The sequence below is a fragment of the Leopardus geoffroyi genome, chromosome E1 (assembly GCF_018350155.1).
Source record: "Leopardus geoffroyi isolate Oge1 chromosome E1, O.geoffroyi_Oge1_pat1.0, whole genome shotgun sequence".
In the NCBI taxonomy this organism is placed as follows: Eukaryota; Metazoa; Chordata; class Mammalia; order Carnivora; family Felidae; genus Leopardus; species Leopardus geoffroyi.
In genome coordinates, this window is record NC_059330.1 from 57,352,359 (window position 1) to 57,421,864 (window position 69,506).

The 69,506-nt window shown below is 58.6% G+C and overlaps 4 long non-coding RNA genes and 1 other non-coding gene across 5 annotated transcripts; 2 read left to right on the plus strand and 3 right to left on the minus strand.

Moving 5' to 3' along the window:
• Positions 1-10,066: 10,066 nt before the first annotated feature.
• TRNAE-CUC lies at positions 10,067-10,158 on the plus strand. The gene is given in 2 exon segments: positions 10,067-10,103; positions 10,111-10,158. It is a non-coding gene; the product is annotated as a tRNA-Glu (tRNA).
• Positions 10,159-18,912: 8,754 nt separating this feature from the next.
• Positions 18,913-20,466, minus strand: LOC123604619. Its single transcript, XR_006715385.1, has 4 exons — positions 20,345-20,466; positions 19,969-20,174; positions 19,706-19,839; positions 18,913-19,170 (listed from the first exon to the last, which is right to left on the minus strand). It is a non-coding gene; the product is annotated as an uncharacterized LOC123604619 (long non-coding RNA).
• A 64-nt stretch (positions 20,467-20,530) lies between these two features.
• LOC123604628 lies at positions 20,531-21,596 on the plus strand. The gene is made up of 2 exons (XR_006715397.1): positions 20,531-21,015; positions 21,358-21,596. It is a non-coding gene; the product is annotated as an uncharacterized LOC123604628 (long non-coding RNA).
• Positions 21,597-32,689: 11,093 nt separating this feature from the next.
• LOC123604631 lies at positions 32,690-34,542 on the minus strand. Its single transcript, XR_006715400.1, has 3 exons — positions 34,445-34,542; positions 34,051-34,246; positions 32,690-33,559 (listed from the first exon to the last, which is right to left on the minus strand). It is a non-coding gene; the product is annotated as an uncharacterized LOC123604631 (long non-coding RNA).
• A 392-nt stretch (positions 34,543-34,934) lies between these two features.
• LOC123604635 lies at positions 34,935-37,878 on the minus strand. The gene is made up of 2 exons (XR_006715404.1): positions 37,735-37,878; positions 34,935-35,114 (listed from the first exon to the last, which is right to left on the minus strand). It is a non-coding gene; the product is annotated as an uncharacterized LOC123604635 (long non-coding RNA).
• Between the last annotated feature and the right edge of the window lie 31,628 nt (positions 37,879-69,506).

Below are 69,506 nucleotides of genomic sequence, written 5' to 3' on the forward strand. Positions count from 1 at the left end.
CCCCACCCTGTGCCCTGGGGCACAGAGTCCCGCCTAGTGCTTGTAAGACCTCTCGGGGGCCACAGACTGGTCGTTCAAGGGCAGCCCTCTGCTGGGCTCCTGCCACCTGACTGCACCTGTCTCTGGCTCCTACTAGAGCCCTCCAGAGGCTGCCTGTGCCCATCCTTACCTCCCCCACAGCTTCCTACCAGGACGTCCTGACCCCACCCCCACCCCAGCGGGGAGCCTGGCCCCAGCCTGGCGTCAACCTTCCTCGCCCCCCTCTCCCTCTGCTGGTCTCGTAATCCTCCTGGCCTTGCCCTCAGGCCTCCGGTGACCTGTGGGCCCCGCACCCTTCCCCAGACTGGCCCTTCTCTGGCATCCGGGCTTGTACGGAAGGGTCTGGAGTCAGATGCACAGACCTCAGAGCCTGCCCACGTCACCCGTGAGCTCTTGGAGCTCGGTTTCCAAGCTTGGAAAACAGGAGTGGGGACGGATGCCCCAGGAGCCATCACAAAGAGCACCCTGCTGAGGTTATTTTGACGCCCGGGGTGGCAGGCGCGCCCCGGGCCCCCACACCAGAACGCGCGTGTCCCCAGGGCGCTGCCGCTGGCCTCACCTCTTCCCGTAGAAAGTCACGGTCTGGCTCATCCAGTGCCACCGGGGCCGCCCGGGTATCTGCGGGGCCAGGGGTCACCTGGGTGGTGGGGGAGGAAGCAAGCCTCTGTGAGAGGTTTGGGGGCCGCACAAGGCTGGGGTGGGGGCTGCGTAAGCACACTCTGCTGTCTGTGAAGCACACACTGTCTGTAGCTCCGCCCCCCCCTTTGCCGCCCGGAACAGCACGTCGGCGATGGGTGAGGCTTTAATGAAAGCAGTCAGCCATCTGTAACAGTGGTTATCTCCCAAATTAGGAGATATTTAGCAATTATTCCCAGGGAATGTACCCCGGGTAGGTGAATCCCTTTTTGTAACAACTGTGGGGCGGGGGAGGGGGTCTTTGCACCTGAGAGGGAGTTTCCCAGCATCCTCTAGGCTATGATGGTCAATGACAGGGCATTCGTTCCCTGGAGACCGGGAGGCGGCTTCTGCCTGGGCTTTCTTCCCAGACGGGCAAAGGTTTGGTGACCCTTGGGCCCTGGCCAGGTTGTAGAGCGCCAGAAGATATCAGAGAGGGTACCTTTGGGCTCAGAACCCAGAGATCCGGGTGTGAGTCCTGCCTTTACAACACGTGCTGGCTCTGGGACTTTTTAGCAAGTCCCTGTCTCTCTGCCCCATCGGGGTCCGTGAAATGGAATGAAGACATCACAGGTTCCTGGGAAGAAGAGAAGGCAAGAGATGAGATAAAATGAGCAAATACTTTGTAATCTCTCAGGCTCCAGACCCGTGAAACACGGCCATAACGTGATCGTACCGGCACATTCCAGAACATTCCTATTTACAGTCCAGCCCCTTCCCTGGTGCAGGGCTTTTGCACATTAGCATCGATCGTCTGGGCTGCCAACACTGAGGATGGCCGGGTGTTCAAAAACGAACGAATAGGCCTCCCAGGAACTCCAAGCAAAGGTCGGCACCGTGGTTCTGGCCGTCCGTGGCCAAGAGGGTGCAATGCTGGCCAAGTCATTAAGCACGTGGGCCTCCGGCTTCCTCACTGGAAACGCGGCGATCGTAATCACCGGCCAGTTTACAGTCCAGAGAAGGCGGGAGGATGGAATGTGGTAGGACCAGGGCACCATGAGCCTAAAACTTACCAGCATTTCACACCGAAAGGTCCCAGGACAGAGCCAGGCCCCCGGCAGCCACCAGCCCCAGGCCCCTCCGTCCCTAAGCGGCCAGGAGATCATCTGGACAGACAACTGCACTTTCCCGAGATCCCGCGACCCTGTGTGTTCATGGGCTTAAGACCCAGGCCTCTTATCTTCCAGGGCTCGTATCAACGTCCACACTTTGGCTGTTATTATCGCTGGCAATTTTTTCTCTAAAATGTATTAAAGATACACCATAGGCCAGGCACTATTCTAGGCACCCCTCAGCCATCGTCATATCGATTCCTCGCAGTAGCCCTACAAAATCCATTGTTTATTGTAACCGATGTTGTTGTTTTTCCCATTTAACAGATGAGGAAAGAGGCACAGAGAGGTTGAGAGATCTCTCCAAGGCCACACAGCTCTATGGCCCCAGGTCTGTGTCCCCACAGAGCATGTGGCTCTGACCATTGCACCACACTGCCTCCTACCCCGCAAACCCTTGTGGCCACTCTGACGGCTCGGCACATCCGGCCACCCTGGCTGGAGGGGGGGGACACCGGATATGTGGGGGGGGGGGGTCACTGCTGATCTAGCCTCTCCAGAGTTCAGGATCTGCCCTTCCTCCCTTGCCTCTTTGCCATCCGCCCTGCCACCCCGGCTCCGTTTTCCTGCCACCACACAGCCACGTCGCCCTGGTATCTGCCCCTCCTCTCTCGAGGTCCTGTTTCCACGAGAAGGGTGCAAAGGGGCCAACTCTGGCTGGTGACGGGAATGCGTTATCGCCACCTCTCGGATCACTTCTCTGTCCACCAGTGGGTCCTAAGCCCCTATGCTGCACCAGGCGCCGTTCTGGGAGCCCGAGGTGTAGCCGGAAAGAAGCTGGTGGGGCCCGCCTTCAGGGAGCTGGTGTTCCGGAAGGGTGCTGGGTCCCCCACGGCCCGAGGCAGACCCTGGCTGTCCATGGCTGCCAGACACGCGGTCCAAGAGACGGGACGGAGGGAGAGCCGGGACCCGGCGGTGCCCACCTGCCCCTCCAGCAGGACCAGGGCGCAGGAGAGGGTGAGCCCCGGGTGGGGGAGGAGGAGGTGAGCCGAGCAAGCAGCAGCGGGAGGACGAGTGAGGCCCGTAGCTTGGCGACGTGGCTGCTGGGCCGTGAGGGGCTGGCCGGGATGGCCCTGGGCCGCGGGGATCCCCCTAGGCCGGTGGCCATGGCCTCCACCGGGCAGCCTGGGTGATGGGACGGACCAGCCCCCCACCCCACACATGTGGGCCGCGCTCCCCGCTCTGCCGGCAGGAGGCAGAGGACCAGCGGCGGAGGCGGAGGTGGGTTCCTGCCTGGCGACAGCCGCCAAGACTCGGTGCCAGAAGCGGCCCCTCCCACGCGGTCTCAGTGCCGGGCTTTGCAAACGCAGGAAACTGCCAGCTTGGGCTCCACGCTCCCGCCAAGAAGAGTTGGCTCGTCGCGTGGGACGGTGCGAGCGAGCCGCGGTGCGCGTGGCTGACCCGCCGGGGAGCGGCACCCTGAGTCCGGCCGGGAGACGCCCACTCACCAGTGCCCACGGTGGGGGGTGGGGAGGAACCAACCCCCGAGGGCCCATGGCTTGCTGGTCCCGTGGATCCGCGGCCTGGAAGGCTGGCGGGAGCGTCACCGTTTCCGTCCGGACCCAGCCTGCCGATTCGCCTGCAGGAGCCCATCCAGGGGGCTCTGCTCAAGACCCTCCCCAGGAAAGACCCCTCCCCTCCGTGCAGGGCCCCCAGGAAGGGGCCCACCCTTGGCCGTCCAGGGCCGGAGCCTCAGGGTCCAGGAGCTCCCCCTCCCCACCACCAGCAGAGGAAGCCTTCATTCCCCCCGCGGACGGCCTGCGGACACGGATAAAACTCTCCTCTGTCCCCAGTTTTTCTCCCAAGTAGTTTTTGGTCCATGGACACTAGACGGCCTCAAAGCAAGAACCCAGCACTGGGTGACGGAGGGGTCTGGGGACAGAGGAGCATCAAAAATCACGTTCTGGGGGCTCCTGGGTGGCTCAGTCGGGTAAGCGTCCGACTTCGGCTCGGGTCACAATCTCGCGGTTCGTGGGTTCCAGCCCCACGTCGGACTTTGTGCTGACAGCTCGGAGCCTGGAATCTGCTTCCCATTCTGGGTCTCCCTCTCTCTCTGCCCCTCCCCCACTCATGCTCTGTCTCTGTCTGTCTCAGAAATAAATAAACATTAAAAAAAAATGGTTAAGACCGTGGGGCGCGTGGGTGGCTCAGTCGGTTAAGCGGCCGACTTCACCTCAGGTCATGATCTCACAGTTTGTGGGTTCGAGCCCCACGTCGGGCTCTGTGCTGACAGCTCGGAGCCTGGAGCCCGCTTGGGATTCTGTGCCTCTCTCTCTCTGCCCCTCCTCTGCTCATGCTCTCTCTCTCTCTCTCAAAGATAAATAAACATTAAAAAAAAAAAAATCACATTCCCCTTCAGAAGGTGCAGGCAGGCATGGTGGGCTTGCTCTGGGCGGTGGGGTGGGTCAGATGCGTCCCTTCCAGAACCTGATTTATCACCGAAGCAGGACTGCTCGCATTCCAGCCAGCAATGGGTTTAGAAACCAAAAAAGCCCGATCGTGCCTCCACCCTTGGCCCACAGCACATCCCCATCCTGGAGATGCATCCAGCCCAGAGGACCACGGGGAACCCCCCCCAACCCAGGATGGGGACATCTGGCGCATGGGGGATGTTGTCACCTGGAGGGGCCTGCACCCCGCTGTCAATGTGATTTCCAAGCTAGAAATTGGGATACATCAGGCGTCGATGGGTTTGATCTGATGTGAAAAGCAGTGTAAAGACGTTGCAGCCAAGCCGTGGGTTCGGGAAACCGCGCATGGAAATGAGCACAGCTGCGTGAAATCCGCTCTGGAGCCCGCTTCTCGGGGGTCCCCGGGGGCCCACGGAGGGGCCTGGGTGGCACAGGATGCCAGGGACAGAGCCCGCACCGAGGCTCCTCACCCTGGACTCCGTGTAGCCCCCTGCCTGTGTCTGCCTTTGCGGCCAGACAGCCCCGGGAGCCTCGTCCGTGGGTCAGCACTCCCCTTGTCCCCCCGATGGGACATGGCAGGCGTCCCTGCTGTGCGGGAGGTCCCCGAGAGCAGGCCCTGCCTCAGGCTTCTCTGTGTCTTTCTCTGCACTTGGAAGGGGAGGGGGGCCACCCAGTTGGTGGTCCAGTGAGGGTTGGACACTTTGAAAATGGAAAAGGGCTCACTCTCCGTGGTTACCACGGACAAAGACAAAGACAGGGAGAGAGTAAGAAGGCAGCGTCTCCACCCTGCCCTTTCTAACAGCCTCCCCGCCCTGCCCTCCTTCCCCTTCCTTCCCCTGCCCTCCTCTCCCCTCCTCAGAGTTACAAAGACAGAGCCCGGTGATGCATCCTGGTAGGAGGGGAGGACCCTCAGCCCCGTCCTCCTGGAGAGAGAGATATTTGGCTCAGCAGGGGTCTCAGGGAACACCCCTCCCACTCGCGCCCACCCTTGGTCACAGACCAGCCCTCTCTGTGCCCAGGGCTCCTTCAGACCTCTCAGATCCAGCCAGGGAGGCTTGGGGCTGATTATCACTGAACCAGGGATGCTCCGATTGGATGGGTGCAGCCACATGGGCCCCAGGCTCCAAGGTTAATGTGCTGGGGGCCCAGGGGGCCTCACCCACACTGCCCCTCTCCTATGGGTCCCAGGTTAGCTCTGACCCTGACTTGGAAAGCATTTCAAAATGTGACCCTCTGTCAGCTCCCCCAAACGCAGGTGGAGAGGAGGAGGGAGCAGAGGGTCCCCCAGGAACCTCACACACCTGCAGCCAGCACCCCAGCCCCCTTGTCCCCTCCGCTGCCCCCCCCTCTGCGCTCCAGGATCCGCGGGGGCACAAGCTGTGCGGACCCCTGTCCCCAAGCCCTGGCTCCCGGCCCCTCCCCCGCTCTCCCCGGAGCTCTCTGCCTCGCTGACTTCAAATGATAGCAGCACAAGCTAGCACAAGCTGGGGGGGGGGGGGGGGTTCTCTCTCTTTTAGTCAAAATCAATGACAATGACAGAGTTATAAGGCGAGCCGTGGGGAGGAAGAAGAAACGCCTGGTGTCAAAATTGATGCCAGAGGCACTTAGAGGAGCCTATTAGGATTTCAGTCGCCTTAGGGTGTGCTGCTCGGCACAGAGGGGCGTGATGTCAGCGAAACCACAGGCAGGCAGGCAGCCTTCTTCCACGGCGCACCTGTCATTAATGTGGAAGGCGGAACATCGCAGCTATTAGTCTGGGGCGGGGGGGACACGGTGGCGATGTCTCAGTCACACGAGGGGGACGGGAAAGCTCCACCAGGAGACGTAAAAACGCCGTCTTGGGGAGGGGAGAAGGGGAAGCCCCGAGTGGGCAGCGGGGGCATTGCTGGGTGTCTCGGGGCCACCGAGAACCAAATCTGTGCCACACTCAGGGGCTGATCCTCGCTGGTACGGGGGGGTCCGGACAGACCCAGGCTGAAGCCGGGATGGCCAGCTGCCGCCAGAGGGGGTCTCGCTGTCGTCCTCCTGTTGTCCTCCCTGGCAGGAGGCCAGCACGCCAGGCGAGGCAGCGCCCGGGGCTCACCACGCTCCTCCCCCTGGGCTGCACTGGCTCCCGTGCTCCCCAAAGAGAGGAAGGCAGCGGAGGATGAGGGTGTTGCTGGGGCCCCCACTGTCTGTTGGGGAGAAGATCGGGGCAGCTCAGGTCGTAGAGCCTTGACGGTGATGACCCCAAGGGACGCAGAGGATGCCTGCCTCACGGAGCTGGCTGCCACGGTGAGTAGAATCAGGGACAGAAGCACGGGCACCGGGCACCGGTGTGGTGGAGTGGGGCGGGCGGAGGGGGGGGGGTGCGGATGCGTTTGTTGGCCTCAAAGCAAACACCCGATCACAACGCCTTCCTCCCCAGCACCCACCACACCCACCTTCATCGGGCGCCCTGTGGGACCCCCTCTCCTGATGCTGGTCACCATGACCCTAATGGTTCAGTGATGGTACAAGGCAGTGCCTCCGGGATCAGGGTGTTTGGGGTGGGCCCCACCCTTGAGGGGCACGTGTCTGCCGTGTGCCCAGCACCCTCCAGGCTTTGCTGGGCGGCCTCGCCGAACCCACATCGCCAGCTGGGGGGGGGGGGGGGAGGAGCTTTCTGGTCCCCAAGTCACCGATACCGGCGAAGCCCGGTGCAGACAAGGTCAAGAAACCTCCCAGGGGTCACAGAGCTCGAAGCAAGTGGCAAGGTTGGAGTTTGAACCCGGTGCCTTAAGGTTTCCCTCCCTTCCACCCCCGCCCCCCAACAAAATCTAACTCTGCGTGACTCACCCCACAAGTTTGTGTCGTGAGTCTCCCTCCGGAAGCGAAGGGCAAAGGAGAACCGGGAAGGCTGGGACGGCCTCGGTGTGGGATCGCGTGTGGCTAATATTCCCGTTAAATAAATACATTTTGCTAATTGGATTACTCAGACAGTATAATATACTACTGGATTTCCAACACGATGCTAATAAATTGTGTGAAGAACTTAATCATGTTAGCATCCCGAAAGCTTGTAAGAGATGAAATTAGAGAATCAGGCAAAGTTGACATCCAGGGCTTTGGTGAGGCTTTCACGCCCGCAGAGTTTCCAGGAGCTTTCCTGCGCAGGTGCCCTGGGTGCGGAGAGGGGGGAGGGGAGAAGGGGCACTCGGCCAGAACGTGAGAGCTGCTGTACCCCCTGGTCCTGGGATGGATCCGGGGGCTGGAGGTGGTGGAGGGAGGGGAGGAAGGTTCCTTGGTGGATAAAGGCCGCCCCCACCCACCTTGCATCAGCCCTCACACTCCGCCTTCATCCACCAGAAGTCCATGGTGAGGGCAGGACAGGGCCAGGGGGCTGTGGTTCCCCTTAAGGGTCCACACAAATGGACGACAGCACCCAGAGCCCGGCAGCCACCTCCCTGCCCTCTGCCTGTCCTTTCCGCGGAGACTTGTCTCCTCCAGATGCCTTTCAAGATGTTTCCACCCACAGAGACCCCGGGCCGCGGCAGCCACAGAGAGGTTGTGACAAGGGGCCTTCGGTTTCGAGCCAGGTGGCTGAGACTAGACCCTCTCCTCTGCGTTGACCCCCCTCCCGGGGGCTCCAGAGAGAGATGCGCCCTCTTTCCCTCTCCTATCCGGAAACAGGGTAGTCGGTGTTGAATTAACATTGGTAACAGACTTGCCCGGTGGAGACCAGAATCTGAGCGCTCTTGACCTCTGCATCGCTAACCTGACCCCGCCCCCTCCTCCGTCCACCAGGAGGGGCTGAGGCAGGGGACTTCTGCTGGAGACACAACAAAATCTGCCATCCCACCAAGCGCACAAAGGTCAAAGGACGAGGCAGACCCTCCAGGGACACGTGGGTGGCTCAGTGGGCGAAGCGTCTGACTCTTGATCTCAGGGTGGTGAGTTCAAGTCCGGTGTCCAGCTCCCCACTGGGCATGAAGCCTCCCCGAAAAAAAAAAAAAGGCAGATCTATCGCACACACACAGGCGCGCGTGTTCACGCGATTGTGGGCACACACGGGCCTGAAAGCAGCCCACAAAGAGGGCCATCTCTTTGATGACCAGAACCTCATCAGAATAATAGCCGGTTTCCGTGGCAGCCCTCGCGGGTATTACGGCAAATGTCTCCCTAACTCTTCGGGTCCAAGAGCAACAGTTTCCACGATCCTAATTAGCGTAGCAAAATCCAGTTAAGCAGGGAGAACGAAAGGACCCTCCTCTTGCTTGATTAGCCAAAAAACAGTTTCTGCAGCAGGCAGTTCCAGAAGTCCAAAGAAGGCCACGATGAGGGATGCCCGCCCCGCGCGGCGAGGAGCGCCCGCCTGCCTCCACACCCTCCCCACGGCGCCCCTCGCCCAAGCAACCCACTTCCCACTCCCACGCATGCCCGCAGCCACACGCATCTCACCCACGAGCTCACAGACCCACCCACCCACCCATTCGTGCAGCAAGACTCAGCCCACGCAGCGGGCTCTCTGCTCTGCGCCCCACCCCGCGTAAGTCTTGCTCGGTTTATTCAACACACGCGTGACGCTGGCCTTCCGTGTGCCTCTGCTAACCGGTAAGCGTGTAAGACCGGAACGAGGCAGCCCCGTCTTCAAGAATGTTACGTCCAGGATGCAGCGGCCACGTCCTAGGAGGCAGAGCCCGCGAATGGTTCGGAGGGTGCCCGTCTCTTCTGTGGGGCAGGTGGGCACCACGCGTACGTAGGCGCCGGGAGATAAAGTCCCCGCGAGAGAGACATGAGGGGGACACTCGGCAGGACGGGGGCATCAAGTCAGGGACGACGCGGCAGGAGGTGGGGCTGAGCCTTTGCGGCCGGCCGGAAGGAACCGGGGAGGACACCGCGGTCCTCTCCAGGTGAGGGTGGCGGGCAAAGACCGGGACCCAGGTCCAGACGGGAAGTGAGGGGCAGAGAACCTGACTACTTGGACACGAGGAGGGAAGGGTGGCTCGGGAGGGGAGGACCACAGTGACGGGATGGCTTGAGGCCATCTGACGGGGCAGCCCTGGGAAGAAACAGCCTCTCACATAACTCGCGCGTGTGGGTCACGGCCTCCTGCACCGCGTGTCTATTCAGAGCTATGCCCCCGTCTGTGCCAGCTACGGGGGGTGGGGGGTGGCTGGGAAAGAGGCACACACAACCCCCACCGCTGGCAGACAGACGCAAAGGCACACGCGCCGGGATTCACGGGAACCGGGATGAGAAACCCATCGCCACGAGCTGAGTGACCTCCCCCATCTCCGCCTGGGGAACAGGTGTCCGGGCTGAAAGGCAGCCTTAGCCACCGGTTCTGAGGTTCCACCGCCAAACCCCCTCCGCGTCTGGCCCACGTCTGTGCGCGTCCTCGCAAGTGGATCTTACGGGGTGTCCAGGGGAAGCGGGGACAACCAGGCATCGTCTCCCCCCTCCCAAGAGCCCGTGAACCCCGCACGCGGAACCCCTGCGCTCCTCTGCCCCTTTGCCGCGCAGCTCGGCGCTGTTCCTGGTCACGCGGTCCTGGCGGGGTGCGGACAGGCTTTGTCTCTGGACCTTCAGAGGGCGTGGTCTCACTCGGTGCTCCTGCCTGAAGAACAGAGCTCACCGGGAGCAAGTCACACAATTCGCTTCCAACGCGAAAGTTGGGACTTGACGTGTTCCTGGGCCCTTCACGTCCTACGCCTTTCTCGGCACCTCACACGAGGCTCTCGGGTGCACGCTGAATGCATCAGTGAGTGAATGAACGAATGAATGAACCAAGCAGTCCCCTGCCTCCGCCTCTCCTCCTGGGTGGAAGGCGTACTCAGCACTTTCTCATTAATAAGCATTTCCAGGGGCGCCTGGGTGGCTCAGTTGGTTGAGCGTCTGACTCTCGGTTGCGGCTCAGGTCGTGGTCTCACGGTTCGTGGGTTCGAGCCCCACATCGGGCTCTGTGCTGACAGTGTGGAGCCTGCTTGGGATTCTCTCTCTCCCTCTCTCTCTCTGCCCCTCCTCTCCCACTCTCTCTCTTTCAATAATAATAATAATAATAAGCATTTCCAGGTCCATCATCACATTTGCACCTTGCGAGCACGGTCATGTGTTTCCAGTCTAGAACAAGGACGTGTAAAAGCCTAGTTTCCTTGGACTCCTTCATGCTTCCTTCTTCCTGGTCACTTCTGTGTCTCTCCTTTGAAATTTCCATTCTTGACGTGACCTTCTGATGATGTCTTTGTGGAGTGGGCAAGGCCGAGGGAACCACAAAGCCATTGAAATGCCACGTCTTTCTCCACCTGCACTCCAGCTCTTGGATGGCAGGGTAGGACCGGGGAGGGACAGGAGGAGGGAGCCTGCCAGCTCAGCGGGGTCTCTTGGTCTCCACTCCGCCCAAGCCTGGGCGGCTCAGCCAGGGCAGAAGGAACCCAGGGGTAAGTGGAGAGGGGTCTCGGTGACAGAGATACCAGGCAGTGATGTTATTCGCTGCGACGGGAGGTAAGACAATAATGGAGAGATTTCCGCCCCGGGCTGCAGGTTGGAATCTACAATCACTAAGAAGGGAGAGGAAAGGAAGGGAGGCAGACGTGTCTGGGAGGAGAGGAGCGTTCCCGGGACCGGTAGCAGTGTGTGTAAAGCTCAGAGAGCAGAGAAAGCTCGGAGAAATCCAGGGTGGGCCAGAGTAGAGGACAAGCAGCCCGAGGCAGTGGAGAGCTGGCAGGGGCCGAGACAACAGCCGGCTTCTACGCGCACACCAGCTCCGACGCTTGAACCGCCGGGAATTTTGTGCACTGGTGGTTAAACCCAGCCATTTTTAAAAATTTTAAGTATATAGGGGCGCCTGGGTGTCCCAGTTGGTGAAGCGTCCGGCTCTTGACTTCAGCTCAGGTCATGATCTCACAGTTCGTGCATTCGAGCCCTACCTCGGGCTCTGTGCCGACAGCTGTGAGCCTGCTTGAGATTCTCTCTGTCTCTCACTCTCCCTCTCTCTGTCTCTCTGTCTCTGCCCCTCCTCCGCTCATGCTCCCTCTCAAAATAAATAAACACACATTAACAAATGTAATCACATAAACTTACAATTAAATAAAATGTGTTGAAATCAATGGTCATAAAAACTCCGAACTCCCCCACTTACTAATTATTTGGCTACATTTTTATTATTAGCTACGCCCTAATATTTCTTTTTTCTTATTCGTATTTCTTGCATCTGTACGGTGGAAATATTAAATAATGGTGAGCACCACACCTTTCTTTCCACTCCACGCTCAGTGACGTCATGCCCTCAGTTCGAAATTGGTTGCGAGGAGAGGATGTTCACCGCGGAAATTGGCAAACTCCTCAAGTCAGGGCTTGATGTACGCGGTGTTCCTGATTGCCTAGACTCGAGAAAGCCGTCGAGAGAACGTTGATCAGACGATTCAACTTTAAACGGGTTTCCTGCCATTACGTTGTGAACGTCACCAAAAAAAGATTGTCCGGGGGGTGGGGTGCGGTTGGACCACAAGTACAGATATAAGGAGCTCAGCAAAAATCAGCACAAAGCATTCCGAGCATCACTGGGCTGGATGAAATTTGCAACAAGGAATATCGCAGAGCTTATTATCGTCTGTAAATTTGTGCCTCGCACAAACTTAGAATTCTTCTCAGTAAAACTTATAATAAACATGTACACACACGCACACACATTGGTTTTTCGGAGAACAGGTTGTCAGGCATTCGTCAGCACACCGCAGTCCGGGAACCGCGTTAGGAGTAGAGGGTTTGCGCTGGATTAAGAGGCTATCGCTGAAGGGGCGCCTGGGTGGCTCAGTCGGTGAGCCTGCTTTAAAAAAAGAAAAAATTATCCATTTTTTGAGACAGTGAGCGTGAACAGGGGAGGGGCAGAGAGAGAGGGAGGCACAGAATCCCAAGCAACTCCAGGCAGGCTCCAAGCTGTCAGCACTGAGCCCGACGCGGGGCTCGAACCCATGAACCGCGAGATCGTGACCTGAGCCGAAGTCAGACGCTCAACCGACGGAGCCCCCCAGGAGCCCCCAGAATGTGATTTTTAATGCTCTTCTGTCCCCAGACCCCGCCGTCTTCCGCAGCGGCCGATGTTCAGAAGAAGCTTCTTTGCCCGGTGGCGACTCACAGGCCGCGGGGCCTCGCGCCCTGTGCCCGCCGCCACAGCGAGAGGCCGGCAGCCAATTTAGCGCATTGTCCGAAGCCCCTGCGTGGTGCCACTGCCATGCTCCTTCGAGCCTTTCAGCAGAGAATCCGCGCCCTCGGCCCCTCTGAAGTGGGTGGATCAGATGGCTGATCCGCCGAGGAATCGCGCTCTACAAGGTTAAGCGTGTTTGCCCAAGAAATACGGATAATGCTCTCATCGTGTGTGACCTTTACTGTATGTGGAACACTGTCCGTGACAAAAATGCCGTCTTTTAAATGGTTTTCACACCAGGGTATCCGGCCGTTAATCATGGTGCGTGCGAGTGCCCGTGGCTGCCTAGGAAATCCTGGAGCCTGCCTCCGATGCCGGGCCTTCGCTCCATTATCGCGGCCACGGCCCCGTGGCGTCCTGGGCCGCGAGGACTCCCCGAGGGCGCGTTCTCCACGTCCCCGGTGGCAGCGACTTCGGGCCCCCAGAGCTGGCGAAGACCTCGTTCTTGGTGCCTCTGCTGAGGCTGTGTCGAGCGTCAACAGCATCTGTGATGCTGCCTGTTCCTCCCTCTCCTGCTGGAAGCCTGGGTATTGTTCAGGGCTTGGGGTGGGAGGGAGGCTGGCCGGCTCCTGCCTCCCCCCTGCACGCCTAATTGGAGGAAGGGCCAGCTACAGAATTCAGGATATTCGCTTCCACAAAGACATCCTCTGATGTCAGCCGGGAACATCTGCGTGGTCCAATTAGGTCGCCACCAGCCACACGTGGCTCGCAGGCCCTCGGAACAAAGCTTCTCCTAATGACGGGGGCTGTGATGGGACACACGGGCCGATTTCAAAGCCTGGTACCAATAACACATGCAAAATATGTTCTTAGGGCCTTTGCAAGCTGATGCCACGTCGACGTGCCGATGTTTCGGATACGTTGGGTGAAATAAAGCATAGTATCAGATTTAATTGCACCTCTTTCTTTTTGCGTGTTGAACGTGGCTACTCGAACGTTTAAAACCCCAGACGTGGCTCGCGTTCTACTGCTGTCGGGCGCACAGCTATGGGCCAAACCCAGGCTCCAGGCAGAGACCTGGCCTGGGTGTGGGGAAGACAGATGGGGAACAGAAGAGAGGGCCAGCCCCCCGCCGCCCCGCTGAGTTCTCCTTTGGAAGGGACCGGAGATGACCTCGGCAGGGAGCAGACAGTGGGTGTCCACCCCGAGCAGCCAGCAGCGCCCCCCTGGGAGATGTTCAGCTCTCCCCTGCCTGGCATTTTGATGCCTGTCCTGGGCCAGTTCTTAACATGACCAGGAGACGAACACTCAGCTGCTGGACGACCGAGACGAGGAGCTTCCTGACGCGTCCTGGATGTTTCCCAGGCCACATCCAACTATATCCCAGTTTCCATCAGCGTCCAAAAAAGGACTTGGGGTCCCCGCCCTGTGACCATGACAGCGTTTCTCCACCGGGGTCACGCTGGGGCCGACTCATGCCCAAACGGAGGGGAAGCGCCTTCCAGGGCCAAGGGCTGCTGGGCTTGCCCGTGGTGGGGGGGCCTGCTGTCCGCTCTCTCCGAGGGATTTGCCTGGCAGGCTTTTTGGAGCGTCCCCGATTGCCAGACTTTCTGCGCGCTGAGGGTTCAGACACGGAGATGCCCACCCCGCCCCAGCAGGGCATGTTAACTGGTCATTGCAAACACGGGGGTGCGTGACAGGAGGCCCATGAGCTACCTGGGGGTATTTAGCCCCACCTGAGGATCTTTGAAAAGACCAATTACAAGCGCACAGGAAGGTAGGGGCGGGAAGGACATTCTGGGCCAGGGCGTTCTGGGAGCCCATCTCGGAGGAATGTGGCAAAGTTAACTGTGGGGAGTACGAGCGGGGCGGCCGGGGGACCCCGGGAAGTTTGGCTTCAGTGGACTAGAACGGTCAAGGCAGGGAGTGACAGGAGACAAAGCTGGAAGAGATGGGGGTTGGGACGCAGGGGCAGGGGGACCTTGAACGCCACACCCAGGGATCCACCTTTCCCCTGGAGGCAATGAGGCAGCACTGAGGGTCTCCGAGCTGGGGCAGAGGAGGCCAGATTTAGAATTTTCCATGAACCGTTCTGGTGGCAGGCGCTTGGAGTTGAATTAACACCAAAGGGACAACATAGGTGCCTGAACTCGGACACTGGAGTTAGGAATTAGGAATAGAGAAGAGGCAAAGGTCCAAGAAATATTTAAAAGATGTAATCGATGTAAAAAAATAAAATAAAATAAAAAGGGTTGGGGGGGGCGCCTGAGTGGCTCAGTCGGTTAAGCGTCTGACTTCGGCTCAGGTCATGATCTCACTGTTTGTGGGTTTGAGCCCCGCGTCGGGCTCTGTGCTGACAGCTCGGAGCCTGAAGCCTGCTTCGGATTCTGTGTCTCCTTCTCTCTCTGCCCTTCCCCCATTTGTACTCTGTCTCTCAAAAATAAATAAATGTAAAAAAAAAATTTTTTTTTCAAGATGTAATTGGTCAGACTTGATGTCAGATTCAACGTGGGGGTCAAAGGAGATCACCTTGGGGGCGCTGTGCGTCTCCTAGAGGTTGGCTCTGGTTTCCAAACATGAGAAAAGCAGAGTCAAGCCTCCAATAAAACCCGGAGGCAGAAACCACGTCCGCCAATGATGCGTCCCGGGCTCGAACCGCCTCGCAGCCACCCACCGGCCACCTGCTGACCTCTGGCTGGCGGTCAGGCGGCCCAGGGCACAGGGGTGACTCTGGGGCTGCCCACAGCAGCAGGTCAAACCCAGCTAAGTACCTAAATAAAGATGTGATTTTAATGATGATTGAGTTGAAGCACCTCATTAATTTCATGTGCGGGGTGGGGACCGCCGGATCGCACTTCCCGAAACTCACTGTTTGCCTGGCCCCGAGACATCCCCGTGCGACGTCTGGTTGGGTCTAATTTAAGTATGTAAATTTAATGGTTCAGTAAGTAAAGTTGCCTTTATTGTTTGGAATGGTTTGTGCTATAATTTATGGGCTCGGCTGGTTCATTTGATGGGTCTCTCTGATGGAGAAGGTGATGGCCCAGGAGCAGCTATTATTACAAAGAACTCAGGGCAAGTGCGGAGAAAAATTCAGCCCCGCAGTCCGGAACGTCATAGTCCCAGCCTGCTGGAGCAGACCGGTGGCCAGCCAGGCACCAGCACGGGCACTCTGGCCTGGGAGAGGCCAGCTGCGAACAGCCAGGGCGGGTGCGGCCTTGGACCCTCCGGAGGGCCAGCGGGCAGGAGCCTGGATTCCTGGGTTTTAAGAGGCATTCAAAGCGGGAGCTCTCAGAACGGGCAAGAGTCTACACATTTTAGAGTCCCTCCACGCACTTCCTGACCCGACCCTACGCGCGATTTCTCTCCTCCTCCAAACACACACCGCACGCCTTGCCTGCTGGCCAGGGGGCGATGGTGAGGGGTGGGGGCCGGCAGGGCTGAGAGATGACGGGCTGGTGGGCAGGGCAAGGGGCAGCCCCAGGGCGGAGGTCAGCCGGAGCCCCAGGAGCACCTGTTTCTGTCTCCCTGGGAAAGATGCCAACACACAGCGATGGGACGACGGGGTCTGGGAGGCAGGGGCTCCAAGTTCTCCCGCACTCGAGGATTTAGGCGGGAAGGCAGCGCAGGTAGAAACTTGATCTTCCTTCTGTTTGCCCAAGATAATTGGTGAGTTGGCCCGAGCACTCCCCAGCCCGATGGCAAGGAAAGGGTGAGCAGGGGACTACGGGCCAACGTGGGCCGCCCATCAGTTCCACCATCCTCCCTGCCCTCTGACCTCTTTCTACCTCCCCCCCCCCCGCCCCCGTCCTCTTGGAGAGCCCCACCCCCCAAGAAGCCAGTACTGAGAACCGGGTCCAGAGAAAACCACTTGTTTCTCTGCTTCCATTGTGTTGCTCTGGTCCTGGGTAAACTGAGTTCTCACGGGAAGAAAATCTGGTAAAACCTGGAGTCAGGGGAGCCTGCTAAGAGGGTAAGTTCTGGAAGCCCTATTAAAGATTTGATCTTTAGGGTGTGAGGCTCTGAGGACGCGGCTCATGACATGTGACGGTGGGTCCCACCTCCCGAAGGAAGGGTGGATGGTGAGAGGGGCCGAGAACACGTGGCCCTCCCAGCCATCAGCTCCAGCTGGCAGCTGCCCATTCCAGAAGAGGCTACTGAGGACCCTGCTGAACTGAGCACCCTCTCCCTCATCGGGGTTCATCCCACCCTCTCCCTCGAGATGGTCCTTATCAGGGTAGAGATAAATAACCATGGCCACCTCTCAATTTTCCACGGCTGATTATCCACTTTGTGGATTATCTAAAGCCAATTTTTTGCTTCTAGACCAGCATTATCGCACCCACCGGCCCTCCCCGCCCCACCTGAGGGGGAAATACTCAAAGGGGAAGTCTGCTCATCTGCGACTCAGCCTCGGAGAAAGAAAAAAAAAAAAAAGGCATTTCGGAGAGGGACCCAAACCACAGCGGCGGAACATGGGTGCTGTCCCCACGAGATAAACACCTGGGATTTCCTCATGCGCCTTGCTGATCCCCGTTAACAGGATAAGAACAGCGTGCTAAAATGAAGCTGCCTTCATATCTGCTTCCCCTTCGCTTCTCCCCTTGGGGAGACAGCCCCCCAAAACAGACTGATGATTGCAAACTGCTTCTGTCCGTGTTCACAACCACGAGGACCTGCTCGTGTCCACTGCGGGACCGAGCCCGTTCAGGAGGTGGAAATCTATGGAGACAGAAAGACAGAACCCACACATTGTGGCTGGATCCCCAGGGAGGGGACTCCGAGGCCAGGAAAGGACAGCAAGTCACTTAATCAAGAGGGGAGGGCAGAGGGTAGCAGTGGGGAACGAGGACCGGAGGGAGCCTATGGAAATACCTCATTCATACGATTGTCACGATGGTCACCGAGGGCGAACAGAGCTCCAGCAGCAAGTTCCGGGAGACAGAGAGACCCATCCTGGAGCCCTAGAGGTTATCCACCAACAACCTGCACACCCTTGGTGGAGGGCTGCTTCCGGGGCATCAGTCCTCAGCACTTCTGGTCGATGCCTCTACCTAGAAGGATCCTGACTCAGGCAGCGAGTCCGGGCATAAGAGCAAACAGAGGTCAATGTCAAGGGGCTCTGAGTGGGGCATCAACAGGGTCTGCTACACCATTTTAATAGGAAATTATTTCCCAAGGCCACGCAGCTAATGGCAGACGGAGAGCCTTCTCCAAAGCCCAGCGCCACCCCCGCCCCCCACACCATGAGGATCCCCTGCCTGGCAGTGTCCCCGGTGGGCCCGCTTCTGTGGGCTCCCCACGACACGCAGCTCCCGGGTCAGAGGGCACAGCAGCATTCCTGCTGACTCTCCCGCTGCTCCGTCACCCCTCGTGGCGCCAAGGGATGACATCACAGCACCAAGGTCGAAGGCCAGAGACATGGAGAGAGGTTGACCTTGAAAATACTGGTTTTTTCCATTGACACAACGAAGGCCGGCTGGAAGAAACATTCTGGAGAACTGGAGCCCTCACACCTGCTGCCGGGGACTGAAAAGGGGGTACGGCCGCTGGCGAAACCAGTTGAAAAGAATTGAAAACGGGTGTTCACAGCAGCACCATGGACAACGGCCAAAGATGGAAACGCCCCAAAGGTCCATCCACGAAAGAATGGATAAGCAGAGTACGGCCAGTCCACACACTGGAGTGTTGTTTCGGCCACGGAGAAGAGCGGAGCTCTGGTCCCTGCGGCCACATGGATGGACCTTGGCTCCATTATGGGCAGTAATGGCCCCTGTTGTACGACCCCATTTGCGTAAAGTGTCTAGAGCGGGAGAAATCTATGGAGACAGAAGGCAGATTCCTGGTTGCCGGGGCTGGAGGGGGACCCCTTTATCGCGGGGTTTCCTCTTCGGGGGGTGAAAACGTTTGGGACCTAGGCAGGGGTGATGGCGGTGCAACATCATGAGCGTACTAAATACCACTGCACGGTATTTTTTTTTTTTTTTCAACGTTTATTTATTTTTGGGACAGAGAGAGACAGAGCATGAACGGGGGAGGGGCAGAGAGAGAGGGAGACACAGCATCGGAAACAGGCTCCGGGCTCCGAGCCATCAGCCCAGAGCCCGACGCGGGGCTCGAACTCACGGACCGCGAGATCGTGACCTGGCTGAAGTCGGACGCTCAACCGACTGCGCCACCCAGGCGCCCCCACTGCACGGTATTTTAAATCGTCAACGTGGTAATTTTGCGTAATGGGTCTTTTACCGCAATAAAAAAAAAAAAAAAAAATAGCCACCCACCCCAGAAGAAGGCAGAGGTGGCAGTGAGATTATAAACATTTACTGCACGTAATTCAGAATGAGAAACCGATTCTTTTTCACACCCGGAACGGAGCCCGGGGACAAACCCAAACCAATAATAATAAAATAATAAGACCTAACAGCTGTGGGAATAAAATCGTCTCTTTGGCTCACATGTGGATAATCGAGAGTTAACTCTTAATAAAATAAAACGCAGCAGCAGTGGGAATGAAGATTATCTCCTTAGCCAACTGCCAGAGACCATATTCATAAAATAATGAATCATAAAATTATTTCCTTCATTTTATTGTACGAGACGTAATTGTAGCTGGGCTGTTCCCCAACTTCCAGGGGAAGGTGACTGCCAATCAAGATGAAAAGTGTCATAATTTAAGTCTGTCCCAGCCTGACGGGAAGGTCCATATGGGTCTCTAAGCGCGGCGCGTGGTGGCAGGCACGTGGAACCGTGATTGACATAGTCACCGGCAGACCAGCCTCCTCCTGGACCTTCGGGGACCACGTGGACCGGATGGTCCCTTGGACGAGTCCTGGAAAAAGATGAAAGAAAAGAGCAGCGTCCCCACCCAGCGAACCTTGGGGGGAGAGATTACAGTGACAGCACATGGGAAAATAATTGATTTCCCCTTTCCTCCCCTGCGGCTGCCTAAAGCTGGAACCTTTGGAGCAAATAATACAGCCTGGAAGTCTGGGGGTCAGTTGCATCCGGCTTTGCCATCGCTGCATTGCTGTGGTTGCGTTTTGTTTCTTGTTTTGGTTTTTTTGTTTGTCTGTTTCGTCTGATATCGGGAAGTTTGTTTGGTTTTGCAAGGATGCTTACAGGGGACCAGGCATTAAAGGGGGAACCTATACTCAGCCGGGGCTCGAGGATGTACTGCCAGAAGGCAATGCGACTTCAGCCAGAGGCAACCCCGGGCGAGAGAGATCCTCGAAGCAGGACGTCCCCGGTACGTCCAGTGTCCCGCGTTGCAGACAGAGCCTCCCCGGAGACTCCCCCAGACATCCCCGTGCAAGACGGGGCAACCCTCCTTCGCCCCTTCCTGGATCCCTCGTGTGGAGGCTTACTCTTCTCAGAACGAACAGAACCCGTCCGGCAAGGCACGCACAAGCAAGCAGCCTGTCTCGTCCCCACTCCCTCAGGTCCTCTGGCCCCGGGAGGCCGGCCGAGTTTCTCCTGGGAAATCAGAATATTGGGGAGGCTGCGGGAATTTCCGAGGACAACAGCAGAAGGTTGCAGACAGCGCATGCCCACCACCCACACCCTCACACACACACACACGCACACACACTCTCTCCAGCCCTCTCTACTCTCAGGAGCCCCCACACACCTCATTGGCATCCAGTCCCATTAACTGATTGCTTCTCCCGCTGTAATATTCTGGGCTGTTTCAGCAAACCTCCTTCTTTTGTTTCTGCTTCCCCGCTGTCCTTTGGAGAGAGGCCGGTGTTGATTAATATTAACGCTCTGCCCGAACCTCTTTCCCCTTCTCGGCAGAGGCATGGATCAATTGGCATAAAGCAAGGATGGGCATCACTATGGAGGGTGGAAGGAGCAGATGCTGGGGTCTTTGGGTGGCCGAGATTTGACATCTTTTTTCTCCCGCGAACCTCCCGCTTCGCCTGCCCAGACCGGGCTTCAAGCGAGCGGCTGGAGGGGCTTTGCTGCTAGGATGCACTGCTCTGTGCCCAAAGCCACCGAATTACCTCTGAAACAATATGATGATCAGCTGGGCAGGGCAGGGGCGCCAGCCTGGGGTGGCGGCAGGCCCCGGGGTCCCCTGCCTGCTCTCCCTCCCCTCCCCCTCCACTCCTCCCCTCTCTCCTCCCTCCGCCCCACCCCTCCTTTCCTCTCCCCAGATCTGCTGTAGCTGACATTTTCCATGTGACAGGTTCTGTTTTCCCTGCCTCCGGTTGCCAAGGGAACAAGCACAGAGGACCGCAGCCAGGGAGCCGTTAGCGGCCTTTTTAAGGGGCCCTGGACATAAACAGCACTTCCCATCATGGGAGCCGGGCACAGAGGTTTCAAAAAACAAAACAATGCAGAAGAGGGGGCTAAAGTAGAAAAAAAGAAGTCGGGGGGAAGGGTCCCCCCCCCCACCACCGGGTTAATGGGAGAGTGAAGGATGGAAGACAGATCCCAGAGAGAGGTACAGTCTTCTGGACAAAACCAGCCACCTTCCGGAAAGGTCTGCTGCTCTCCTTGATGTGCAGAAAAGCAGACACCTGGCCCCCAGCCCTGACGTCTTCACTGAGACCAGAAACCTACCTGGGACTGTGGCTCCCATGAGCTGTGGGGGCGGGGGTGGAAATCCTCGGGCTGAAAAGATGCTTTTCCGGAGGCAGGAGGGGCCATGCAGACCTAGCCTCGGAGGAAGGTTAGGGGTTCTTGCTTCTCAGGGCACCCTTGGTCCTGCATAAACGGGGGTAGAGGGGCAGGCGTTTGGGAGAAAATGGCCAAAGAGCAAGGTGGCAGAGGGGAGGGCGCCCCCTCTTTCAGGAAGCCAGCTGGGATTGAGTAAGACAGAGACACCTTCTCAAAGCAGCCACTTCCCCAGCCTCGTTGTTGGCACACACGCGTGTGCGTGCGTGTGCGTGCGTGAGCCTAATCATGGAGGTTCGCGTGAGCGAGTCTCGGTGGACCCAGCCCTCTGCAAGCTTGGGGAGAAGACTGTTTATCTGCAGACCGCCCAAGGCAGCGCCCTCTGGTTTCCCTCCAGTGTCTCCTTCCCTTCCGCCCTCACCCCGACGCCAGCACAGGAGTGACGGTTGGCTGCTCTCCACCGGCCTGTACCTCTGTCCACCCAGAAGCCTCTGTCCCACCCACACGCCCCGTTAACCAAGTACTGGCACACGGATAAAGCGAATTTCCCTCCATGATGAATATCTGTTAGTCACTGTTTGTTCTCTGCTCGTCGCTCCTTGTTCCCACGGCATCAAACGTGTATCATCAAACATCTTTCTATCCTGTTTTTAATGATTTCAAATGCCCTCCCCTCTCTGGGTTGCAGGTCCGGACCTTTCCTCCTGGAATGCGCCCTGGTCCTCTACCCTCGGTAGACTCAGACCGGAGCTCGCTGTCTCCCACTCCCTTCCCCGGAAGTCCCTAACTCAAAGCCTCAGGGTGGCCCATCCTCCGCCCCCACCCCCTTAGCTCGAAGGGACTGTCAGCACATCTGTCAACTTTGGATTCTGTCTCTTGGGTGTTTCTGACCCCCTCTCCTATCGCCACCCCTCCTGCTTCTAGCATTTTCCCTGAGTTATGACGGCTGCCCCAGTCGGTGCCTGCCTCACCAGCATCCCGTCTGCTTCCTGTCCACCGAGGCCGCTGCCCACCGGTGGGATCTCTCCTCACACGAACCTGCCCCCACCCCTGGCAATTCGTACTTGAGAGCACGTGATGCAAAATCCTTAGCCAGGCGCTCATCACCCTTTGCTTCTGACCTTGACTCAGCCTCCTGGATCCTTCTCCTGCCTGCGCCCTGGCCCCTCACCCTTTCACACCTCCGTTGTTCCAGCCTGGAAGTTCCCGCCTCCTCCTCCTGGCTCTGCTTAGCAACGCCCACCCTCGGAATGCCACCTCCGACCAGAGTCTCACCTGGCCTCCCAGGTCAAATTGGTACCCGCTCCGTGCTGCCCTCACCTCTTCTGTAGAGCCTCCCCTGAGGTCCGGCCCAGGTTTGTTGTGTCCTCGAAGGGCTGAAGACCATTTGCGGGCTGACAGTTGACCTACACCCAATAGCACAAATGCTATGTGCATAGCAGGTGCATATGCCTGTCCTCTCTTTGTCCCCATGACGGGCCCCTGGAGGGCGAAGACAGACCTCCTTGTAACAGAGAGGCCCCGTGGTAGCATCTTGAACAGCACCCGCACGTGGCACGCCTGTCCACGCGTAGGACAACGTCCCCGCATGACGGACGATCGTCGAGTTGAGAGGCGAGCCTCCTTGGAATGCCGCTGCTGAACATCTTCATGGTGAAATGTTGGAAACATTTTAAAGGGTTCAAAATGGATTCGGCTTTCTTCGTTAACAGCAAGGAGGAGGAGCAGAATAACACGTGGTCCACAGTCCCACAACCCAGATGCCCCTTTCAGATGTTTCTTGAAAAGGAGTCATTCTCCTTAAAAAGCGAACTCACAGCACATGTTGAGAGATGGTCAGTCTCCAGGCGCGGGGGAAGCGGCCCGGGATTGTGTGCCACGTGGCCCAGCGGCGGGCGAACGGACTGAAGCATACGCGAGAGGGGACGCCGGACATGGGCAGCGGTGGCACTGGCCCGAGGGAGGGGTGTCCCCGGAGCCCGAGCCGGCTGGGGGGCGGAAGGAGACAGGTACCAGGCAGGGAGACGGGAGCGCTCAAGTTCCTGCATCTGGGAGCCAAAAAGCTGCTAAGTGCACAGCGTAGTTGGGAAAAATCTCACTTGATCAAGACAAAGGAGGCTGAAAAGAGGCAGCCAGGCGACCCTGAGAGGCTGTGAGTGGCAGGTAAGCCGGGGAGGGCAGGAAACACTTGCGTTGGGCAGAGGGCTCGTGAGGGTTTCAACTTCATGTTGTTATGCTATTTATAAATGTTTTTAAACCTCAGGACCGTCGCAATAGAACCGTTGTGAGATCAGGCACAAGAGGCCGAGGGCCCAAACCAGGTCGGGGACAGGCGTGCCGATGTGAATATGCACACCCGACAGAGGCCAGGTGCAAGGTCGACCCCCGGGACCAGGCGGCTGGGAGGATGTGGGGAGGTGGTGCTGGGACAGCCTGACCACGGTGTGGCTCGCGTTGGAGGAGGCCCTCGAGGACCAGCCACCAGCTCCCGCCTCATCATCTCGCGGGGATTCAGGCCAGGCCTGGCCAAGCGGCGGGCAATCGGCAACTTCTCCTGCGATGCCCGACACTGTTGAATAACAGAGCGAGTGAGTTCTGAGTCGGTGGTTTGGGGGTAACCCGGAGAGTCTCTGGGGCCCCAGCCACCCTTTCCCGGCGGTCTGCTCCTTGGGCAGAGGCTCGCTGCGGGGTCCGGCTCGGATCTGAAGCCCCCCCCCCCCGGGTGTCTGTGATGGGGCATCTCAGCACAAGGTGTGTGTGTGTGTTGGGGGGTCAGGGTTGTCCCGTGGGCCTCCCGAGAATGCGAGGCATCCAGAGAGGGGTGAAACCGTCTGAGCCGATGACGCAGGGATTATGAGGGCCCACCCACCTCTGTGCATGGTTCCGACCCCCAGAAACCTCCTGCTTTCTTTCCAGGAGCAAAGGCAACTGATCCGTCACGAATGACGAGTTCATCCCAGGAAGCCGGGCCGATCCCGGGTCCAGGCGGCCGAACCCCAGGGAGAGGATTACCAGGCGTCTCATATGCGTCACCGCCTTTAATTTGCTGGAGAGCGTTCCCCCCCGCTTTCAGTTTACTTTGTCCTCTCGGCAACCCTGTAAGACATGTGGGGGAACCTGGCTTCACCCTCCCCTTATGTGCGCGATGCTGTCTCCACCCATTACATGCATCGTCAAATGATAATACAGGGAAACTGAGGCCCAGAAACGTTAGAGCAGCTGTCCAAGGGGCCACAGTCAGGCCAGACCCGGTGCCTTGTAACTTCTGAGTTGAGACTCTTCTTGGACAACAGCGCCTCGCGGAAGGGTCCTCAGGGACGGTCATGGCAAAGATGTCGGTGTAGACGCCGACGGTCTGGTCACAGATCTGTGCTTCGTACGCTTACAATGCATGAGGTGGGCGGGGGGTGGGGGGGTGGGGGGGTGCCAGGAACTGACTGACGAGGACCTCAGAAGCCAAGGGCAAAAGTTTCAGCTTTTCCCAAGAGCAGGAGGGCCCCGCCATCTCTCCCGCACGGGGTGGTCGTGGTGAAGAAGCCTGTCATCAGGGTGAACTGGATGCCCGGGAGACCATGCGGCTTTTTCGGGGGCCTGAGGAGTCAACGCGAAGGAAGCCACGCTCTTTGACCTCTGCGGGTGGTACGGGCTTGCCCTGAGCCAGGCCTACGTCCACAATGCCCCGGGCTCCAGACCATGCCAGCCACCCACCAGGACAGGGAGCTCCACTCTGCTGCTCGGGGAAGTCTAAGGATGTCGCCTTCTCTAGGGTGTCTCCATCCACGGAGTGTCTCCATCCACGGAGTGTCCCCTTCCCTGGGACGCCTCCATCCATCCCCGGAGAACCAGGAGACCTTCCTTCTCTTCCCTTTCCTGGATCAAAGAACACTGGCTGGCCGACTCCAGCCCTAGGTACTGGATCCAAATTAATTGCCTTTGTTACTTGAACGGTGCAAGCGTCCCTCCAAATCTTTTCCGCGCAGCAGATTTGCGTATGCTGCTAAAAATACAAACACTGACTCACAGCTTCTGACAATGGAAGAGAGACAGAACTCTGCGTGGCCTCTCTGCTCTTTGGAGTCAGGCCACGGTGCCAGCACGGGCCGAGGGCCTGAGAGCAAGCAGGAGCTCGCACACAGCTACAGAAGGGGCAGAGGGAGAGAGAGAGAGATGTCCAGACGGGACCGAGGGGTCTGGACAGGACCCAGGGCTCCGGGCTGTCAGCCACACCCTCAGGGCACAACTCTGCAGTTGCCAAGAAACCTTTCGCAGCATTTCTTTGAGTCCTTCCTCTGCTCCGCTTTTCGGGGTGTTACCTTGTGAGAGGAGTAGATCTCAGTGCTTATTTATGGTCTTTTCTGCCACTTTCACCACCGTCCAGCTCAGACCAGGCCTTGCAGCCGCCGTGAGAGCCTCCCTGATAACGCCCGGATGTGTCTGAGGGTCCCTGATACACTGGACCCTCCGCGCGGCCCCCGTGGAGAGCGGGCTGCTGGAGAGATCCACAGGGCACCAGCCTCACCCAAGGTGAGCAAGACAGGGCCGTGGCCACCCCTCCTCTCCTGACGCCCCAGCCGGCCTCGAGCCCGGCACCCTGCCCTGGGAACGCCTTGCACCCTTCTGTCTCCACTCTCGCCTCCCCCCCGGGGGCCGAGACGCAGCATCTGGAAGAAATGAGCCTCTGCAATGGGCGACCGGCTCAGGCAACCTGTGCCTCCTCCTCATCTAAATGAGGGCATTAGCAGATGCCCCCAAAGGGGATGTGAGTTAAGGGAACGCAACTACGTAAGACCGCCCGCCCGATGCCCGGCCGGAGAGGCGCGCGTGGTCACGGATTAACGCGCAGCGTTAGTCACTGTGTCCGACCCCGGCTCGGCTCTCCCAACGTGGGACCTCACTTACCCCATCCCCGCCCCACATCTGGGTCTCTGGCCCCTCTCCTTCCTGGGCCCCTCAGGGCTCTGAGTCATGGACAGTTGGCTGAAAAGCCAACTCTGTAAGCCCTCACCCCTGGGAAGCAGCAGCTGAAGAAAAGAAAGCCTTCAAGAGACTTTTCTCGGCAGCCAAGGCCCTGCGATGAATCAGGATTCTTTTCAATCCCTGACTTTATTCCAGGAGACCCCCTCGGGGTGCAGAGCCGGCAGGAGCGGGCAGGCGGAGGACCCAGGGGAAAGGAGCCGGGTCTGTGCTGAGGAATAAGGTGCTACTGGGTCCCCATTGGGCTCTCAAGGGGACCTGTCCTGCTGTGTCTAGAACTGAGGGGCTAGACGTCCCTTCCCATGCATGAGCACCCCCCGCGGAGTCTGTCTCCTCCTTCTCCCTGAGGCGTCCCCCCCCCCCCCAACACTTAGCCTCCCTGAAAATCGTCTACCCAACTGTGGTCGGTGTGGAGCAAGGGACAGGGAAGGAGATTTGGGGTGGGGTGGGGCCCTAAAACAAGAATGTGGCCAGAGGTGGCTGGCCACTCCTCCACCTGGGGCCAGTGCCTCCGTGCCCAGCGCCCCGGGACCCTCCAGCCCTGAACGGCCAGCCGTGAGAGTGTCCGCCCTCAGGGCAGAGCCGGCTGCCAGCTGCCCCCACACCTGCCCCCTCCTTGTTCTCCCCTGCGTGCGGTATCGGCAGAGCGCAGGGCAGCCGGGACGCCCGGCTCCCCGGGACTCTCAGTCGTGGCAGGCGCTTAATGACCAACTGCCCCACCATGCCTCCAAAGCCCTGGAAAGTGCTGGAAGGTAGCTGTTAGCAGCAGACCACATTAAACAGCGAGCCGATCCAACTAGAGACCTGGTTGGGTGTGCTCAGTACGCCCGCCCCCAACGCTGCCACACATGCACCCCCTTTATGGGAGCTGCGCACGGCCACCTTGATCCATAGGCAGCTAATTATCCTGCAGCCGAGCCCTGTGGGGGAGAGGGGAGCGGGAAGCGGGAAGGAAAGCCCGTAATTAAACCTTTGAGTGCAAAGTGTTCTTTCCATGTTGGAGACTGATTGAACCGAAAAGGAGGAGGGTCCTACCAGAAGGTTAATTCCCAAATTGGCCACCTCTGGTTTAACTTGGGAGTTAAGTGGGACTTTTTTTTTTTTTTTTTTTTTAAGATGGTGGACTGTTAGAATTTTATTTTTATCATACTGCCTGCCACAACGTTCCCTCTTCGTGCCCTTCTGGGTCAGGTTGTTGTAATAACGGCTCCAACTTGCTCCTGCCTGCCTCGATCTGTGCCCCTGGGTGGCTCGCTCTGAGCTCAGCCGCCCGGCTGGCTTTGCCAACGAGAGATGTGACGCAGCGCCGACTTGGGAAGCGCCCGTGGCCTTTGGAACCCCGGGACCACCGAGGGAGAAGCCCAGGCTCACCTCCCCGAGGCTGCGAGGCCACGTGGGCCCTCTCGGCCGGGACCCTGAGCCCAGCCAGCCTGCCGCCTGCCTGACCTGCCCGGCTAATCCACAGAAAACCGAGAAGTAACGAACACAGTTCTCAGCCACCCAATCGGGGGGTCATTTATTGTCAGTCACCTAACCTGGAGGTCATTTTATTCTTTTTTTTTTAAGTTTACTTACTTATTTTGAGAGAGAGAGAGAGAGAGAGAGCACGAGCAGGGGAGGGGCAGAGAGAAGGGGAGAGACAGAATCCCAAGCAGGCTCCACACTGTCAGCACAGAGCCTGGACTCGGGGCTCGCTCCCACAAACCACGAGATCGTGACCTGAGCCGAAATCAAGAGTCAGATGCCCAACCGACTGAGCCACCCAGGCGCCCCCATATATAAGATTTTTAAGTGGCCATACACTCTGGCATAGCACTGTCCACGGTATGCCCTCAAGTATACAAAGTTTAAGATTGTTTAGTTCAGTATTGTTTGTCACAGTAAAAGAAATTTTGAGCAACTGACCGTCTGTGCCCAAACCCAAGGCAAACCCAAGTATCCAGTGAACCAAAAGAAAAGACGCGAAAAAAAGGTGTCCTTTTATCAACCAGGTGTCCACGTCCCCACCGCGTCCCCTTTGGGGTCACAGCACGCTTTTCAGAAGGCATCGGGCCACCGGACATTTTATCCTGGGCCACGGGGGCCCACACCCTCCCCCTGAGGACAACGCCCCATCGGGTTACGCTCATTCATCCTGTAGGGGTGCATTCGTACTTCCCACGGGTCGTCACTTGAATTGTATTTTCAGTCACTACTTAAAGCCTTGTTTACAACAGCATTGATTGAAGTCTAGTCCATGAAATGTAAAAGAATTCCTGTTTTTTTAAAACAATATTGCCTTATATCAAATCATACACAAGTGTCTATCAAGGGATTCCCTTACTTAGTTACGATGCATCCATACAGTGGAAAATGATACCGTTTTTTAAAAAAGAACGAGATAGGGCCACCTGGGTGGCTCAGTCGGTTGAGCATCCGTCCGACTCTCGATTTCAGCTCAGGCAGTGATCCCAGGGTCATGGGATCGAGCCCCATATTGGGCTCCATACTGGGCGTGGAACCTGCTTGAGATTCTCTCTCTCTCTCTCTCTCTCTCTCTCTCTCTCTCTCTCACTACTTCTGACCCTCCCCGGCGCTCGCTCATTCCCCATGTAAAATTAAAATGTAAAGAAATAAAGAAATAAAAGGATGTGGGGCTCAAATGACCTGAGCCGAAGTCCCATGCTTAACCGACTGAGCCACCCAGGCGCCTGAAAAGCATCTTTATTTTAGTAGCCTCCACACCCGACATGGGGCTTGAACTCACAACCCTGAGATCGAGAGTCAGATGGTCTACGGACTGAGCCAGCCAGGTGCCCCCGGTAGCCTGTTTCTTGATTTGGGTTCAGGTTACCCCGATAAGATCACTCAGTAAAAATGTATCAAGCTGTGCATTTATGATGTGTGTTATTTTCTGTCTGCTCAGTCTGTACGTACATGAGGCTTTAATAAATGATTCGCGTATGGGGCGCCTGGGTCGCTCAGGTGGTTAAGCATCCGACTCCTGGTTTCGGCTCAGGTCGTGACCTCCCGGTTCATGAGTTCAAGCCCTGCGTGGGGCTCCGAGCTGACAGTGCAGAGCCTGCTTGCGTTTCTCTCTCCCTCTCCCTCTGCCCCTTCCCCACTCGTGCTCTCTCTCCCTCTCTCAAAATAAATAAATAAACTTCCAAATAATTAAACAAATGATCAACGTATAAAAACGAAAGCGAAAGTACAAGGTTTACGAGACAAACGCTAGAGGAAAAGGCAATTTTTAGTGCCAAACACGTAGTAGGTTGCGAATCCTTTTTCAAAGCGTGAGGAACTCCCAGAGGCAAGGCTCCAGATTCCCGACTTTTCTGGCTTTTCTCTAAGCAATGACTCTTGGGTCTTCGTACAATAGACCTAAGTGTTTTTCTAACAAACAAAAGGAATACGTAATTATTATAGCAAGTTTAAGTACAGAGCCTGTTGCCCCCTGGAGAGACCCCACCCGCGCTTCCGGATGCCCTCGCCTGTGCGTGCACACGCACACACGCACACACGCACGCACACACACACACTCACTCATGCCCTTTCAAGCGCTTGGGAGCCCTTCCCGGTTCAAAGGGCAAGCAATGAAAAGCAGAGGATTGACTCTTCTTTACCCAGCTGCCACTTTTATGGCGCCCAGGCCCCTTCGGGTGACAGAGAGAGGCGGGGAGGCCCTGATGAAATCTCACAATGACACTCATTAGAAACAGCAGCCAGGAACCTCCCACTTCTGGAGGCAGCCCCCCTCCTGCCCACCTCTGCGGCAGGGGAGCGGGGGAGCGGCACTAGAAGTCCCCGTGTGGAGGAGGGAGGGAGGGAGGTTAAGGGAAGGTCATCTCTCTCCGTCTCTCCCTGTCTCTGTCTCTCTCGCGCGCTCTCTCTCTCACCCCCACCCCCGCTGATGGGGTAAGGGGAGCGTCTGCGCTCAGGGCAGTTTGGGGTCACAGCCGGCCCGGCGTCTCGCCATACCTCTGGCCTCTCTGCACCACCAGTCCCTTATCCGGTGCCGGCCTCAGTCCCCGCATCTGTGAAATGGGATGTTTACATCATCCGCCTCCAAAGGGCGTTTTCAGAGACTCCCATGGCAGCGCTGGCGGTTTGTAAATTGTCACCGGCTGCGTTGTAAAACATCACGGTGTCGAAAAGCCCAGTTTCTGTTAACGGAGAGAGAGAGACAGAGAGACAGATGACAGATCCCGGGAGCGGTGAGTGTCGCTCAGGACGCGTTCCAGCGTGAAATGATCTCTGTGGCCCGAGGAACAGGAGGGGACAGAGAGAGGGAGGACCCAGAGTCAGGGCGGTGGTGTGGGGGACGGCGGTGGGGGGGGGGGTCTCCAGGCGGCACCCCCTTCCCGCCTGGCCGGCCCAGCAGATCCAGAGCCGGCCCCTCTCCTCCTGCACCCCCTCCAGACGGTTTCCAGGAAGGTCTCGGTTGCCATGGGAACACCCGTCCAATTACTCGGCTTGCAGAAAATCACTTATCAGCCAACTTGGTTGGAACACATCCCTTCTACAGAGCAAAAACCACCTCTTGGGGGTTCACCTCCATCATAACCGGAGCTTTGAGTGCAGAAATGGGAAAGCAGGCAGGGAGACTCAGGCTTCAAGAGAGGGGGTCCTCGGGTCAGAGGCGGGTTCGGGAGGGAAGCGCGCCCCCCGCAACCCCCCCATACACCACAGGTGCCTCCCTCTCATCTGCAGGTCGATGGACCCATTGGAGCCCCGGAAGGGGCCGAGCGATAGCAGGGCGTGGAAGGACCAAGGCTATTCCCTTCCACTCCGTCCACCCTGAGCCAGGCTCTTCTAGACACTGGGCGTGCAAAGATGTCTTTGTTCTTCCCATGGGAGGCTCGGAGACGGGGTGGGGTGGAGACCAGCCAGCGGATCATTAACAGTAGGCGACAGAACGATAGGATACGTAAGAAGTAACCCAAGGAGGCCAGAGACTGAGGGAAGGCGCCTCGGAAGCTGGGTTTTGATGTACGAATAGGAGCCTGCCAAACACACCAGGGACGGAAACGGGCGCTCCGGGCGGAGGAGAAGGTGCTTACGGAGCGGGGTCGTGGGTATGAGAACCACAGGTAGGTGAGCCGTGCCCAGTGCAAAGCCCTGATGGGGAAGGGAGGGAGGTGGGCGGGGCAAGATGGGGAGGGTGCCCTTCAAGGAGGGCGCTCTTGGCCTGTGCGCGGCGGGGGGAGCTCAGTCACGCTGGGACGTGGCAGACGCAGGCGGGATGGAAAGCCAAGCGACCAGCCGGGAGGCACGGCCACCATCAAGGGGAGGTGGGGAGGCCTGAACTGATACCAGTGGCGAAAAGCACAGGGAGAGAATCGCGGGTGTGGGTCACGGGGGTGGGGTGGCGGGACCAGACCTCCGCCCAGTTCTCAGCTCTGGGACGCCCAAGTCCCGAGACAGCCTTAACCAGAATGACGAAGGGCAGGCCTAGAGGGAGGAAACGAGGTCAGGAGGGGTCACGCTGAGGAGGGGCGGGGCTGGGCCGCACAACCCCAGGAGGCCGACCGGTGTCCCCAGCTCTGGAGCCAGACTGCCCAGGTTCCTCAGTGGCCTTAGACAAGTCAGCGACCGGCTCGGGGACTCAGTTTCCTCCTCTGTAAGATGACACCCACCCCACTGAGGTCAGTAGGAAGGGCCCCAGGGGGCAAGCTGATATGCCCTCTTTGTGCCCAGGGCTCCCGGCCGGAACCCTCCACCGCTTCTGCCCGGGCTTCGCCAGGCCAACGTGACCGCGTGGCCCCCTCCGGGGAAACCACCCTTCCCCCACCCCCTCCTCGGCACAACTGAGGCACAGTGGGGTGGTGAGCTGGTTTCACAAGAAAGCAACCAAAGCCGCAACCAGAAACGGGTGGCATACGAGGGGCCTGGGTGGCTCAGCGGGTTAAGCGTCCCACTTCGGCTCGGGTCATGATCTCGCGTGATCTCGCGTGATCTCGCGTGAGTTCGAGCCCCGCGTCGGGCTCTGTGCTGACAGCTCGGAGCCCGGAGCCCGCTTCGGAGTCTGTGTCTCCCTCTCTCTCTGCCCCTCCCCCGCTCATGCTCTGTCTCTCTCTCTCTCTCAAAATAAATAAACAGTTTAAAAAATTTAACCTAAAAAAAAAAAAGAAATGGGTGCGATGAGAAACCGGACGGAAAGTGAAAATACTTTTGGGAATTCCGAGCCCCGTCCAGCTCCACACCAGGCGCACGTCCTCCGGGGGCATCAGGACAGCAGCGAAGTAGGAAGACGATGTCATTGACCCGAGTTGTTGTCTCCTCCAACTCCAGGGGGATGGTGTCAGGAGGTGGGGCCTTTGGGAGGCGGTCAGGTCACGAGGGATCCGTGTCCTTATGCAGAAAGAGCCCCCATTCTGCGACCCGAGGACACAGAGAGGGGATGCCGGCTACGAACCAGGCCAACCACCCTCCGGAACCGTGAGAAATTAATGTCTTTTGCTGTAAGCACGCGGTCTGGGGCGCTCTGTTAGAGTCGCCCAGACAGGCAGGGAGGGCAGACGGGGCCGAGTCCCCTCGGCAGCTCAGTGCCTGCCATCTGACATCTGACCTCCCCCCTGGTGTCTCGTACCCGGCTTCCCTCCTACAGGACTTGCTCCTTCTTCTTTTTTTTTTTTTTTTTATAATGTTTATTTATTTTTGAGAGAGAGACATCTGAGATAGAGCTTGAGCGGGGGGAGGGGCAGAGAGAGAGAGGGAGACGCAGAGTCCGAAGCAGGCTCCAGGCTCCGAGCTGTCAGCACAGAGCCCGACGCAGGGCTCGAACCCACGAACCGCGAGATCATGACCTGAGCCGAAGTCGGACGCTCAACCGACTGAGCCCCCCAGGGGCCCCAGGACTTGTTCCTTCCCTAGGAATCGGCAGACTGGTGACCGTAGCCAGGAAATCCCCCCACCACCCAAACTTATGGCAAAATGAGCCGGCTGCTCTCCCCGGGTCACTTCCTCCCTCCCGGTCCGGGAAAAGCCCACCCTTGCTGCACCAGGACCGACCCAGCTCGGGGAGGAACAAGCCGCTTTGACAGGGGTGACCCGACCTCTGGTTAGCGCTCTCCCGCCAAACGCAAGCCCCCGTCCCCGCACACAGGACAGCACAGCCCTGTGCGTGTCCCTGTGCCCGTTCTGGCCTTTTGGACCTCGCACGTGGAGTGTTTGGTCCTCCCCGCCATCGCGGCTTCGTGGGCGCTCGCTGCGGGATGCCCCCCCCCCTGCCTGGCACCCCTCACCTGATCCCTCTGGGCACACTGACTGTGCCCTAATCCCGGGCTGCCTCCTGGGTGACTTCCTGGGCACAGAGACCATGTGACTCCCAGATGTCCTGCTCTCTCCATGTTGCGTGCTCGTGTGTGCACTTGCCACTGAGTGCCTCCTGGCTCTTGGGACGGAACCGCCAGGTCTCCGTCCCCTCCTGTATCTTGGAGGACTCCGATGGAATGACCCACCAGCAGACACACGGCCTCCCTCCCAGCGGAGCCAGAATGAGGTGACTGCGCTGTGGTGAGCTCCCCGCCAGGCTCCAAGTTCCTCAAAGCCGCCGGCCCCGCGCGTGTTCCTTCCCCGGTCCTCGCCCCGTGCCACGCACGGCGCCCTCACCTGCGAGATGCTCCGGAAACGCACGCTAGCAGCTGAAGGAATGAATACATCCCCCAAATGCAATAAACTTAAAAATCTCACGTCTCAGGCGTTCTAACTCTCCCTGGCGGCCGGTGATCGTCGGCCAGGGCGCAAGGAACCTGGTACGTGTGTGGGTCAGAAGACCTCGAGGCCTCGGCCAAGACCCGATAGAGCCGTCATGGCCACTGGGGTGCCAAGTGGAATAATCTGCCTGCAGAACCGGGGCAGGGCGAGTCCGGGCCTCAGGGGGGCAGCGGGGAGTGGGGGAGGGGCTGAGACCGCAGGACAGGTTGGGGCAGAAGGCCCAGGGTCACTCCTAAGCAGTCAGTGCTCTGGAGAACCATTTGACTGCAGCTCCATTGGGGTAGTCCCTACCCCCCCCCCGCAAGCCCCCCCCCCCGCCACATCTGGGACCACCCACTGAGCTGATGGACTTCCACACACCCCCCCCCCCCAGGGAATTCCCAACTCCTGGACCAGCTGGGATCCTTTCTCTCTGTACCTCCCTCCTCCCAGGACAAGGACCTCACTGCTGACTCCTTGGGGCCTTCAGTCCTTGGCACCTGCTGGGGACGACCCCCCCGTCTTCCAGGGACTCAGATGCCCCTCGAACACCCGACCCCCATTTCCCGGGCCACGCGACGGTCTTCTTCATTCCTGGCAGGGACGGAAATCTTGGACGCTGGGGCTTTACAGACCTGTATTTGAAAACCGGAGTTTGCACCTAAGTGACGTTGGACACGTCCACCTCCCGGGACAGAGATTTCCCGTCTATTCTGTGGAGACAATGCGACCTCGCCGCCCCCTCCCCCGGGACTGCAGGGAAGGGACCCCGAGAGATGGCGCACAGAGAGCCCTGACCCAGAGCCCCCCACCCTCCCGTCCCCCCACCCCACCTTGCTCCGAGGGTCCGTCGAGCACACCCGTGAACCAAAAACTGGAACGTGTGCTTTGACAAGGGCCTTCCGTGCCGTTGCATAGATGCAACATCAGATGTAGGAAATTGAAATTCTGCAGACAGAGCAGACGTTGGGAGCAGGACCGCAGTGGGAACCGGGATTGATTCCCCCCCCCCCGCCCCCCGGGACAGACACATGGACAGACGCGCCCGACCCCAGGGACGCACCCTCCTGCTTCACCTGTTGCCTTGGCCAGGACCTTGCCCTGTCCTTGACACGGGGAACAGCTGTGGCCTGAACATCGGTGGCTCAGCACGGAGCCGGTGGCAACAGCGGCCCTCGGAGGGAATAAGCATCCCCTCCCACCCCCAGGAGCAAAACGACGCAAATACCACGGGCATGAGACCCTCGCCAGACCCGAGCAGCCCGCAGGTGCCAGGCTTCGGCTGTAAACTACCCTGTTCTGATGAAGGCAGGGAAAACCTCCAGAAGGGAAAACAGCGCTCATTTTCGAGGTGGTGTTTTAGGGCAAAGCTCTGTGGAGCCGTCCCGGCCTCTTCACGATTTTACCAAAAAGGAGGGCTGTTTTGGTCCGCCCTAAAGCACGCGCGGGGCATCCTCTCACCGAATACCTATTCCGCTCCAGGGAGAATGGATCTCTTCCTTTCTAGAACAATACAAAGGTGGGTAATTAGTGTGTAGTCATTAATGGGCAATTTTAGAGGCGTTGAGCAGAGTTCATAACATCATCCTGAATAAATCTGCATTTAACTGAACTCCTTTTTTTCTCTCTTCTGTGATTTTTGTTGTCGTTGTAGCTGTAATTATTTTAAGTGAGATTCTCCCTAATGAAAACAAAGAACACTGGATGTGGGAGAATCGGCTTCTGGGGAGGCCACGGGTGCAGCGGTGCCCCGTTTCCTGCCTCAGCGCCCAGGCCCCCGGGGCCCTCCTTCTCTGGTGGCTTCTGCCCTCCGTCTGACAGCAGGTGCGGGCGGGTGGGGGGGTGTGTGCACATGTGTGTGTGTGTGTCTATTTGTCTCCGTTCCCTTATTGCCCGGATCCAGAAGGATGGGGTGGTGCACAGGAGAGATGTGGTCCGTGAGCCAGGAGCTCTGGATGTTTAGTCTGACTCTACAATTAACCAGGGGAGTGACCTCGGGCACCTTGTCCTCCCTGTGCCTCGGTTTCCTCACCTGTAAAATGCCAGGGCCTCTCAAGGCCTCAGCTCAGTCAGGCAATGGATGTCCTGCCGGGTCCTCGGGGACTCCATCGGGGTTGGGATGTGCACTCAATGTGTCACAAGGGGGAGCAGGTCCTGTGTCCCCACCCTCCAAAAGCCACTTTCCAGAAGCTTCCACCAAGCATGGCACACAAACAGGAGAATACTGGCAGGTTCCGCCCTCTGGGTACTTAACATCAGGACTTGAGGGACAGAGGGGCGGCCAGGCAAAGGCTAGGGGACGACAAAGCCCACCCGGACCCGTGCGGCCGCGAGTTCTGGGTCCTCAGACTCTGCCCCGCCCCTCTCGCTTGGGCAGGAGCCTGTCCCCTGGTGAGTCCCCTCTGCGGGAGGCTCTGGATACCTTGGCCACTTAATTCTGACTTGGCAATTTTCACGTCTTACGTTCCCAACCACAGTCTCCATGTTGCTAAACCCCCTTCTCTCGGGGCCCCAACCTCTGGGTTTCTTTCTGCCCCCAACCCCAAGCTACTCGTGGGCCCCTGATTCTTGGAAGCATCTTTCATTGGACGGATTTTACGCTGAGCTTTCCCTAATGCTACCTGGCCCACTCAGGCCGCCTTCCCTGGCAAACACAGGACTGGAGGTGCACAAGGAGGGGTTCATTCAGGCCTTTCCGGTGGTTCCAGGCAGCAAGGTGGTCCCACTGCCCAGGACTTCCCAGGCCAGATATTTTTTTTTTTTTTTTTTTTTTTTGAAAGAGAGAGAGAGAGAATGCATGGGGGAAAGGGACAGAGGGAGACAAAGAATCCCAAGCAGGCTCCACACTCAACACGGAGCCCGATGCGGGGCTCGATCCCACGACCCTGGGATCACGACCCGAGCCGAAATCGAAAGTCAGACGCTCAACCCACTGAGCCACCCAGGCGCCCCTTTAGGCCAGACGTTTGGATGGTTCTTTCCGAGGGGAGTCGAGAGGTCAACGCAAAGGCCTGCGCTAAGAGCTCGGGGAGCTCAGAAAGAAACCAGTGGCCTGTGGGCGAGGGAGCTCCAAGCGGGGTCCCAGGGACGTGGTCAGAGAGCAGCGAGCTCTAGGATTATACATGATGCATTTACTACCCTCGGATTTAGGGTTCTAGCTGTGCCAGAAGCAGCGAGTAGGGCGTGCCTTCCCGGCACAAAGAGGGACGGTCCCTGGGACAAGGTCCCTCCCTTGTCAGCACGGGCCCAGCCTGCCTCTCCCCGTGTCACCCCAGGACCTTTGCTCCCAGCGGCCGGTCCCTGGGAAGGAACAGTAACTTCATGGAACGCAAACCTTGGTGTAGGCCACCCTGTGGCCGTCTGGAGGGCCAGCAGGGCTCAGGTCAGCCGAGGACTCAGGCCTGCCGGACCCTGTCTCTGGAAGGACGGGTCCAGTGCCCACCGTTGCCAGTCCTCCTGCCCGCCCTCGGGGCACCGCTCTCGGGAGCCAGGCCCTCTGTCCCCGTCCCTGGCCACAAACCTTTCCTCCCTGGGGTGCTGAGTGGCTCAGGGGAGGAAAACTCCACCCTGATTTTTCATTGTTTTTACAGAAAAGTTAGTTTCTGCCAAAAGGAAAAAAAAAATTAAAATGGAACAGCCTTCTTCCCCCCTGAGAATTGTTTTCTCTTCATTAAACCCTCTGGTCTGGCTTGGCCGGCCACCAACCCTGGGCCAAGGAGATTTTTCTCCTCTTTGGCTGAGGAAGCCCCCCCCCCCACCCCAACGGCCCCGCCCTTCTGTGAAGGCCCAGGGCCCCTCCGCTTGGATTGGAGGCAAGAAAAGAGGAGGGACGAGCCGGGAGGATCTGGTGGGAGGGGAGAGGAAGAAGGGAGCGACAGGCGGGAGCCACTCCAGACCCCAGACCATCTCCCCCCCCCTCCCCCCCCCCCCCCCCCCCCCCCCCCCGTCACAATGAAGCCAGCCGCTCTGGACACCCAGGTCAGGGTTCCGGTTTCGAAAACCCCATCCGTGAGCTTCTCCAGCCCCGAGGCCTCAATCCCGGAGTGTGTCCCTCTTTCCTGTCCCTCTCCTTGGAGAACGCGTGTCCCCCAGATCCCAGCTCCCAGCCCACCACTGCGCTCACCATTAAACCCCGCTGAGCTGTGGGTGGTGTATATTCCCTTTCCGGTTTCCTCTGACTCACATGCTGGGCGAAGGGGGGTGGTGGGGAGCAGCCCTCGGGGGTGGGCCTTCTCCCGCCCCTCCTCGGAAGATCCTGGGGTAACTAGGTCTGCGTCCCCCCCACCCCAGCTCGTGGCACCCCCGCCAGGGCCCAGCCCCGCCCCGGCCCTCGAAGCCGGGCCCTCTGCCCATCTGTCCCGGGCGGGCTGCGTCCGTGAGCTTGGCTCGCTGCCCCCCGCGAGGTCAGAAGAACGGCTAGGGCGGGCACCCGGACCAACGGCGATTGAAATGACGGTTCCTCCACGCACGAGGGGAAAATCCACCTCCTCCCGTCACCAGGTCGGTAGCAAACGGCCGCATGCCGCGTGATTCCGATGATGTGAGCCGTCCAGGACAGGCAAATCCACAGACACAGGAAGCTGATTCCCGTTGCCAGGGGCGGGGGGGACGGAGATGGGGGGTGACAGCTGACGGGTACAAGCCTTCTTTCCAGGGTGATGAAAATGCTCTGAAGTCCTCCGTGGCGATGACCGCAGGGATCTCTGAATATCTCACAATCCACGGATCTGCACAATTTCGGTGGGTGGATTATACGGTGTGTCAGTTCGCTGGGGCAGCCACGCAAAGTAGGACAGACCGCGGGTGGCGGGTTGGGGGGGCCCTAACCAGACAGTTACACTCACATCCTCGAGGCGGCACGTCCGAGATCCAGGCGGGGGCAGGGTGGGTCTCTCCCGAGGCCTCTCTCCCCGGTTGGCAGGGGCCACCTTCTCACCACGTCCTCACGGGGCCTCTCCCGGGACCACACGCACCCCTAATGCCTCCCAGACTCACCTCCTTGAAGGACACCAGACAGGCGCCTGGGGGGCTCAGTCGGTTGAGCCCCCTCCGACTTCGGCTCAGGTCATGATCTCACAGCTCGTGGGTTCGAGCCCCGCGTCGGGCTCCGTGCTGACAGCTCGGAGCCTGGAGCCTGCTTCCCATTCTGTGTCTCCTTCTCTTCTCTGCCCCTCCTCTGCTCGCAATGTCTCTCTCAAAAATAAACATTGGGGCGCCTGGGTGGCGCAGTCGGTTAAGCGTCCGACTTCAGCCAGGTCACGATCTCGCGGTCCGGGAGTTCGAGCCCCGCGTCGGGCTCTGGGCTGATGGCTCAGAGCCTGGAGCCTGTTTCCGATTCTGTGTCTCCCTCTCTCTCTGCCCCTCCCCCGTTCATGCTCTGTCTCTCTCTGTCCCAAAAATAAATAAACGTTGAAAAAAAAAAATTAAAAAAAAAAAAATAAACATTAAAAAAAAAAAAGACAGCAGACAGATGGCAGGACCCCCCGCCCACCCCCTCCACCTTGTCTTAGCTCATTCACCTCCTCCGGGCCCTGTGTCCAGATGCACTCACAGCCCAAGGTCCTGGGGCTTAGGGCTCCCACATACAAACTTTGGGGGAGACATAATTCAGCCCATAATATATGATATACGACTTGTATCTCAATAAAGCCGTTTCTTAAAAAAAAAAAAAAAAATATGACAAATCCCCACAGCCTTCAGCAAAGAAGGGGATCTGACTTCTCCCAACAGAGGCCACAGGTGAACCCCCTCATTTGTCTCGATCCTGAACCAGACCGTGACTCTCTCGCTGGCCCGCTCTCCAGCAGGCACACGGGGGCACAGGCAGAGCGCGCCAGGTGGGAATCTAACACACTTGGTTTCAACCCAGCTGGGGAGGTAGAGGCAGGGCTGAAGTGTCTCCAGGAGCCAAGGGGACAGGGGTCCCTCCAAACGCCCCCCCCCCCCCCGACTCAAGCCCACGGACGCGTACAGAGCTCTGCTGAGTAGGGAGGAGGGAGAGGCAGCACCAGGCAAGGGAGCGTCCCCACCCCCGCGGCCACCAGGGCGCCGGAGCTGGAGGCTGGGGCGTGCAGGCGGTTCCGTCCTCTCTCCTCTCCCCCGTCCCCCTCGGGGGCTCCGCGGAGAACACCTGAATGCAGAGAGAGCAGAGAAGAGCAGGGGCCCCCAGAGGGCCGGCTCCCCACCTAGGGAAACTTGCAGCCTGCGGCCCTCCACCCTGTGCGACACGTGAGGAGGGGGCGGCCTTGAGTCAGAGCCCCTTGTTTCGTCGCGGATCCCTCCCCTTGGCGCTGTGTCAGCCCCGCACCCCCAGAGCCCTGCGCGGGGATGGACTGATGGACGTCAGCACGGGAACCCACGCCACCCGCCAGCGGCCGCTGGTGCTGTCGGGTCATTAGAGGGGGCGAGAGCCCTTCCGGGGTGTGGCTCCTCTCCGGGCAAGTCCGGGCTCAGGGCCACTGCTCGTGAAGGGACCGGTGTGGTGACAGCTGCTCGGGAGGGAGCTTCGGCCTGGACCACGAGAGACCAGAGTTGTGGCCCACTCACCATGGCCACGGGGCGTCAGGGAACCGATGACATGGGAGTGCCCAGAGGTCAGCACCCGCTCGGTGCCGGGGACGACCCTACGCTTGGGGCCTCCAGAACGACAGCCGAGGGGCAGGGTGGGCAGGGGTCCGGGGGCTGCTTCTGGGCCCTGCTAGGGCACCGCTTGCCCACCACGTGGGCACAGTCACCCCATTCATCCGTCCATCCGTCCATCCGTTCAACAAAGCCTCCAAGGCACCAGAGCCCGAGGCGCCCATCTCATCAGCAAATCGTGGCTCTCTTGCCTTCTAGATTTATCCAGAATAGGCCGTGTCTTATCTTCTGCAACCTGTCACGGTGTCCCAGACACCTCGATCACTGCACTGGCCTCCCACCGAGTCCCTGCACCTCCCCCTGCTCCCTCACACACACACACACACACACACGCACACACGCACCTGTGCAGTATAGCACAGACCCTCTCCTCGACTTCCATGCTGTCCGAGTAAGAGCCAGCATGCTGACAAAGCCCGGCCTCCTTGAGGTCCTCAGCCACCCCTGGCACATTTCACTGTCTCAAGGCCGTGCCACCTGCCGTCCCCTGGGCCCGGAACCCTCTTTCCACGGACACTGAGAGCTCAGCGCACTTCTCGCCTTGTCCGCGAGAACTTCCCCAACCGCACCATCCACACGATGGTAGCCAACTTGCTACAAGGGGCCAGAAAGTAGGTAGTCCCAGCTTTACGAGACAGACGGTGTCTGTGGCAACCATTCAACTCGCAAGCAGTCGTAGACAGCACGTGAGGGAGAGTCATGGCTGTGTCCCAATAAAACTTTATTTATAAATCCAGGTGACAGCGAGCCAGATCTGGCCCCTGGCTGATCTCAAAGAACAACTCCCATCACTCTCTAGTCTCTCCCCTCTGCTTGGCTTTGCCCGGTGGCCCTCGTCACCCTACGATGACACATGTATCTGTCTACTTTGGGTAAGCGTCTGACTCCGGCTCAGGTCACGATCTCGCGGTTCGTGAGTGCGAGCCCCGCATCGGGCTCTGTGCGGACTGCTCGGAGCCTGGAGCCTGTTTCCAATTCTGTGTCTCCCTCTCTCTGACCCTCCCCTGCTCACGCTCTGTCTCTCTCTCTCTCTCTCTCTCTCAAAAGTAAATAAACATTAAAAAATTTTTTAAAAATTCACTGAAATCAACACAAAATCGTAGCTAACATATATAAATACATGCTTATATTACATCCTTATGCACGTTTGTATTACGTGTGTTACGTACATTGTATATGTAATATATAATATGTGTGTCAGGTGGATATGTGTATATGCGTGTGTACACATATCTTTAGTGCTCATTTGTCAAGCTAATAGGGAAACAGAGCCGAGGAGGCATAAAGTAGCGTGCTCAAGGTCACAGGGCTGGGAGGGGCAGAGCTGGACAAACCCGGTTCCAGACCCCTTCCCGGGAAATGAAGGGTGGGACTGGCCCACGGTCTGCACTCCTGACACCACACGTCACTCCCCACCTCCAGCGGCAGACGCCCTGCTCAACGACAGCCCCGTCTCCTGTGGAGTCTGCACCCACCTGGGCCTCCGGCCCGGCCCTCTAGGCGGCATTGGCAACGGGTCAGCAGGTCCTTGGTGTTTGTTTCCCCGGCTGACCCGGAAAAGGCCAGCAGAGCAATCTGTCTCGCTCACCGCCCCCCGGGCCACCGGGCCAGGCATCCGCCCGCTCCCTGGGCTCTCCTGGCTCCGCCTGGAGCCGCTGAAAAGTCGTGAGGACTTCAGCTCGGGACGAGAAAAGAACGCTGGCGGCTTTTAAAGCAAATTTGCCGCAGAAAATGAGATCGAAGTTGCGGTTTTAGCACCGACTCGCTACAAGGGGTGGTGAACGAAGGTGAGACGGTCTGTCGAGAAGATGGTTCGTGCCCCCTGGCTACTGTCCTCTCCGTCTTCCTCTCTGTCTCTTTACCCGCCGACCAGCCTGCGGTCCCCACCCGCACCCATGAAGGCGAGCTCGAGATGCCCCCGCACCTGCTCCGTGCGGAGGGGGGGCCTCGTAGGCTGCAGGGATGCCATCCGCCGGTTTCCACACACACACACGCAGGGCCCGTGATCACGGCTCGTTGGGTGGGTTCTCTCACAACAGAGGAGGCGGTGCAGGTGGGGCGGGCCAGGTCCTCAGACCGGCTCCGGGAGGCTCCAGGCTCAAGCGAGAGGCTCTCCAAGCCTTATTTGGAAGGGAACTCTCCAAGTGCGTGAGCCTCATGAGTCACCCAGCAGGAATGCTTGTGACATCTCATAACGAATCATGACTCCTCACCTCCGCGAGCTTCTTCACAGGCCGTCACGTTAGCTCATTTCACCTGCTCAAACCCGCGAGTGGGTAGATCCGATGCTTCATCAAGGAGGCGCACGAAGCCCAGCCGGCCTGGCCCAAGGTCACGCTGGGAGGGAGCGGCTGGAGCGAGAGCAGAATCCGGGCCTCTGGCTTCCACCCCAGGGCCGGTCAGGCACCTGCCCCTCAGAGGCCAAGCCTCCTGCTTCTTCGACGCAGAAAGCAGTGCTATCACTTGAGAAATGCGCATCGGCCAGAAACCGAACTAAGCGTAAGGCTGGAGACGAAGGCGAAGAAAACACAGCTGCAGAATCTCCAGGTCAGAAGAGGCTCCACCGGAAAGCCAGGCTGGCCTCCTTTCCAAGGTTTGGGCCACTCACCCACGGCTGCGTAACAATATCACCACAACCTAACAGCAGAAGACAGCCCTCGGGTACTATGTCACGTCTCTGTGGGTCAAGATTCCGGCACACTGGGGCGCCTGGGAGGCTCGGTCGGTTGAGCGTCCGACTTGGGCTCAGGTCATGATCTCGCGGTCCGTGGGTTCGAGCCCCGCGTCGGGCTCTGGGCTGATGGCTCAGAGCCTGGAGCCTGCTTCGGATTCTGTGTCTCCCTCTCTCTCTGCCCCTTCCTCTCTCTCTCTCTCTCACTGTCTCTCTCTCGAAAATAAATAAAAATGTTTAAAAAAAATTTTTTTTAAAGAGTCTGGTCGAGCTTGGCTGGGTCCTCTGCTTTAATCTCACCTGCAAGCTGCCACTGAGGTCCGGGCTGTGGGCTTATCTGAGGTTCAACTGGGGAAGGATCTGTTTCAAAAATCCTGGAGTTGCCGGCAGAATTGAATTGTCCGTGGCCTGTCGGACGGAGGGACTCAGCTTCCTGCCGGCTGTCGGCCAGAGATCATCTTCAATTCCTAGCGGGTAGCTGGCCGCGGCTTGCCTTCAGCTCCTTGCTGTGTGGACCACCCCCCCACCCCAACAGCCATATGTGCCCAACACCAGCCAGAGAGAAAGTCTCCCGGTGAGGCGTAACACAGAGGTCACAACTCAGGTACCCAAACCCACCTCCCTAGACGTTTGCTCATCGGCCAGGGCCCCCGCGATCCGGAATGACACAGAACACGTCTGCCGTGGTAGGAGTTGAGCACCAGGTGGGCAGGTACCGTCTGGACTCTCAAAGGGCAGGGTTGCCAGAGGGTTCCAGGCACATCAGAGGTGTTTAGCAAATATGCGCCCGGAGAGTCGAGAACACGGACGGACTCAACAGGGGTAGTGCCTGAGACAGGTAGGGAGCTTGCTCACCCGTAGGCCTCGGAGGACAGACCATCACCGTCTTCCCGAGGACCCTTGGGAGCATGTCACTTTTACAGGATCCCGTCCAATCCTGCCACTAGAAAAAATCATTACTGGCCCAAGGCCGCACAGCCGGTGAGCGGAAGAGTCGGTCCCCGGAGCCCGGCCCCTTGTCTCCTGGCGTCCCTCTGCCTCTGCCTTCAGACATGGAGGACACAAAGCTGGCCTGGACCCTGCGTCCTGGGAGACTGCTTCCCCAGGAAGCGTCCAGACGGCTTCCCCACTTTCTGTGAGCTGTCTCGGTCCCCGGCCAGGCAGAGCAGATGCGGCCCATCACATCCTCCTGACTGGAAGCAGGCTGGCAGCGGGTCGCAGCGGTAACGGGGCTCCAGGAAGCAATGCTGTTTACCGAGCACCTGCTGTGCCTTCCAGAACCCGGCGGCCTCTTGCACCGGGAGCCACATCCCAGCGCGTTCCCCGGGGCATCGGGGCCTTCCCAGAACTGACAGCCGGACCCCGCCTCCAGGCTCTGTTTGCTCCGGAGCTGCTCGGGAGGGCCCCCATCTCCCCTTTCAGCACAGGCTCTGACCCGTGGGGACACCCGGCAAGCGTTGAATGGACGATTGAGTAGAAGGGGCTCCGGGGCCTGGCTGGGGAATCTCCGAGGGGAGGCCCCCCCGGCCCCCGCAAGGAGAGGCAACAGGACTGAAGGGGTCCCAGGACGCTCCCGCTGGGGCCGGGGCCTCTGAGCCACCGGCTGAGGCCGTGCCTGAGGTTCTCCAGAAGCAGAGACCCCACGAGGAGAAGCCGGACCCACCAGCCCGTCTCCTTCCTTGGACACTTCTTCACCACCCACATCGTCATTCTTCCAGCCCCTTCGGCTCTGCGGCCTCCGAAGGGGCCCCTCCCACCAGCCTTCTCTTCCCCTTCTGCGGCTGGTACTCGATGACGGCTCGATAAATATTACTAATGAAAGGACTAGGACGGGGGCTCAGTCAGTGAAGTGTCCGGCTCTTGGTCTCAGGTCAGGTCGTGATCTCACGGTTCGTGAGTTCAATCCCTGAATCGGGTTCTGCGCTGACCGTGTGGAGCCCGCTGGGGATCCTCCTCTCTCTCTCTCTCTCTCTCTCTCTGCCCCTCCCCCACTTATGCACTCGCTCGCACTCTGTCTGTCTCTCAAAATAAATAAAAACTTTTTAAATAATTGTAAAAAATAAAGTATTAGGATGATCACTGTTCCTTTCTCCTCTGCATATCAACGTCCCCAAGGTCCTGCCATCTAAACCAATCTGTAAACCTTCAGAAACTTTCCACGTGGTAGGCTTGAGGTCACTTTCACTCCTGACTCGGGCTCTCTGCATTCAGACTTCGCGACCATAAGCGCGTACTGAAACGATTAAGTCATAGCAGCTGACATTTACTCCCGCCACGAGCTTCCCACACCCCTCCTCGGGAGGGTCCCCAGGCGGCCCCTGCCAGAGGGGTTTCGTGGCACTGCTGACCCCAGACGGTCCCGGGAAACCGGGACGCTTGGCTGCCCTCCACGGAGGAGGCACTCCTGTGTTCCCCCATTCTACAGATAGTAAAACTGAGGCTTAAAGAGGCATACAGCTCTGCTTCAGAACCTTTCCAGAAAACGAGCAAAGAACTTGAATAGACACCTCTGCAGAGAAAACAGGCAAACGATCAGGAGGTACGTGGAGAGATGCTCACCATCATTAGTCACTAGTGAGTGCAAATCCAGACCCCAAGAGGGTACCGCTTTGCACCCCCTGGGATGGCTGTAGCTTTTTTTATTATTTTTTTAACATTTATTCACTTAAAAAATTTTTTTTAACATTTTTATTTAATTTTAAGAGACAGAGAGAGACAGAGTGTGAGCAGGGGAGGGGCAGAGAGAGACGGAGACACAGAACCGGAAGCAGGCTCCAGGCTCTGAGCCGTCAGCCCAGATCCCGACGCGGGACTCGAACCCACAAACGGTGAGATCAGACCCAAGCCGCAGTCGGACGCTTAACCGACTGAGCCACCCAGACGCCCCAACGTTTGTTCGTTTTTGAGAGACAGAGTGCAAGCAGGGGTGGGGCAGAGAGAGAGGGAGCTTTTTTTTTTTTTTTTAAGGACATAGCAAGCGGTGGGATGCGGAGAAATCAGAACCCTCATACCCTGCCGGTGGAAATGTAAAACGTTGAAGCCACCATGAAATAAAAGTTTGATGGTTCCCCAGTTAATCATAAAATTTCCATATGACTCAGGATTCCACTCGTAGGTATAGCCCCAAACTGAAAACAGATACTCAAACAAGTACTCGGGCACCCACCTTCCCAGCAGCACAATCGCCCAGAGCTGGAAACAACCCAAGGGCCCATCCGCCAAGGAATGGATAAGCCAAGTGAGGTTGATCCATCCGGTGGAATATCGCTGAGCCCTTAAAAAGGAGGGAAGCACGGACACCCGCTACGATGTGGGCGACCCCTGAGAACGTTGAAGAAAGCCAGCCACGGAGACCACACAGCAGATGACGTCATCCATACAAAATGCCCAGATTAGGGGGTGCCTGGGTAGCTCAGTCGGTTAAGCAGCCGACTTCCGCTTGGGTCGTGATCTTGAGGTCTGTGGGTTCGAGCCCCGCGTCGGGCTCTATGCTGACAGCTCGGAGCCTGGAGCCCGCTTGGGATCCTGTGTCTCCCTCTCTCTCTGCCCCTCCCCTGCTTGCTCTCTGTCTCTCTGTCTCTCTCTCTCTCTGCCCCTACCCTGTTCGTTCTCTATCTCTCTCCCAAACTAATTTAAAAAAAAAAAAACTTTACAGTGGTTAATTGTATATTATGGAGATCTCACTTAAAAATCAAACCCATGCCTCGGGTCACACAGTCGATGAGCATCACAGCTGGCATTTAAGGGCGCTCCAGCCGCCCCGTGAGCCTGTCCCCACCTTCCCTGACCGCGGGAGCCCCTGCCGTGCTGACCAGCCCCTGCCGTGCAGACCCAACTTTCCCTCTGGCCACATCTCCGCAGAGCCCCTCCACACGCGCACTCTTGCTCATCACCGAGGCCACCTCCTACCCCACGTGGCTGTCCCACCAACCACCATCAGGCCACGGAACGCCATTAGGGGATGTGTGCCGTCTTTTCCCCCAAACCGCTGCAAAGTGCCTTTCGTGAAATTACCGAGTGAGGCCCAGCTGGCCGCCCCCGGGGGGTTGGGGGCGACAGGACCCCCCCAGGTCATCTCCTAAGGTCCTTCGCTGGCACCGGGTGGTCCTCCCCTGCTCCTCTCTCCTGCCCCCGAGTCATCCCCAGACCCTGCCTGGTGCTCCCCGCTTCCCTTTGCTACTCCTACCTTCGCTCAGACACAGCCAGAGGCTCTCCGGGGCTGGGGAAGCATGGCTCCCTGCCTGTGTGTGTGTGTGTGTGTGTGTGTGTGTGTGTGTCAACAGAGCTGCAGTCAGATAATGATGCCACCGTCCCCGGAAGCCGGCAGTAAGAGACTCTAACTGCGGTTCAAAGCCCTCAGCAGCTGGAAAGCTGGAGACAGTGGGGATGCCGGTCCTGCCAGAGGAACCTCCTGTCTTTTCTGTTTGTAAAAACGTTAAGGAGAAACAAAGGAGGGGAGAGGATCCACAGGCCTGCCCCAAGCGGCCCCCTGGGTGAGGACGTGACGTTGAGGACGGGGTCCCTCTGGTAGCCTCCTTCCTGGGGGCTGCAGGACGCGTGTGCGGTGACAGCGAGGGCTAACGGGGGACGGGGGACAAGGCCCCTGGTTCGCTCTCCCCTCCTCCAGCCCGAGTAACAGGGAAGCAATGAGCACATGAGGGCAGGGGAGGCAGGTCCTGTCCACGCCCCACGGGAATTCAGGGACGAGGAGGACACAGATCTGTGGGCGGGGACGAGGAAGCAGGTGCTTGCAACTGAGAATGACGCCCACCTGCCCGAGAGTCCGCTGGGGCACGGGGAGAATGCAGAGTCCTAGGCCGGCCCCCCACCTGACGGCAAGGAAGGGCGGAGACCGCAGAGTCGGCCAGAAGAGGGAGGAAAACCATCGCCGTCCCCGGGCAGAGCCACCAGACACGTGGTAACGGGCACCCGAATGAGCCCCAGGCAGGGGTATCAGGCAACCTCGGACAGGCGGCCTCCCCATCAGGCTCCGTTTCCTCCTCTGAAGACTGAAGGTTCAGAAGCATAGCGCCCTCTGAGGTCCTCCGTGGCTGGGATGGTCCCTGACCGTGGCCACCTTGTGGAAGCAAGGAGGCCTCTGCCCGCTTTTAAGGTGGGCTTCCCAGGGCACGCATGCAAACCCAGAGCGGGCACCCTCAGCTGGGCTACAGACCCCCTTCTCCAAGGTTCCTAGGGAGGTTGGGCATATCAGCTTTTTAAAGGAAACATTAAAATATAACACGCACAAAGAAAAGCGTGATGCTGTATGTCCAACTCCAGGAACTGTCACAAATGCGATCAACACCCAGATCAAGAAGAGAACCTTGCAGGGCACCTGGGTGGCTCCGTCGCTTGAGGGTCCGACTTCGGCTCTGGTCACGATCTCGCGGTCTGTGGGTTCGAGCCCCGCGTCGGGCTCTGTGCTGACAGCTCGGAGCCTGGAAACTGCTTCAGGTTCTGTCTGCCTCTCTCTCTGCCCCTCTCCCGCTCATGCTCTGTCTCTCTCTCTCTCTGTCAAAAATAAATAAACATCAAAAAAAAAAAAAAAGAAGAGAACATTGCGGGGGTCTCCCGGGTGGCTCAGTCGGTTAAGCATCTGACGGGCTCAGGTCATGATCTCGCGGTTCGTGAGCTCGAGCCCCGCTTCTCTCTCTCCCTCGCTCACTTGTGTCCTTTCTCTCTCTCTCTAAAAAAAAGAAGAGAACATTGCCAACTCCACTCCACAGAGGCCCCCCCCCGCCCCTTCCTTCACCACCCGCCACCACCCCCCCCCCCCCCAGCCAGACAACCACTGTCTTGACTTAAATACCGGAGATGCTCTCCATATAAATGGAGTTACACAGGACGCGTTGCTTCTCACACCAACATGGCGTGTGCAGATTCCGGGTTCCCTGTCCATGTGGGGCCGCTGTCCTTCCGCGTTCCTGGTACTACCTCCCATCGTGGGAAACAAGCCACGATCAGCCTGTCGTAGACCGTGAGATCATGACCTGAGCTAAAGTCCGACGCTCAACCGACTGAGCCACCCAGGCGCCCCAGGGGGGTCCGTCCTTTTCATAGTAGCCACTCTGTGTCATGTGTAATGGTGTCCCCGTGTGATTTTAATTTGTGTTTCCACGATGATTAGTGAAATCGAGCACCTTTGTATACGCTTATCATGTGTCTTTTTCACATTGATTCGTAGAAGTTCTTTATATATTCTGGCCACTAAATATAGCTATAGATATGCTCATAGAGATAGACGCAGAGATATATACACGTAGAGATTACCAATGTCCTCTCAGATTCTATTGAGGTGATTTTTCTCCTTTATTCTGCTAATGTAATGAGTTACACCGATCGAATCTCAGTGGTTAAATGGACTCTCCCTTCCAGGGATGAAGCCCGCGTCACCGCGACATGTTCACCCCGCCAGTGGTGGGTCTGACCTACTAGTGTTTGGTTTAAGACTCTTGGACTCATGTAGGGACGCCTGGGTGGCTCAGTCGGTTAAGCGTCCGACTTCAGCTCAGGTCACAATCATGCGGTTCGTGGGTTCGAGCCCCGAGCCCTGCGTCGGGCTCTGTGCTGGCGGCTCAGAGGCTGCTTCAGATTCTGTGTCTCCCTCTCTCTCTGACCCTCCCCCACTTGCTCATGCTCTTTCTCTCTCTCTCTCTCTCTCTCTCTCTCAAAAATAAATGAACTTTAAAAAAAATAAATGAAGGACTCTTGGGCTCATGTTCACAAGAGAGGTCAGCTCATAATTTCCTCTTCTGGACATGTCCCTGTAAAGTGTGGGCACCAAGGCTGGACAGCTGCATCAGTGAGGACGTGTCCCTCCCTCCCCGTTCTCTGCCAGAGTTAGTGGGAAGCTGGTTTGCTGGGCACGTCAGTGGCTGATTTGGGGACAGACTCGCACAGCCAGGCCTGGGGACTATGTCTGGGATCCTGTGGCTGAGGCCTCATCTGCCTCCAGAGCGTGGTCTCACCTGACCAACGCCGAAATAGGCTCAAGCAGGAGGCAGGGGCTGCAACCAGGGTCCCTCTGGGGGCTCTGCTCTGCCTTTCTCTCTGTCCCTTTCCAGCTTTTCTCCTTCTCTGCTCCCTGTGCCTCCTGCTGTCCTCCTTGCCTGTCTCTCCTGCTCTCTTCCTGCTTCCCTTCCTCTGTTCCCCCTCCTTCCTTCCCCCTCCCTCTCCCTCTCTCTGCCAAGACTCCCGTAGACCCCTCCCCAGTGCGGTGGGGTTGAGGGTAGTGGGGGTGTGGGGGTGGGTGGACAGGTGCGTATGGATGTAGGAGGGGTATGGGGAGGATAGAGGGGTGGGAGGGTGGGTGTATGTGGGTTGGGGTACATGGGTGTGTGGTTGTGGATATGGGGGTGGTATGAAGGGGTGGGGGGTGGGGAGTAAGGGTAGGGTGTGGGTGCACGTGTGAGTGGGGTCGGTGTAGGGGAGGGTGGGTGCGGGGGTGTGGGGTATGTGTGTAGATGCAGAGGGTGGGGAGTACAGGTGTATATGGGTGGGTAGGGGTGTGTAGGGGCATATGGGGGGGGCCGGAGGCAGTGCCCGCTGCTGGGAGCTGCTCCCCCTGCCCGGGTCACTCACCTGCTGTGGCCGCTGTGGCCAGGACTCAGGCCCGAGCCTCTCTGGGGCCTGCCCCACCCCCGCACCCCTGCCCCACGGCTGCTGGGCCCCTGCCCTCTCCACGTCCTGGCTGTGCCGCTGGAAGGGGCCGCCTGCAGTGGCCCTGTGGCGTAGGCTGGAACACTTCTGGGGAGCCATGAAAGATTCATGAGGGCCGAGTGAGGATTCGTGCTGCCGGGGAAGGCAGGCGCTGGGCTCCAGGGTGGCAGGGGGGGAGGGAGGGGGCACAGCCAGGAGGGTGCGCCCTGGCCTATGGGCAGGGAGCTGGGGAGGGCGGTCTGGCACTGACCCCGGCCACGGAAGGGGGGCGCCTGATCGCCGTGGCCCCAAAGTCAGCACATCGCCACCAAGGGAGGAGGGGGAGGGGTGCCCTGCCACAGGAGAGTGTCCCATTTGCTCAGACACAAGATCTAAATCATGCATGGCCCCGGCCAGGCGTTGACTGGCTGGCCTGGAAGGGCTGCCCAGACAGCCTACTGCCTTCGGGGCAGGGTGGGGGAGGGGGCCGGAGGGGGGTCGCTTACGGCCACTTGAAGGTCAGCAAGCCAGCGCGCGCAGGCATCCAAACACCTGAGTGTTGGAGAAAATGCAGCTCTCCCGTCTCAAGGATGTGCCGAGGGGGGCAGCGGAGCAAGTGGGTGGATGGCTGCTCTGGGAACGGGCACATGTTCCAGAACCTTCCGTGCTGACCCGGTGAGCTGTGATGACAAGTGACAATCCCGACGGAATGGTCCCCCCGTCCCCTCCTCCCCCGGCTTGCTCACCCAGCCCAACATTTCAGCCAAGCTCTGACCCCAGAACCTCACCCCGGCTCCCAGCCGGCCCTGCCAGGGAGCCGGACCCACAGGCCTCAGCAAGACCCCAAGCCAAGAGGCTGGCGAAAGCAAGCCATCTGGCAAGAGGATCCTCCTCCTGCTGGTCAAGCTTTTACCTTCCCCTCTTGCTGGCCCTTGTGGCCACTCTGAGCCACCAGCCCTGGGTGTACCAGGAACAGGAGAGAGCTCAGCCAGTCCAGGGCTGGAGCCGGCCTGAGGTCTGGCCCAGGGCCGCTGCTAACTCCTGTGCTACGTTCGAGCACATGCCTTCCTCTCTGGGGCCCGTGGTCCTCTCTGCGAAGGGACAGAATCAGAATCACTCCGGGCGACACGGACCGTCCCTCTCTGCCCCCAGCAGCACGTAACTCCATGGGACCCGGGATAAGTGAAGCAGGCACGTGGCACCGGTGACCCCCGAGGCCACAGGGCAGGGCGGGATGTCGCCCGTGGGCACCGGGGTCCCTGCAGTCCCAGAGAAGGGTCTCCATGGGCTTCCCCCAAGCCAGGGGCACCACGGGCTTTCAGAAGTCATGTTCGTCATTCTTGTTAATTACAATAACGAGAATAGTGATCGTCCTGTTCACAGCCTGGCTGAGTGGGATGGCGGCTGCCTTAAGGGAATCATTAACACAAAGGAGACGGATATTCCTAGAAATCAGAGGGACTCCCCAGGCTCCAGACGGCTGGGGAAGGGACGGGGCGGAAATGAACCCTGGGCTGTCATCGGTGGCCCTGGGTCGGCACCTGTGCAGGGAGACCCTCGTCGGGGCCCCGGAAGCGGGAGGGTTTCCCTTCTGAGCTCAGGAGCCGCGCACCTGCCCTGGCCGGGGGCTCTTGTTCCTGGAAGTCCCATGTGCTGCGGGATGCCCAAGACTGGCTGTCCCCCTGCGCCCTCAGGGGCCACCTCTTCCTGGCCTCTGCCCTGGGCGCCTCATGTCGTAAGTGTTACTAACAAATCAGAGTGTGTCCCAGCTGGCGGTGGTGAGAGAGAGGGAGGGAAGGACAGGGAAGAAGAAAGGGTCGGAGAAGCCGTTCTGTGCTGACCAAGCTTTGGTCGCTGGGAAGGGAGCCTTGACTCCCACAAGGGCGAGGACTGGTTTGCGTAAAGCCCACCAGCAGAGCCTACGGGGCCCTCGGGGAGCATGAAAAGTGGGCTTAGCCAGCGTCCGGCATCCAGGCGATGCTCTCTCTCTTCTGCCTGCTGGCCGCACCTGCTCCCCGCTACCCAGCCGCCTGGCAGGAAGTGCCTGCCTTCATCAGCTCCGCCCCAAAGCCCGGGCTGACCCGATGGCGATTTCACAACATCAGCCCAAGTGCCCGAGAGAGAAAAGCCGGGGGAGGGGGGGCCATCTGGGTCCAGTTCATCCATCACCCAGGCACCAGGGGAGGAATCACACCAACATGACCCGGGGTAGCAAGTGGCCAGTTCGAGAGTGGTCTTTCCCCCCCAGAAGTGTCTGTTGTTTCACATCCTGTGAGGCATGGAAGGGGAAGCTCGGCCCAAGAAGCAGAGGAAAGGCTTACAGGGGCCGTGGACAGCACTCAGAAACTTGAAGGACTGCCCGGGGAGAAGGAGACGAGTTCTTTGGCCCCGGGGCCCTCGGGAAACGCGGGGCTGGGGAGGGGGGGCGGCGGGCAGGGTGTTACCACAGCAAAGGGCGTTATCGTGATGTCAGGAGCCTTCTAGCAACGAGGTGAGCTGACGTCACGGAAGGGCTGCCTGAGCAAGGAGTGAGCTCTGCACCGCTGTGAACAGTCAGGTCCACTCGGGGGGCAGCGGACAGCAGGGTGGGGCCCAGAGTCTGTGTGAGGCAGGAGCCACAGGAGAGACTGGGGATGGGAGTGGGGTGGGGGTGGGGGTGGGGGTGGGGGCGGAGAGAGAGAGAGATGTTAAGATGTTTCCCATCCAGGTCTTGGCACACGCCAGTGGAGAGACTAAGCGGTCCCCGCCGAGTGCCAGCTGGAGCCCAGGAAAGCGGGTGGTGTGAATTCCATCCCAAGGGCAGGAGAAGATATCGTAGCTCAACCGTCAGGTGGAGAGAATTCTCCCTTCCTCCGCCTCTTTGTTCTGGTGGGTCGGACCACGCCCGCTCGCACTGGGAAGGACTTTCTGCTTTACTCAGTCCACGGACCCATACGCCAGCCCCTTCTAGAAGCACCCGCACGGACACACTGAGGAACAGCACTCGACCAGCTCTCTGGGCACCCGGTCCAGTGGACACACACAATCCACCGTCACAGCCCCTAAGGGACCCCCGTGGCATCCCCAAGATGCTTCCCTGTCCCCACAGAGGGTGCCACAGAGGCCGCGTGCCCAGGCCTCTGCTCACCTCTCCAGCGTCGCGGCTGGCACCCACTCCTGTGTGTCCCCAGACCCCTGGGATCCTGGGAGCCTGCCCTCGCCTGGCCTGGGCACGCACTGGACCCTCTGCCCCTCTCCTGAACATTCTTCACTTTCCACGGTAAGGCTCGCCTCTTCCGGGGAGCTGCCCCCATTGGGTCAGAGACCGCCCTGTCCCTTACCAGACCCAAGTCCCTCGGGGACAAATAGCCACAAACCTCGAGATGTACACGAAGGGGAAGCCCCAGGGGCTGTGAGGGGAGCAACGTGGGGAGCACTCGGACCGGGTGGGAGGGCTGGCTGGCTACTTCAGAGCATCGGGGTGCTGACGTGGGATCCAGTAGAAGCAAGCCTGCGTTTCCAACCCTCCTTTATCCAAATGCTTACGTGACCCTGAAATCACCCAATGAACAGTTGGCAAGACCCAGAGTCAAACCCCAGCTCGCCAGCAGCTCTCAGAGGCAAGGCTGGCCTCCCTTCCCAACAAGGGCCAGCTGCTGGCCGGAGGCAGCCTCTCCAGACTCGGGGAGGCCCCGCCACGGCCTCCTCTGCAGGCAGTTGCATGAAGGGCTGAGCCCTCTGTGCCAGCAGGGAGGGGGAGCCCGGAGGAGGAGGAGGAGGAGGAGGAGGGAGCGAGCGAGGGAGGCGGGGTGGGAGGAGAGCACTCGTCCTCCTTCCCCAGGGAAGGCAGAATGCTGATGTATGCAGTTAACCCAAATCGAATCTCTGGAAGGAACAATGAAAAAAAGGAAAGGTCCGACCTGTTTGCCAGCCTTCTGCATGTTCTGTGTGGGGATCTAGAAGGCATTTTGAGAAGTGGTTCCCCGGCGTAAGCCTCTGTAACCTCCCTCGAGCGCAAGAGTGATGGCCACGCGGGCACCGGCCACACTGTGGGGGTGCATCCGGGGCGGTCTGACCCTCTCGCCCTTGGGCTTCTGTCTTGTTTGCAACCAACAGTTTCCATTAGGGTCTGCGTCTCTGCTCACCGTCCTGTCCAATTTTGCGTTTTCTTCCTGTTATCCGAGAAGGGTGGGGGAGCAAGAGTTGAGGTTTTGCTCCACTTAGAAGGTGGATGTGGCCCGACCCCTGGTTGCTGCCGAGTCTTAACACAGAGACCCAGATCCCCGCACCCAACCTGCACGCGTAGACTCAATAAATAATGCCCACACTGGGGTTATTTTTCAGATGCACGTACATCAAATACAAATTGATTTGAAACCCCTGCGGAATTCAGAGGAGCGTTTTCGTCACTGTGAGTTTGCGCGAGCGTGAAGAGATCCGCAAAGTGGTCGACGTGAAAACGCCGCTCGCAGACCTGGAAAGATGGGGAGCCTCGAATGCGCGGCAAACCGTTTCCTTCTGCCCAAGAAAAGACGGTCCGGGGAGGTCAAGAGGCTTGGCCAGAGTCACGCAGCTGACCCAGGATCTGACCCAGGACCAGCACGAGTGCTTCACTCTGAATTCCCAGTCCCCTACAGAGCGGCACCGGGGAGTGGATTCGGCGAAAAGATCCGGGCGCAGTGGTTGGCACAGTGCCCCGCACGCAGTAGGACCCAAAACCTGATGAAAAGCGCCACCAGTCGTGGCTACTGCTCTGACAGCCTGCTGTCTGGCCTACTTCCGCTTGCATTTGAGCCACTCGGACCCCGTGAGTCGCGGGCTCACCCACTGGGGTGCCGGGCCCACGTGGTACAGCCCCCTCGCGTGTTCCGCCATCCTTGCCTGCGAGTGGGAGCTGAGAAAACAACATCCGTCAGCAGGGAGCCCTTGCCAGGAGCTCCCAAGCAACGGGGACTGTCCCCGCCATGGCTCCGCCCCCCCGCAATGGCCTCTCCCTGGGGGCAGGTCTGTGTCCCACGGCAAAGAGCAAGCCAAGTCAGACTGAAAACCCGGATGAGCGGTTCACTGTTTAGCAGCGAGGCTCCAGAGAGGAATCAACCAGTGGGTCAGGGGGTCGGGCATGGAAGGACGGACGGATGGAAGGATGGGTAGGTAGGTGAGTGGCCCATCTTCTCCGGATACTCTCTGAAACCGCAGCCAGCAAAGCGCCGAGTGAGACGGCAAAGGCGCCAGGCACGGTCCTTCGTGCGGTCGCCAGAAGACTTCCAGGGAGTGTAACACCACCAAGCAGCGGCCCAGAGTGGGGTCAGCGCTGCCTTGAGAGGATCGGGGTCTGAATGGGGAACAGAAAGAACGTACGAGCCCTCAGCTCAAAGGAGCAAAACACCTTCTGCCCTGAGCGGTAGGAACACGCGGCGAGGAGGCCAGGCCCGCTGGGCCCGGGAGGGAGACACGTTGGGGCTGTCTGGACAACGCAGCCAGCGCCGCTGGAGGAAGCGTTTTGTCTGAGAAGGACGTCCAGGCGCTGGCCCTGGCCCTGGCCCTGGACAAAGGTCGGAGGTGGGCCTCTCCCCCCAGCAGCCCAGGGCCGAGGGCGGCCATCTGGGGCTGCACGGCCGGCCCCACGCTGCTGCTCCCACTTGGGGACGGAGCGGGTGGCCGCCGAGAGCTCCCCAAGCCTGCGTCTATTTATAACCTGCGCCCCTTGCCTTATTTATTGGGGGTTTTTTGGCTTCTGCCTTCCAAGGTCCCATGTGCTTTGTTCTGCCGGAAGGAACACGGCTGCCTGGCCTTGGATGCTGCCACTGCCGAGGACCCCACCTTGGTGGTGACAACAGAAGGCCACCCATATACACACACTCACACACACACACACTGAGGCGCGCCCACATGTGTGCACACACTCACACACACTGAAGCGTGCCCACATGTGTGCACACGCTCGCACATGCACACACACTGAAGCATGCACACACACATGCACACAGACACACATACTGAAGCACAGACACATATGCACACACTTGCACTCGCACACTCACACACACTGAGACACGCACACGTGTGTGCACCCTTGGCATGTGCACACTCACACACACTGAAGCGTGCACACATGTGCACACACACTGGCACATGCACACACAGATGCACACGTATGCACACACAGGCACACACTGAAGTGTGCACAATGTGTGCACACGCTTGCACATGCACATAGACACGCACACTGAAACACAGACACATATGCACACACTTGCACATGCACACTCACCCACACTGAGGGATGCACACATGTGTGCACACGCTCGCACATGCACACAGACACACACTGAAGCGTGCACACATGTGCATGTGTGCACACACACTGGCACATGCACACACAGGCGCACATGTATGCACACACTTGCACAGGCACACACTGAAGTGTGCACACACACATGCACACTCTTACGCATGCACTTGTGTGTGCACATGCCCACCAGGTGACCACTCCCTGGCCAGGGCCCTGCTCCTCCTCTCCTGGCTCCAAGCCCCGCCTCTTGCACATCACCCACCTCCACTGACCCGCGTCCCCTGTTTTACCCAGAAACTTGTCTCTGACTTGCCTGCACTGACATCCGAGTTTGAAAATCAAACCCCTTTTTCTGCGAAGAAAACCCTGAGCGGATCCTAGAGTAAAGCCAAAAAACTCTTTCTGTGCACACTTGTCACCCACCTGTCATTCAGCTGGGCGCGGGTGGAGTCCACTGACCAGGCCGGGGTGGAAGTCGCAGGGCGACGGACAGGAGTGTTGACGGTCGGAGCTGCGGGACGCACGGAGGCCAAGCTGTCCCCAGAGGACGCCTTCGAGCGGGTCAGTGAAGGCGGGGGCTCCGTGGCCTGCACAGCCCCGGGCCCAGAGGAGAAGCCCAACTACGTCACCGAGACCCTCTTTAAGGGTTTGGATCTTCCCATCGATGATGGGCACGCTGGGCCACACCCGCGGGTAGGAGTAGCCCCCCGCAGCTACTCCTCTAGGGAGGCACTCGAGCCCTGCCGATGGGCTCCCCAGACTCCCCGACCCTGGCGGAGGCGCCTTAGACGGGAGGGGACCGACAGCCGGTCTGGCCGGCTGGTGTGAGCAGCAGCGGACAGAGTGGAGGCAAGGCGCAGTATTTACAGCATTTAGGGAATCAACAGGCCCTCTCTCCTCTCTCTTGCCACAGACCCAACGTCTAGCGTGCGTGTGCTACACCACTTTTGATCATTTCTTCCCCCGGAGAAAAGAAAAATACCAAAACGAGTGGCCGCCCAAGCTTGACGCCTCTGGCCAGAGCTCCCACTGAAGAATGAAAGACGAGAAAGCTGCCACCGCCCCCCCGCACCCCCCAAGTCTCCCCGGGGGCCCCTCTCGTCGCCTGGCTGTGGGCAGTGCCAGCCTGCACGCTGGGCTCAGGCCAGACGCTGGAGCAGGGGCGGCCGGCACCAGAGGGGCGGATTTCTCCTCTTCCCAGCTGGGAGGCTCGAGGAGGCCCCTTTAGGGACCAACCAACCACCTCCAGCTGGACTTGGCCGGTCAGCCTCTGACGAAGGGCCTGAGAGAAATCTGGGGGGAGAACATCCCTCCAGGCTTTTCACCATTATTATTAAAAGGGAGCGTGGCCTGCAAGATGAAAGCCGGGACTTTGGCTCCCACAGGCCTGGGTTCCCATTCTGCTCTGCCGCTTTCTAGCTGTGTGACTTGGGGCAAGTTACTTAACCTCCCTGGGCCCCATTGTCTCCGGCATATACGGAATGCGGATAATGTCGATGCTGCCTCCTCGAGTTGCTGTGCAGGGTGAATGGCAGGGCCCACGTACGGCGATCGGCTCGCGGCCCCACGCAGAGTAAGGGGTCAATAAGGAAGATGTCATTGCCACGTTTATTTACAGCGTATTCAATAGGGAACCGAAGGAGTCTATTCAGGTCAATGATAGAACTGTAACCGGGCAATGACTTGGGTTGAGGCCAACTTCCAGCCCTGGCCACTCAGCAGCCGTCCTGCCGCCCAGAGCGAGGCCTCCGCTCTGGCCTGGTCCACCCCCGACTGCCTCCTCCGCACCCTCAGGTGCCGTTGCACACCCACATCCTACCTGCCTCCACCCGTAGGCGCCCAGCCTCAGACATGCATTTCTCCGGACACACGCTGAGGTTGTGTTGAAGGGACCAGTTTCCTTCTGGGGCTGCCCACGTGCCCCCCCAGGAAGGGACTGCCCTTCCCTGGGAAGAAGAAAGGATTACACTCGCCCGCCCTCTAGTCCCCCCCACCCCCCCGCCGGCTCCATTTACTGATGAGCCCAGAGAGGGTAAGCAACTTGCCCCAAGACTCACAGCAAGGCAGCGGCAGAAGGCTCTCGGGGTTCTGAGTTCCAGCCTTGGGTCTTCTCCACGAGCTCGTTGAGAACTGAGCTTCACGTCCTAACGACGGAGGGTGAAATGGGCCCTCGGTAAATATGACAAACCCCTCCTGCCTCCCCCCCCAACCCCAAGCCTCCTGAGAGCCGCTCGCACACCTCCTGTTGTCTGCACACAACGGTCTCGGGCCCATGTCCCTCCTCCTCCTCGAGACTACTGGAGAAGACATTAACCGGAGTCAGGGATGGGACGGGCATGGGACAGGGCACAGGGACAGACACCGACCTCACGGAGTGGCTGTGAGCACGAGTGGCCACATCCACCCGGTGTGGAGGTCAGGCTGCCCCAGCCCGGAGTCTGGGGCCCTGGGGCCCTGGGGCCCTGGGGCCAGCCCGCCTCTCCCCGCCAGAGCTGTGCGGCCCTGAGCTGCCTTCACTCGTGCAGAGGCCCTTGGGAGCCTGCCCCACCGCAGACAGCTGTCGCCAAAGAGAAGTCCCAGAGAGACTCTGTCCCAACGCCCCTCCCTGGCACCTTCTGTGGTTCCCAGGGCCTGAGGCCACAGGGACAGGCACAGCAGAAGCGCCTGGGGAACCGCGTTTCTTCTGCGTGGACCAGCGAGGGGACGGAAGGTGCACTTTCAGGGACTTGATCTCGCTTGAGATGAAGGTGGGAAGCGGGGCGGGTGCTCCCCCCACCACCAGCACCCTACCCTCAGGAAACAGGGCCTGGAGGCAGGAGTTGGCTGCATTCATGGCCTCCCTGCCCTCCTGCCTTAAGGACAAGGTCGGCCAACCGCACCTGGGCAGGGACATAACGGAAGAACATTCCAGAGCATCACGCACAGGTGAGGGCCCTCTTGCCCGGAGTCAGGGCTGCCTGGAAGAGGCCGACTGTGAGTCAGCTTTGGAAGAAGATGTGCGGGAACAGCCTAACTCCTGGTCTTAAAGCTGCCTTTCGGGGCGCCTGGGTGGCGCAGTCGGTTAAGCGTCCGACTTCAGCCAGGTCACGATCTCGCGGTCCGTGAGTTCGAGCCCCGCGTGGGGCTCTGGGCTGATGGCTCAGAGCCTGGAGCCTGTTTCCGGTTCTGTGTCTCCCTCTCTCTCTGCCCCTCCCCCGTTCATGCTCTGTCTCTCTCTGTCCCAAAAATAAATAAACGTTGAAAAAAAAAAATTAAAAAAAAAAAAAAAAAAAAGCTGCCTTTCTCGACCGGCTTGTCTGGAGGAATCCACCTGCCGGATGTTGTTCCGTGGCCACGGCCTCCGGGCGACGAGGTGACCTCTGCGGTGTCCCATGCAAACCAAGCTGGGGCAGGGCCTGCGTTCGGGGGGGTTTCTAGAGCGTCTCTGAGTGTCCCGGGTGACACGAAATGGGTGCTCTTTTCCTCTGAGCCCCGGGTCGCTTTTCCACAGTGACCTTCTCGTGGCCTCGGGCAGTTTGAGACTCCAGGAGGCGGGGCCACACCAAAAACCGCAAGTGGGTGGGGCAGAAATCAAGGGCCCCAGGGCTGGGCGCCCCCTTCCTGTCAGCCCCTGTCAATACTGCGGATTCCCCCCCAAATCTCTGGGCCCCGGACCCGCCCATCTGGGGAGCAGGGACCGCCCACGACATCGGCAGCATCTTCACACACACACACACACGCACGCACACACGCACACACACACACACAGAGCACACACCCCACAGAAACAGCACATGCGCACACAGGCACATTCCGGGCTCACCCGGCTGCCAACAGCGCCTTGGCCAAGGAGAAAAGGGAGGGCGGACACCCTGTCTGGAAATCGCCTCTGCCAGGAGCCTGCGTAAGAGCAGCAAACCACGTCCCGGGCACTGGGGGGACCTCACTTCAGTCTGGAGAGAAAAGGGGTTCCGAGGAGGGCCAGAGCCCTTGGAGCCCATCCGGCTCGCCTCCCCGCGGCCCTCAGCCTGCCGTCCGGGCCGGGAAGCTTGGCGGGCCCGGACCAGCCGCAGGGGGAGGCGGGCTCTGGGAGCAGGGCCCCGGAGAGACCGGCATCCCCTGCGGCCTCAGCAGCACCTTCTCCTGGGTGGCTGACCTCTCGAAGCCGTGGACGGCTCGTCAGGTAAGCGCTTGGACTGTGTTGAGACTCGAGGCCACCCGGCCAACCTGGGGATCCCCTCCCCACCTTGGATTTGTCTGCCTGCAAGTCTGGGGATGAGGAGCCAAGGGCACAGCCTGAAAGGCTTCCCCGAGAAAGAGTTGGGACGGCCAGCCGTCTGTGCCAGCCCATGAGGAGGAGACGGCACGCACGGGCCCGGACCCTGCAAGCCCAGGACCCCCCCCCCCCCCACCCCACCCCTGCCGCCTCCTTGTCCAGGAGCATCTGTGAGCCCGGCCTGGCGACGAAACCCACTGCCTTTCTTTAAAAAAACATAATAATAACGGATGGGGAGCCTGGGGGGCTCAGTCAGTTGAGCGTCCGACTTCGGCTCAGGTCGTGATCTCACACTCCGTGAGTTCGGGCCTCGCGTCGGGCTCTGTGCCGACAGCTCGGATCCTGGAGCCTGCTTCTGATTCTGTGTCTCCCTCTCTCTCTGCCCCTCCCCCACACACGCTCTGTCTCTCTCTGCCTCTCAAAAATAAAAACGAACTTAAAAAAATTTTTTTTAAATAAATAAATAATGGATCAACATCGTACGTCAGTTGCGGTCCATCCAGACGACAGAATATTATTCAGCGCTGTAAAGAGAGGAGCTATCGAGCCATGAAAAGACACGCGGGAACCTTGAACACACATCACTAAGTGAAAGCAGGCGGTCTGAAAAGGCCACAGGCTGTGTGATTCCAACCGTATGGCATTCTGGAAAAGGCAGAGCTATGCGGACAGTAAGAGGACCAGTGGCCGCCCGTGGGGACGGGGGAGGGAGGGATGAACCGGAAACAGGGGATTTTTAGGGCGGGGAAACTACTCTGTAGTCCACTATAGTGGCGGACGTGTGTCATTCATTGTACGTTTGTCTAAACCCACGAAAGCGCACGAACCTAACCATGATGGAAATGGTGGACTTTAGCTACTAATAACGTGTCAACCTTGGTTCAGTGATAACAAATGTGTCTCCCTAAGGTAAGATGTTGATAATAGAGGAAACTCTGTGTGTGTGTGTGTGTGTGTGTGTGTGTGTGTGTGTGTGTTAGAAATGGAGGGTATATGGGAACTCTGTACTGTCTGTTCAATTTTTTCTAGAACTGCTCCAAAAAATAAGGCCTATTAATTAAAAAAATAATGGGGCGCCTGGGTGGCTCAGTCGGTTAAGCGGCCAACTTCGGCTCAGGTCACGATCTCGCGGTCTGTGAGTTCGAGCCCCACATCGGGCTCTGGGCTGACGGCTCAGAGCTTGGAGCCTGCTTCCGATTCTGTGTCTCTCTCTCTCTCTTTCTCTCTCTCAAAAACAAATAGGGGCGCCTGGGTGGCTCAGTCGGTTAAGTGTCCGACTTCGGCTCAGGTCACGATCTCGCGGTCTGTGAGTTTGAGCCCCACGTCGGGCTCTGGGCTGATGGCTCAGAGCCCGGAGCCTGCTTCCGATTCTGTGTCTCCCTCTCTCTCTGCCCCTCCCCCTTCATGCTCTGTCTCTCTCTGTCTCAAAAATAAATAAAACGTTTAAAAAATTTTAAAAAAAGAAATCATTAAAAAAAATAATAACGACAAATTGCACACAGCACACATTTTATTATGTGTCCTTATTTACTCTATCATGTTCTATATTCTCTGTGGTCTGGCGCCCAGGCCCTTGCTGACCCTGGAGGGACTGACCCCCGCCCCCCAACCAGGGCTGGTGAATTCCCAGAGGGGTCAGACCCCTCTGCTCACAGGGAGCCCGTCTTTCGTGTACAAACCAACCCAGAGCCCACAGCCCAGCCACTCTCTCAGGGTCTCACAAGGTCTCACAGGGTCTCACAGGCCAATGTTCCCCTGTTCTAATCACCCCGGGGCCGAGGACCAGACAACAACCTGCTCCAGGGTACCCCCCAGAGTCCACTGATGTGATCCCGGCTAGCTGATCCTAAGTCTGCTCGCCCCGCCTCGCCCATTCCTTCCTGTGAAAACCACAACACAGGTTGTTGGTCACGCCCTCCCTCTGTCCCTCTGCCTCCTGACCAATTCTGGTGCTTCCCCCATGGCCCTGCGAGACAGGGCGTGCCCCCTCCTCTTGGGATCTATGAGTCACAAACTATCTTTTCAATGGCCATTGTCCCCGGATCTGCCGGCTCCCCGTACTTAAACAATAATAAGACCCACATTTGGAAACAGCGGTGGCCTGGGAGCCGGTACAGCTGAGGCAGTGTCCCCACCCAGGACCCCAGCTGGGAAGGTGACCCTGGCTTAGTTTCAAGACAGCACCAAAAAACTCTAAACAGAAGGGGACTTCAGGGGCGCCTGGGTGGCCCCGTCAGTTGAACGTCCGACTCTTGATTTCAGCTCCGATCGGGATCCCAGGGTTCTGGGATCAAGCACTGAGCATAAAGCTTGCTTAGGATTCTCTCTCTCTCCCTCGGCCCCTCTCCCTCGTTCTCTCTCTCTTTCTCTCTCTGAAATAAAAAAAAAACTAATAAAAATTTTAAAAAGAAGGGAACTTCAACCTCACGGTACGAGATCCACGATCTCTGGGGCTCCTGACGTGGGGAGCAAGGATAGAGTCCAGCCCCGTATTTCCCAGGTGAGTAAACGGAGGCCCAGAGAAGGAAGGGTTCACTCCGGGTCTCTGGACTAGCCAGTGGCCCACCCTGCACCCGGGTGGCGTGGAAAGCCACAGAAGCAGAGTGTGGTTGCACGCTCCCGTGCGCCAACATCTAGCTGGACGCTAACACACCTGCTTGTTCCAATCAAGCTCCCGGAGGCCCAGCGGCCAGAGAGGCTGCCCCAAGCATCTCACTCTCCTTCCTGCTGCCCGGCGTCCTGTCCTCACACCAGGGGACATGCAGGTGACATTCGAGGGCTGACACACAGGAGAAGCCCTCTACCCACCCACACAGCCTACTCGTCCTACCCCCCCGCTGACGCAGCAAAAGACAAGAGATGATGCTCTTAGCAGAGAGGCCTTGGTAAGTGGCTGTGTGTGATGGGGCAAGGTGACCGTCGGGTGCAGCCCAAAAACGGTCACAAGGACACCTCCGAAACCTAAGTGGGGCCGGCCAGAGGGGACAGGCAAGGGAGCCAGGCTGTCGTACCAGGTAATGTGGTGTCTCGGGTGGTGATCTGACCCCCAACAGGCCCGTGGAGAGGGGGTCCTGGGGCCCAGACGGGGGTGTGTGTGTGTGTGTGCGTGTGGAGAGGTGGGTGGGCTCTCCTTAAGGGGTCATTCATTAAGTAGCCGCCGGTGAAGTTATCAAGGCGCGCCCAGACCAGCAGTAGGAAAAATAAATCACCACTTCGATCAGCAGCGAGACTGGTGGGAACCGTTTTGGGGGAGGAGAGAGCTGGGGGACGTGCCAGAGTGACATGGAAATGCCATGTCACTCCAAAGACTGCTGCTCTCTGAGGCGCTCTGGGCCGACACAGGACGCTCGCCCTTCTGGGCACGTCAGTACGTCGCGTCCCAGTCGGTGGCACTAAGCCCTGTTATCTGTGCCCCTTTAACTCAGCCCACACCGTGGCAGGTGGAGAGGCCGGTGTCTGTTGGACCCGGAGCAGGGGTCCAGCTCGCGGGCGCGGGGACCCCGGAGGAACGAGCTTTGTCTGGAATCCGGCATCCTGCGCGGAAGGGAGGGAGGCGGCTCAGGGCGATGTCGTAGGAAGAGGGACCTTCGTCGTGCGAGGGTCATACAGCTGTCTGCACTTTGACTCAAACCCGCCACCAGGCACCTGGCGGGGGGACCGTGGGTCTCCACCCTTCTCCTGAGTTGTCCTTGACGCGGGGCGAACGGTTCTGTCTTCGCAAGAGCCAGACGAATGGGTCGACTTTGCAGATGCTTCAGAATCCGGGCGAGACATGTCCCTAGTGACCCCTAAAATACAGATTCCCGGGCCGGGGCTGGGCCAGACTGCTGGGCGAGCAGGTTTGGAAACCACAAGGGAGGCAAAGGGAATGTTCGACGTGGACCCTCGAGGCCAAGACGGTTCCCACCTCGCTAATCCCCGCTCTCAAGCTGATTGGCTATGTGAACTTGGGGGGGAGCCCCTTAGCCGGGCTCCAGCCCAGGCTTTCTCCTCCGAGCGCGGCAATCAGAGTTTTGTCTCTGCCAGCCTGGCAGGCTGTGGGCAGATTGAGTGGGAAACAGGGATGTGTTTGTGAACCATCCAGCCCTGAACGCACACAGGATGCTGTTGTCGTTAAGCCACTTCCCCTGCGCTGTGTGAGCAGCCACACCCACGCGGGCCTTGGGCCAGCCGGGCCCCTCCGAGGGCGCCCGGGTTCCAGCCTCCCCTGTCGAGGCCGCGTGGCGGGGCCTTCCCGGCCCTTCTTGCCGGAGTCTATCCCGGGGTCCACCCCGCAGCCGCTGGTCCCGACTGAAGTAACAGTGACAGCAGCAAGCTTCCGTGAGTGTGTTGTATGTGTGTCGATGCAATCCCTTCTCCCACCAACCCATTTTTCAGACAAGGAAGCTAAGGCTTAGAAAGGCTCAGAAATTGCCCCAAATCCGAGCACACGAGTGTGTGAGACGGAATCGCCATCTCAGACCTGTCTGGTGGCTATTGTCCCACTGCTCTCCACCATCATGATTTTTGCCCGAACGACGCCCCACCTGTACTGTTTCGCACAACGGTGCACGTGTCCAGGTCATGTGTCCACTCATGCATTAGACACATTTTTATGGAGGACCTAAAACGTGCCAGGCACTGTCTAAGGGGCTGGAGTCAGAGCGTGAACACAACAGACAAAATTATCTACCCGCGTGGGGCTCACCTTACACTGGTGTCTATTTCCCTAACGGTCTCCAATCACTGTTTAAAGTCACGCATACTTTAAAAGAGAAGTTTATGGGGCACCTGGGTGGTTCGGTCGGTTAAGCGTCCGACTTCAGCTCAGGTCATGATCTCGCGGTTCGTGGGTTTGAGCCCCGCGTCGGGCTCTGTGCTGACAGCTCGGAGCCTGGAGCCTGCTTCGGATTCTGTGTCTCCCTCTCTCTCTGCCCCTCCCCTGCTCACACTCTGTCTGTCTTTCTCTCTCAAAAATAAACATTTAAAGAAATTTAAGGGGCGCCTGGGTGGCTCAGCCGGTTGAGCATCTGACTTCGGCTCAGGTCATGATCTCGCGGTTCGTGGGTTCGAGCCCCGTGTCGGGCTCTGTGCTGACAGCTCGGAGCCTGGAGCCTGCTTCGGATTCTGTGTCGCCCTCTCGCTCTCTGCCCATCCCCCACTTGCCCTCTGTCTCTCTCTCTCTCTCTCTGTCTCTCAAAAATAAACATTTAACAAACCAATAAACAAAATAAAATAAAATAAAAGCTTATGTCGCTACTATAAGTGAAAATTCAGCACCGGATTTTCTGATCCTGTAAACGTCAGTACCGTGAAGAATCAGGGTCATCGGGGCGCCTGGGTGGCGCAGTCGGTTGAGCGTCCGACTTCAGCCAGGTCACGATCTCGCGGTCCGTGAGTTCGAGCCCCGCGTCAGGCTCTGGGCTGATGGCTCAGAGCCTGGAGCCTGTTTCCGATTCTGTGTCTCCCTCTCTCTCTGCCCCTCCCCCGTTCATGCTCCGTCTCTCTCTGTCCCAAAAATAAATAAACGTTGAAAAAAAAATTTTTTTTAAATAAAAGCTCAAAGAGACTATAATTGCATTTCTATGAGATATCCAGAGTAAGTAACTCCACGGAGACAGAAAGCAAACGAGGGATATGGGACGGTGTTGGGGGGGGCAGTGGGGAGTCGTGGGGGAATGCTGGGGGGGGGCAGTAGGGCCGTAGAGTGGGGGGGGGATGGGGCCAGGTAGGAACAGCGATGCCTAACGAGCACGGGCTGATGACAATGTCCGGACCTCACCCGAGATGGCAGTGGGACAACCTTGCAGGAGTGCTGAACACCGTGAAAGCATCTGCTTTCAAACGCTTCATGGTTAATTTTACGTTATGAGAATTTCACCTCAATTTTTTAAGAAGCGAGATTTCCGGGGCGCCTGGGTGGCTCGGTTGGTTAAGCGTCCAACGTCAGCTGGGGTCACGATCCCGTGGTTCGTGATTTCGAGCCCCGCGTCGGGCTCTGTGCTGACAGCTCGGAGCCTGGAGCCCGCTTCAGATTAAGTTTTTTTAAATTAAAAAACAAATTTTTTTAAAGGGAGATTCCCAAGGTTAGTGAGGCAGCGAGGACATATCTTTTCCAAAGGAGATTTTTCTCCTTAATGGAATAAAAGGGAAAGAAAGAGAATTGCACACTGCCTTCCGATCTCCGTGCCACTTTACCCACAGTGCCTGGTTGGGCTCCCCCCGCCGCTCCCCAGCGACCCTGACTGCCCCTGGGAAGGTAGGGGGCAGGGTCTGTGTGGATCAGCTCGGGCTGCCATGGTAAGGCACCATAGACACAGGGGCTTCAACAACAGATACTCATTTTCTCTCCAACATGGAGGCTGGAAGTTCAAGATCAAGGTGCCTTCTCCAAAGATTCTGAGTCTCTGCGAATTAGGGCTTCAACATGTGGATTTGGAGGGACACGGTCCAGCCCATAACGGTGTCCCGGGTGACTGATGAGAAGAAGGTGTGGAGAAGTCAACTCAAGTCATAGAGCTGGTGGGAGCAGACCAGGCTGGGAACGCAGGTTTCCAGATCCCCAGGCAAGTGTTTTCCTCCATGCCCACTGCATCTAGCGGTGACCATGGGGGCCCTCGCTGCCGTCCTCCAAATGGCGGATGGGAGCAAAGTCTTCCGCACCCACGAGATCTCCTTTCAGCAAGTGGGTGTACGTGGTCCCAGCTCCCTGCTGCTGCAGAGACCTCACCGTATTTCCCACTTTGTCCCACAACCGGACTTCACGAAGGATCGAGCATCTGGGAGGGGACTGGGCAATCAGCTAGTTACATCTAACGAATTACCTGTCCACAAACCCGGTGGGGAGGTCCCACGCGGAAGACGCGTGCCGGAGCCCGGAGTTCGTACCCGGAGAGATTGCTAACTGTGGGTGTGCGCTTGGAATTCAGAGCGGGGTCTTCATTTCGTGTCTTCTCCAGGCATCCGAGAGATTAATTTGTGAGAGTAAACAGGCTTCGAACCGGGCTTTAGTCTCGGAGCGGTGGCACCTGATTTGGCCATCCTGGCTCAGACTGCCCCAAGCCTTCGTCATTTTGCAGGTGGATGAAGGAGATGGCAAATAGCGGCAGGTGGAGGGGGGAGAAAGGGTGCCCGCGGAAGTGCCTGTTCCCCAGGTTCAGCTCCTGCAGCCAAAGCCGGGCCAGAAACAAAGGGAAGGGAACAGTGCAAAGGAGCCGTGCTCCCTGGCCTGCGCCTCCCCACACCCGCCGCCCCGAGGAGCCCTGTCCCCCCACCAAATACAAGGAAGCCATGCCCGTGTCACCCGAGGCTGTTTTAGAGGACATCCCTGGAAAAGATGTTCATCTGGAGAAGCACGTCTTCTCGGGACCAGCCGGTTGGCTCCCGTTCCTCTAGAATGGACCCTACGCTCTGCTTAAACTGGAATCGGGGGTCCCCGTCAAGGTCTCTGCTCCCCTCGCCCCTGCAGCCGGCCACCAAGCCCACAGAGCCCATCCTCAGAAACCCCCCGTCCGTGTCATAATGTGGGGCCCCTGCTCACACCCCTCACCTTCCGACCACGTGGCCCTGGCAAAGCTTACGCCTGTCTGGTCCCCTCCCAGCCTCCATGAGGGCAGCTCTTGAGCCTGGGGTCTTGAACACCCTTCCCCACCTCCACCACTCGGCTTCCTCTCCCGGGCAACTCCTCGGCTCCTGCAGAACCCAGTGGGACCATCTCTGCCTCCAGGGAGCCTCCCCATCTTCCTATGGACTCCAGATACTCCCCCCACCCAGTGCACTTGAGTAAACATTTGATGAGTGAGTGAATGAATGGATGAATGAATGAGAAGTCTTGGCTGCCGAACAATGAGCCAGTCCAAGGGTGGTAGGAGTTCACAACACGTCGTCAGAGACCCAGAAGGCTCCTTGGCTCCCGGGCTCAGTAACCATCCCCCACCACCCTGCAGGGCATCATTTTGGATAGAGGGCTGTCGCCTCGTCATGGGATCTGGTGGGTCTGGAAAAGGGCTACAAACCGTGGTGACAGAAGAGACCCAGTGCCGACCCCGGCGGCCACTCGCTCTGTCCCTTGATGTAAAAATACTGCTCAGAGACGCTTCCTAGCGTCCTGTTGGCTAGCAGTCCCCAAAGGATCAAATAAAGGGCCTTTCGGGGAAAGGGTCAAGGCCTTCTCTGCTCCAACGTATCTACGTGCCCAGCGGAGGAAACCATCGACAAGACCACAAACGCAACCCACTGACTGGGAGAAGATATTTGCAAATGACATATCCGATACAGGGTTAGTATCCAAAATCTGTAATGAACTTATACAACTCAACACCAAAAAAAAAAAACCAAACAAACAAGTAATCCAACTTAAAAATGGGCAAACAGGGGTTGGCCAGAGCTAGCCAGGAGAGGGACAGCACCAAGGCCAGTGGACAGAGGCTCTCACCTCTCAGC